At 33.5% G+C, this 72,089-nt stretch overlaps 1 protein-coding gene across 1 annotated transcript; it reads right to left on the minus strand.

The window, feature by feature from the left end:
* Positions 1 to 44,544: 44,544 nt before the first annotated feature.
* Positions 44,545 to 45,282, minus strand: LOC139871042 (uncharacterized). Its single transcript, XM_071858791.1, has one exon. It carries the CDS (start codon positions 45,280 to 45,282, stop codon positions 44,545 to 44,547), a length of 738 nt encoding a protein of 245 aa, XP_071714892.1.
* Between the last annotated feature and the right edge of the window lie 26,807 nt (positions 45,283 to 72,089).

The following is a 72,089-nucleotide window of genomic DNA, read 5'->3' on the forward strand; positions in this document are numbered from 1 at the left end:
AGATGATCGCATTTAAAGCGGATTCTAATTTCCTTGATTATCGAAGAATCAAATCTCATTATGAATATTTTACTCCAAATCTCTTGAACTTGGAAATCAATCCTATCTACGTCAAAAGATATGACGAATCTATACCTACTCATTTCACCCTTTGGTGATAGCCTCACTCGTACTCTTCACAAAAATCAAATTGCTTTATCAATATTACTTGATGATAATAAAACTCTAATTTCCAACTCGTATACGTCATGAAAACATACTTATTGTCAGCCATGACCATCCCATTCAAATTTCGGGACGAAATTTATTTAACGGGTAGGTACTGTAACGACCCAGATTTTTTCAATCGTTTTATACCTATGAGATTAATATTTACATAAATTAAACCTTACCAACATGATAAGCAATCCAAATTGTTGAGACTTGTGTTTTTGAAAAGAGTTTTACACAACGTTTGACCGTCCAATTTAACCGATGATATCACGAACTATATAACATACGATAATTATACGTTTGTGTATATATATGTATTTATATATATATATTTAACATGATCTAAGGATGGTTTAACATCTCATTGTGTACTAATGACAATGAGTTATAAGTATATTTTGAAACTACTAACTTAAGTTTTCAAAACGATAACTATACGTAACATTCTTTGATATATATACTTATAACCTATAATGCTTATACATGTATCGTATATATAATGTATTTAATCATTTTTTAAGGACTTAAATACATAAAACAATATAAGTATATTCACAAAAAATAGCTATATTTGAATTCTCATTCCATTTCCTCAAGATTTCTATACGTATATCTAGGGTATATGTACCCGTATCATACCCAGCTTCTATATGTATTTACTATTGGTATATACACATCAAATCAACATCCTAATCAAAATTATTACTGCCCTAGATATGAGGTAACTAGGATTTATCAAGTAGCATGAATTATTAGTAAGAAAACAAAATTAGGAATCCTTTTCTTTCTTTATAAACTAAAAACTTTTTTATGAATGAACACCATTTCTTCACTCCATTTTCTCATACCTACACCCTCATTTCTCTCTCAAAATACTCCTAACTTCATACTTGATCATCTCCAAGCATTTTCTCCATCATTTAGCTTCAATTACAATCCTTAAACACCATAAGAAAACTCTTTCAAGAACATATCAAAATAACCACCCATTTGAAGAAGTATACTTCTAACCTTTTGATCTAACTCCACCACTCTTTGATTCCAAGATTTTTTCTTATCTCTTATAGTAACTTTGTCCAAGTAACTTGAGGTAGTAACCTTGTTCATAATCTTGTTCGATTCATAATTATATAGCTATCTTATTTTATGTTGTAAAATTTTAACAACAAGAACATAGTTTGAATGATTTCAAACTTGTTTGCAAACTAAATAGATCCTTCTAACTTAACTTTTAAAACACTTCAAGACCTGTAATATATCATAATGATATGCTAACTTAACAAGATATAACTTTGTTTTACAAAGAACACCTTAAAAACTGAATCTACGTCGTCGGAGTGCAACCGGGGGCTGTTTTGGATTGGATAATTAAAAACCATCTTGAACTTTGAATTGGAAGTTCATGTTCTGGAAAAATGATATTTCTTATGAATATGTTAACACATAAAAATTTCATGGTATAACTCAAAGTGTAAGTATTTTTAGAAAAATGATCATTAAATGTTGTTTTTATGATGGAAAATGATCACTTTCATAAGTTTTACCAAAGTTTGACCCTGTGATTTCGAATACAAACTAAGGTATTTTCAGTTCATATTCTTAAAATTTGACTCGATCCAAGGAAGTGGCAAGTTGAACCAACAAAAACGGAGTTGTAATGAAGAAACTACGACTAAAACAAGATTGGGTATCCGAAGCTAGTTTAGCTACGAAAATATTTAGAGATAAAGTAAATTAATCATATCTTTTCTAATTAATATGATATTTTATATATAATTACTTATGATTTGATTTTATATATTTCAGGACCACCCGTAAACAACACGGGAAGATTAATCATAAGACCTCATGATTGTACGCAACACGTCATTTGACAACACGGTACTTTATGTACGTAACACGTCATTTGAAAACATGGTACCATGGGTCGAGATTAATTCTGATCAATACGAATACGATGGGGTCTTTATTTATTTTATTGAGCAACTAATTGTGGACCACTAACATCGGACTGCTAACTACGGACTAAGAAAATATTAAAAGTATTATAAGTGTGTGTATATATATATATATATATATATATATATATATATATATATATATATATATATATATATATATATAACGATTACTTGAAAAAAAATATGTTGATATATTATATATATATGGTTAGGTTCGTGATATCTATCGGAGACCAAGTCGAGTTAAATACTTTCAAGACAAAAGTGAGTATATAGTCCCACTTTTAAACTCTAAATATTTCGGGATGAGAATACATGCATTTTATGATTTACGTTATGGACACAAGTGATAAAAAAATATATTCTACGTTGAGTTGTACCACTGGCATACTTCCCTATAGCTTAGTAACTACTATTTACATGTGGTATTGTAAACGCGAATCCTGTTGATAGATCTATCGGGCCTGACAACCCCAACCGGACTGGACGACCAGTATTCAACGGTTGCACAGTACTTCGTTTCGGTGACTACACTTGGTACAGTGTAGTGAGATTTCATAATAAACGGAATATGCGACGTTGATTAAATGTTAAGTATGGTTATCAAGTGCTCAACCACTTAGAATATTTTTATTAAAACGTTTATGTATATGAAATCTTGTGGTCTATATTTATAACGCTGCTAGCATTAAACCTATATCTCACCAACTTTATGTTGACGTTTAAAGTATGTTTATTCTCAGGTTCCTAGAAGTCTTCCACTGTTTGAATATATGTTAGAGAAACCATGTGCATGGAGTCATACATGTTTTATTCGAGGAAGCATTGCATTCACAAAATCATCACCGTGTATTTATTTTGACTGCATTGTCAACGGAAGTATTCTTGTAAACTGTTATTTACGGTGATTGTCTACATGTAGAAATCATCAGATGTCGAAAACATTGAATTTTAAATATTCATTTATGGTATATCTTTTCAAAAGAATGCAATGTTTATAAAACGTATCATATAGAGGTCAAATGCCTCGCGATGTAATCATATATTATTGTATTCGTCCCTATGGATTGGGTCGGGTCGTTTCACATAGAGAGAAAGAAAGATTGAAAAAGGGTGTGTATTGGTCGACGATGGATGCTTCCTTTTATAGACTTTGAATTTGAAACTGTAGCATAGTTGAAGGGTTGTTGATGAAAGTTTGTTGATTGTTGATTGGCTGCTTGAATTCAATTCAATTCATCGATGTAAGTTTTATTTAATATGATGATTATTATTATTATTATTATATTATTATTATGATGATGAATTATTTAAATATTATATTATATTCTTGAGCATAGTTAACTTGTAATTTTTGGTCTGTTGCGTCGCACGTTGATAGTTGGTTCATGTCTCGGTTCCGGATTTTTGAACGCCTTTTCGTATGCTTAGATATCTTGTACTTTACGTTTCGTGACTTGTACTCTTTGTCATTTTTAGACGTTATTCATCAATAAATTGAACCACTTGGAGTGTAACTTGTACGTTTGAGCATTTTGGACGTTCTCGTCTTTCAAATTTTCATTTTCGTCTTTAAATCTTCATTTTTGAGCGATTTTCGTCTTTCGTCTTCGCACTTATTTATTTAAACTATTACAACTAAAAATAAGGAAATTACAATTAAAAATATTACATTTTGGAATGATATTGCGTCTAAATATATGATCATTTTAGGCAATATTAGCTCGCTTAGGGCCAATATTAAGTGTGATAGGAAGATGATTACCTTCCGTTCGACCGGTGGAACCCATGTTGTGGCCCGAGGGGAGCGGGACGGGTATAGTTTTCCGTTGATATCCATGATGAAAGCTAAGAAGTCGTTAGCGAAAGGTTGTGAATCATTTCTTGCATATGTGATTGATGCGAAGAAAGAAAAGAAAACAGTGGCCGATATACCGATAGTATCAGAATTTCCTGAAGTGTTCCCTGATGAGTTACCAGGTCTGCCGCCGGTAAGGGAAGTTGAATATAAGATTGAGTTGGTTCCTGGAACAACTCCAGTTGCAAAAGCTCCATGTCGATTAGCGCCGTCTGAAATTCGTGAAATGATGTCACAGATTCAAGAGTTATTAGATCGTGGGTTTATCCGACTGAGTTCTTCATCGTGGGGTGCTCTGGTATTGTTTGTTAAAAAAAAGATGGGTCAATGCGTATGTGTATAGATTATCATGAATTGAACAAAAGAACAATGAAAAATAAGTATCCATTACCTTGAATAGACGATTTGTTCGATCAATTACAGGGTGCTTCATTCTTTTCTAAGATAGACTTACGATCCGGATATCATCAGGTTCGTGTTGCTGAATCAGATATACCAAAAACAGCGTTCAGAACAAGGTATGGTCATTATGAATTTCTTGTCATGCCGTTTGGGTTGACGAATGCGCCAGCAGTCTTCATGGATCTAATGAATAGAGTGTGTCGTCCATTCTTAGATAAGTTTGTGATCGTGTTTATAGACGATATACTAGTGTATTCAAAGACAGAGAGTGAACATGCTGAACATCTGAGACAGGTTTTGAACTTGTTGAAAGGTGAGCAACTATTTGCAAAATTTTCAAAATGTGAATTTTGGTTACGTGAAGTGCAGTTTTTGGGTCATGTAATTTGTGCCGAAGGTATAAAGGTTGATCCGATAAAGATAGAAGAGGTAATGAATTGGAATTCTTCGAAGACTCCGACTGAGATTAAGAGTTTTCTGAGATTGGCTGGTTATTATCGCAGGTTTATCAAAGATTTTTCTAAAATAGCAGGTCCGTTGACTAAGTTGACTCGTAAAGATGTAGCCTTTTAAATGGACTGATGAACAGGAAAAGGATTTTCAGATATTAAAATAGCTACTGTGTCAGGCACCAGTGTTAGCTTTACTAGAAGGTTCAGATGACTTCGTGGTATACTGTGATGCGTCATATGCTGGTTTGGGTTGTGTTTTAATGTAAAGAGATAAAAAATAATCGCTTACGCCTCGTGACAATTGAAAGTTCATGAGAAGAACTATCTAGTGCATGATCTTGAAATGGATGCAGTAGTGTTTGCTTTGAAACTATGGAGACACTATTTGTATGGAACTCATTGTGTTATATGTACAGATCATAAGAGTTTGCAGTATATCTTCTCACAGAAAGAATTGAATATGCGTTAGAGACGATGGCAAGAGTTGATCAAAGATTATAATTGTGAAATTAAATACCATCCAGGTAAGCCAAATGTGGTTGCAGATGCTTTAAGTCGCAAAAGTCTAGTGAGAATGTTAAATTCCTGCGTTTGAGTATATCTTCATATTTGATTGACCAATTGAAAACTGTTCAAGCCATTGCTTTGGAAGATGAACATGTTAAATCTAAACTTATGACAAAACAAAAATTTAACCTAGCCGATGACTCACGTGGACTTAAAACCTTTCATGATCGTGTTTGGGTGCTTATGCTTGGAGACTTGAGGGAATTAATCTTGACAGAAGCGCATAAATCCAGATTGACAGTCCATCCAGGCAGCAATAAAATGTATCATTATTTGAAAACAGTGTATTGGTGGCTGACAATGAAAACAGATATCGCTCAATATGTCAAAAAGTGTCATATTTGTGCTCAAGTGAAGGCAGAACATCAGAAACCTTATGGTTCGTTACGTCAGTTACAGATTCCAGAATGGAAATGGGAACATATAACGATGGATTTTGTGACCAAATTACCTATAACTCAGAAAAGACATGATATGATTTGGGTAATAGTGGATCGTCTAACTAAAAGTGCTCATTTTCGTGCTACTCGTGAAATAGCTTCGTTAAGTGCGTTAGCAGAATTGTATGTGAAAAAGATAGTCAGTCGACATGGTGTGCCATTATCGATCGTTTCAGACAGAGATTCCAGATTTGTGTCGAATTTTTGGAATAGTCTTCAACAGAATCTGGGTACATGTGTGAATTTAAGTACAACTTATCATCCTCAGATAGACGGTCAGAGTGAAAGAACGATACAGACTTTGGAGGATATGTTAAGGGCTTGTGTGTTAGATTACGGTGGCTCGTGGGATACACATTTTCCGTTGGTCGAATTCGCGTATAATAATTCATATTATTGAGTATAGGGATGCCGCCCTAAGATATGTTATACGGTCATCGTTGCAGAACTTCGACTTGTTGGTTAGAAGCCGGGGAGAAACAGTTTGCAGGTCCCGAAATTGTTCAAATGACAGCCGAAAAAGTTGCAATTGCGAGGGAAAAGTTGAAAGCTGCTAGAGATAGGCAGAAAATGTATGCTGATCCGCGTAAACGTCCGGTAACCTTTAAGGTGGGTGAACGAGTGTATCTAAAAGTTTCACCGTGGAAAGGGGTTATCAGATTCGGTAAACGTGGTAAGTTAGCACCGAGATTTATTGGTCCGTTTTCGATCAGTGAAGTGTTGAATGATCAGACTGTGGTGTTAGATCTTCCGTTAGAGTTAGCCGGTATTCATAATACATTCAACGTGTGTTATCTTCGTAAGTGTAAAGTCGACGATGAAACGTAACTTCTTCCTTTAGAGGATTTAAAGGTCGATTTGAATAAGAAATTGGTGGAAGAGCCGGTCCGTGTAGTTGACCAAAAGGTGACTAAGTTGAGAAAGAAAGAGATACTGATGGTATTGATTGAGTGGAAACACAATTTGGGTTCTAATCTTACGTGGAAAACAAAAGAGTTGATGAGAACCCGCTACCCTCATTTGTTTGACCAAGACCAGATTCTGAGGACGGAATCTCTTTAAGGGGGGTGGATTTGTAACAGACTGAAACCTGGGCTAGTTGTAAGTGGACTATTTTTCCCTTAGGATTTTATTATGTGTTTTATAAGTTTTTATTTTAATTATGTGAAGAGTGTTATTTTATTATTTGGTTAAGACCAGTTTGTGACAAGGGTCACAGAACAGGTTTGTTTATTTAATATGGACTCCGTTAGGGCCGCCTAACGAGGTACGAAAGATTTTAGATAACTGATAAATACTCATGTGTTGTGGGGTATGGGGTTTTAACCCCAAATAAGTGTATTGTGCTGCCTTTTCTTCCTTATCTCTCCATCTCTCTAGAAAATTCTCAAGTTACACCCCGTACCTAACTTCATCTCCCTTTTAAACCCTAATTCTCCAAATCTCGATTTGAAGTCTAATTTGTGTTAGAAATCGATTCTTTGTGTTTTACTGATTCAAACAAGGTCAGAATCATGTGATTTCATGTTTGAATTTGTGTAAAAATGGAGTTACTGTGCTAGGTATTACAAAAGTGTGATTTTGGGTCAAAATTGCTTAATTTGTTGTTGTTTTGATGTAATGTTTGTGGGTTTATGTCCCAAAAGGTTTTATAAACAAGATGTGATGAGTTTTGAGGTTTAAAATGAGTATATGGTCGAGATTTAGTATTTTTGGCTCAAACCCGTCACTTTTCCAATTTTCAGCAGCTCAAGAACACACTCGGTCGAGTGTCTTTTGGAAGTAGGCCGTGTGTGTACACACTCAGTAGAGTGTCTTTTGAAGTGGGCCATGTGTATACATACTCGGTATTGTGTCTTTTAAAAAGATAGTCGGTCGAGTGTCTCTACTCATTCAGCCGTGTGTCTACACACTCAGTCGAGTGTCTATGACACACATACCGAGTTGGGTAGTGTGTCTTTTCAGCAATTTGAGAAATTTTTTTTGGTCATAACTTTCAAACGTAACTCCTTCTTTGATGAATCAAATATTGTTGGAATCATATTGAAGGGTACTTTTCAATGATTAACTTTTAAGAAGCTAGATCAAACTGTTTTTGGGGCAGGAAAATAGGTTTTGGCGTGTGTGTCCCGTTTTCCACGTACTTGTTTGACAATAGTGAATGGAGTTACGTTGTGGACTTGTGAAATGATGTTATGACCTAGTTTATAGTATGATTTGGTTATAATATTAATTGAGATATGTATATTGACTTCATTTGTGTTGTTCTCAGGTGATAAGTACAAGGAAGAAGCTCAGAAGTAAGATAACTGAGCTGTAGCTGGTAATCGGTGAGTGGGTCTATTTCCGGATAGAGTTTAAGTAGCATGTCATGCTACTGTGATTTATTCTATTACCATACTTTGATATAATTTTATTTCCATGTTTAGATATTGGTTGCCATGCTAGTGAGTTTATTACATGTTTATTGTGATTATGTGATATTATGTGTACACTGTGTTTAGCACCAGCCGGGCCTGAGGAGGCTGGGGACTCGTAACCAGGCCTGAGGAGGTTAGATTTCATGTGAGGTCAACCGGGCCTGAGGAGGTTGGGTCCAAGGACTACCGATTGTGGAGTATAGTATTGAATGACGCATCCCTTGCGTCCGGATAACTATGTTGTGAATCATGTAGTAAAGACTATCGGTAGACTCTAGCTCGATCAACTAGGAGTCGTGTGCTCGTACAAGCCGCCGATCCTCATATTTTCTTTATGTTGTATGCTAGTTAGTTGTTAGCATGTTAGTGATATTGTTCGCATGTGTGGTGCTTATGCGATATTTGTAGATAGATTCCATTCACTTAGCGTTATGCTAATCCCCCACATTTCCACCCTTGCAGGTTTAAGTTCTGCTAGTTTGGATGGTGCTAGTGTTGAAGACCTGTTTGACGTGTGAACTCTGATGTGGACTTTTGCAACATGTATTTTGTAATAAGTAACACCATCGTGTAAACTTAAACTTAATTATGTGGATTTATGCTGTGATGTATTTAATGTTGTGATTTTAATATAAAAGTCTTCCGCTGTGTTTAAAAAAAAAATGGCCGGTGTTACACCTTTAGTTTCATGTTGTGCTGAAATTCTCGAGATCACCCTAAAACTACCCTAACATCAACACTCCTGTATAGTGTCTTGACATTCGAGGTCTTCAGGGTACTAAAAAAGACATTTTACTTATATTTAATGTTCTTCTTGAACGTTCTCAATTTATATCATATTATTAGTTTTGTGTATGCATGACTTAGCATGGCATATATAGTTTTAAGGCCTATTATTTTACTCGCAATGTAATTATGTATAACGCATATAAATTTAAATCTAATGTAACTTCATTAAACACGCTTTTTTAAATCATTAATATGCACCACCTGATGGAGTACCATTTGGCGGCGCATAACCTTCAGTTTCATATTTTGCAGAAATTCTAAAGATCACCCTAAAACGGCCGAATGAGCAAGAATCTCTGAACGTGTTTGCCTTCAAGGTCATCTAGATTCCGAAAAAGACATCTTTCCTCGCTAATTCGCACCACGCACCAAACACCACCGACGGTTCGAGGTGCTTGGTGTTTTTTGTCTTTGGCCAAAATGTTAGATATATCGTATCTTTTGACTCGTAGCTCCGATTTTTTTTTAAATCGTGTATTTTTTTCGGGTCTATCCATTGGCAAACTGCCGTAGGCGGTTTAACCCAAATATTTTTCGAAACGAGACCTCGAAAGCCTTCAATTTTGCCTTTTTTTGATTTTGACCGTTTTGAAATTCTTTCATATTAATCCTTTTGTGTATGCATGACTTAGCATGGTACATATTGAAATGTCCCGTTCATATTGATTATAAACGTTCCATATTAATTGATTTCGTTGCGAGGTTTTGACCTCTATATGAGACGTTTTTCAAAGACTGCATTCATTTTTAAAACAACCATAACCTTTATTTTATCGATAAAGATTTAAAAAGCATTACGTAGATTATCAAATAATGATAATCTAAAATATACCGTTTACACACGACCATTACATAATAGTTTACAATAAGAATATATTACATCAAAAATAAATTTCTTGAATGCAGTTTTTACATAATATCATACAAGCATGGACTCCAAATCTTGTCCTTATTTTAGTATGCAACAGCGGAAGCTCTTAATAATCACCTGAGAATAAACATGCTTAAAACGTCAACAAAAAATGTTGGTGAGTTATAGGTTTAACCTATATATTATCAAATCATAATAATATGCCACAAGATTTCATATTTCAATATACATCCCATACATAGAGATAAAATTCATTCATATGGTGAACACCTGGTAACCGAAATTAACAAGATGCATATAAGAATATCCCCTATCATTCCGGGAAATCCTTTGGACATGATAAAAATGTATTCGAAGTACTAAAGCATCCGGTACTTTGGATGGGGTTCGTTTGGCCCAATAGATCTATCTTTAAGATTCGCGTCAATTAGTAGATCGGTTTACTAATTCTTAGGTTACCAAGCAAAAGGGGCATATTTGGCTTCGATCATTCACCCATATAATGTAGTCTCAATTACTTGTGTCTATTTCATAAAACATTTATAAAACTGCATGTATTCTCATCCCAAAATATTAGATTTTTAAAAGTGGGACTATAACTCACTTTCACAGATTTTTACTTCGTCGGGAAGTAAGACTTGGCCACGGGTCAATTCACGAACCTATAACAAATATGTACATATATATCAAAGTATGTTCAAAATATATTTACAATACTTTTAATACATTTTAATGTTTTAAGTTTATTAAGTCAGCTGTCCTCGTTAGTAACCTACAACTAGTTGTCCATAGTTAGATGTACAGAAATAAATCGATATATATTATCTTGAATCAATCCACGACCTAGTGTATACACGTCTCAGGCTAGATCACAACTCAAAGTTTATATATTTTTGGAATCAACCTCAACCCTGTATAGCTAACTCTAACATTACTGCATATAGATTGTCTATGGTTGTTCCAAATAATATATATAGATGGGTCGATATGATATGTCAAAACATTTGCATACGTGTCTATGGTATACCAAGTTAGCTAGGATATGATTTGTATAGAATTGTTACAATATTTCCCGTAGCTACAACAATTAAAAAAAATATCCAATCTTGTTTTACCCATAACTTCTTCGTTTTAAATTCGTTTTGAGTGAATCAAATTGCTATGGTTACATATTGAACTCTATTTTATGAATCTAAACAGAAAAATTATAGGTTTATAGTCAGAAATATAAGTTACAAGTCATTTTTGTAAGAGGTAGTCATTTCAGTCGAAAGAACGACGTAGTGATGACCATTTTGAAAAACATACTTCCACTTTGAGTTTAACCATGATTTTTGGATATAGTTTCATGTTCATAAGAAAAATCATTTTCAAAGAAGAACAACTTTTAAATCAAAGTTTATCATAGTTTTTAATTAACTAACCCAAAACAGCCCGCGGTGTTACTACGACGGCGTATATCCGGTTTTACGGTGTTTTTCGTGTTTTCCGGTTTTAAATCATTAAGTTAACATATCATATAGATATAGAACATGTGTTTAGTTGATTTTAAAAGTCAAGTTAGAAGGATTAACTTTTGTTTGCGAAAAAGTTTAGAATTAACTAAACTATGTTCTAGTGATTACAAGTTTAAACCTTCGAATAAGGTAGTTTTATATATATGAATCGAATGATGTTATGAACATCATTACTACCTCAGATTTTGTGGATAAACCTACTAGAAATGAGAAAAATAGATCTAGCTTCAAAGGATACTTGGATGGCTTGAAAGTTCTTGAAGCAAAATCATGACACGAAAACAAGTTCAAGTAAGATTTCCACTCGAAATAAGATTGTTAAAGTTATAGAAATTGAATCAAAGTTTGAATATAAGTATTACCTTGTATTAGAAAGATATATTACTGTAAATAAGAAAGATTTCTTGAGGTTGGATGATCACTTTACAAGATTGGAAGTAAGCTAGCAAACTTGGAAGTATTCTTGATTTTATGATAGTAGAACTTATAGAATTTATGAAGAACACTTAGAACTTGAAGATAGAACTTGAGAGAGATCAATTAGATGAATAAAATTGAATAATGAAAGTGTTTGTAAGTGTTTTTGGTCATTGGTATATGGATTAGATATAAAGGATGTGTAATTTTGTTTACTTGTAAATAAGTCATGAATGATTACTAATATTTTTATAATTTTATGAGATATTTCATGCTAGTTGCCAAATGATGGTTCCCACATATGTTAGGTGACTCACATGGGCTGCTAAGAGCTGATCATTGGAGTGTATATACCAATAGTACATACATCTAAAAGTTGTGTATTGTACGAGTATGAATACGGGTGCATACGAGTAGAATTGTTGATGAAACTGAACGAGGATGTAATTGTAAGCAATTTTTTTAAGTAGAAGTATTTTGATAAGTGTCTTGAAGTCTTTTAAAAGTGTATTAATACATATTAAAACACTACATGTATATACATTTTAATTGAGTCGTTAAATCATCGTTAGTCGTTACATGTAAATGTTGTTTTGAAGCCTTTAGGTTAACGATCCTGTTAAGTGTTGTTAACCCATTGTTTATTATACCTAAAGAGATGTTAAATTATTACATTATCATGATATTATGATATTTTAATATATCTTAGTATGATATATATACAGTTAAATGTTGTTGCAAAGATAATCGTTACATATATGTCTCGTTTCGAAATCATTAAGTTAGTAGTCTTGTTTTTACATATGTAGTTCGTTGTTAATACACTTAATGACATGTTTACTTATCATTTATCATGATTAAACATAGTGTATCAATATCTTAATATGATTCATATGTATTCAGTAAGACGTTGTTATAACGATAATCGTTATATATATCGTTTCGAGTTTCTTAATTCAATAAACTCAATTTTATGTATATAACTCATTGTTAAAATACCTAATGAGATACTTATTTATCATAATATAGTGTTAACAATATATATAATCATATATATGTCATCATATAGTTTTTAAAAGTTTTAATGTTCGTGAATCACCGGTCAACTTGGGTGGTCAATTGTCTATATGAAACCTATTTCAATTAATCAAGTCTTAACAAGTTTGATTACTTAACATGTTGGAAACACTTAATCATATAAATATTAATTTCATTTAATATATATAAACATAGAAAATTTCAGGTCACTACAGTACCTACCCGTTAAATAAATTTCGTTCGAAAATTTTAAGCAGTTGGAGGTGTTGACGTATCTTCTGGAAATAAGTGCGGGTATTTCTTTTTCATCTGATCTTCTCATTCCCAGGTGAACTCGGGTCCTCTATGAGCATTCCATCGAACCTTAACAATTGGTATCTTGTTTTGCTTAAGTCTTTTAACCTCACGATCCATTATTTCGACGGGTTCTTCGATGAATTGAAGTTTTTTGTTGATTTGGATTTCGTCTAATGGAATAGTGAGATCTTCTTTAGCAAAACATTTCTTCAAATTCGAGACGTGGAAAGTGTTATGTACAGTCACGAGTTGTTGAGGTAACTCAAGTCGGTAAGCTATTGGTCCGACACGATCAATAACCTTGAGTGGTCCAATATACCTTGGATTTAATTTCCCTCGTTTACCAAACCGAACAACGCCTTTCCAAGGTGCAACTTTAAGCATGACCATTTCTCCAATTTCAAATTCTATATCTTTTCTTATAATGTCAGCGAGCTCTTTTGTCGACTTTGGGCGGTTTTTAACCGTTGTTGAATTTGGATGATCTTCTTGGTAGTTTCTTGTATTATCTCCGGACCCGTAATCTGTCTATCCCCCACTTCACTCCAACAAATCGGAGACCTGCACTTTCTACCATAAAGTGCTTCAAACGGCACCATCTCAATGCTTGAATGGTAGCTGTTGTTGTAGGAAAATTCTGCTAACGGTAGATGTCGATCCCAACTGTTTTCGAAATCAATAACACATGCTCGTAGCATGTCTTCAAGCATTTGTATTGTCCTTTCGCTCTGCCTGTCAGTTTGTGGATGATAGGCAGTACTCATGTCTAGACGAGTTCCTAATGCTTGCTGTAATATCTGCCAGAATCTTGAAATAAATCTGCCATTTCTATCAGAGATAATAGAGATTGGTATTCCATGTCTGGAGATGACTTCCTTCAAATACAGTCGTGCTAACTTCTCCATCTTGTCATCTTCTCTTATTGGTAGGAAGTGTGCTGATTTGGTGAGACGATCAACTATTACCCAAATAGTATCAAAACCACTTGCAGTCCTTGGCAATTTAGTGATGAAATCTATGGTAATGTTTTCCCATTTCCATTCCGGGATTTCGGGTTGTTGAAGTAGACCTGATGGTTTCTGATGCTCCGCTTTGACCTTAGAACACATCAAACATTCTCTTACGTATTTAGCAACATCGGCTTTCATACCCAGCCACCAAAAATGTTTCTTGAGATCCTTGTACATCTTCCCCGTTCCAGGATGTATTGAGTATCTGGTTTTATGAGCTTCTCTAAGTACCATTTCTCTCATATCTCCAAATTTTGGTACCCAAATTCTTTCAGCCCTATACCGGGTTCCGTCTTCCCGAATATTAAGATGCTTCTCCAATCCTTTGGGTATTTTATCCCTTAAGTTTCCCTCTTTTAAAACTCCTTGTTGCACCTCCTTTATTTGAGTAGTAAGGTTAGTGTGAATCATTATATTCATAGCTTTTACTCGAATAGGTTCTCTGTCCTTTCTGCTCAAGGCGTCGGCTACCACATTCGCCTTCCCCGGGTGGTAACGAATCTCAAAGTCGTAATCATTCAACAATTCAATCCATCTGCGCTGCCTCATGTTCAGTTGTTTCTGATTAAATATGTGTTGAAGACTTTTGTGGTCGGTATATATAATACTTTTGACCCCATATAAGTAGTGCCTCCAAGTCTTTAATGCAAAAACAACTGCGCCTAATTCCAAATTATGCGTCGTATAATTCTTCTCGTGAATCTTCAATTGTCTAGACGCATAAGCAATTACCTTCATTCGTTGCATTAATACACAACCGAGACCTTGCTTTGAGGCGTCACAATATATCACAAAATCATCATTCCCTTCAGGTAATGACAATATAGGTGCCGTAGTTAACCTTTTCTTCAATAATTGAAATGCTTTCTTTTGTTCATCCTTCCATTCTAATTTCTTCCCTTTATGCGTTAATGCAGTCAAGGGTTTTGCTATTTTGGAAAAATCTTAGATGAATCTCCTGTAATAACCAGACAGTCCTAAAAATTATCGTATGTGTTTTGGAGTTTTCGGGGTTTCCCACTTTTCAACGGTTTCAATCTTTGCTGGATCCACCTGAATACCTTCTTTGTTCACTATATGACCGAGGAATTGAACTTCTTCCAACCAAAATGCACACTTTGAAAACTTAGCGTACAGTTTTTCTTTTCTCAGCAACTCTAGCACTTTTCTCAAATGTTCTTCGTGCTCTTGGTCATTCTTTGAGTAAATAAGTATGTCATCGATGAAAACAATGACAAACTTGTCAAGATATGGCCCACATAATCGGTTCATGAAGTCCATGAACACAGCTGGTATGTTAGTCAATCCAAACGACATAACCATAAACTCGTAATGACCGTAACGAGTTCTAAAAGTAGTCTTTGGAATATCATCCTCCTTCACCCACATTTGATGATATCCAGAACGTAAATCGATCTTCGTATAAACCGACGAGCCTTGTAGTTGATCAAATAAGTCGTCGATTCTCGGTAATGGGTAACGGTTCTTGATGGTAAGTTTGTTCAACTCTCGGTAGTCGATACACAACCTGAATGTACCATCTTTCTTCTTGACAAACAGAACAGGAGCTCCCCATGGTGATGTACTTGGTCGAATGAAACCACGCTCTAAAAGTTCCTGTAACTGACTTTGTAATTCTTTCATTTTGCTGGGTGCGAGTCTGTATGGAGCACGTGCTATTGGTGCAGCTCCTGGTATAAGGTCTATTGGAAATTCAACGGATCGATGTGGGGGTAATCCCGGTAATTCTTTCGGAAATACATCGGAAAATTCTTTTGCGACGTGAACATCACTGTTGTTCTTTTCTTCAGGTTTAACTTCCTCAATGTTTACTAGAATGACGTAACAACCTTTTCTTATTAGTTTTTGCGCCTTCAAACTACAAATAAGATTTAACTTCGCGTTGTTCTTTTCTCCGTACACCATTAAAGGTTTTCCTTTTTCACGCATAATGCGAATCGTATTTTTGTAACAAACGACCTCTGCTCTTACCTTCTTCAACCAGTCCATGCCAATTATTACATCAAAACTGAAAGGACCCGTTTATATACATTATAAACGATTCACAATAGTTGATTATATTGCGAGGTATTTGACCTCTATATAATACATTTTACAAACATTGCATTCGTTTTTAAAAGACAAACTTTCTTTACATTGAAAATTGACAGGCATGCATACCATTTCATAATTTCCACTATCCAACTATAAATTGATTTAATAATAATCTTTGATGAACTCAATGACTCGAATGCAACGTTCTTCGAAATATGCTATGAAAGACTCCAAGTAATATCTTTAAAATGAGCAAATGCACAGCGGAAGATTTCTTTAACACCTGAGAATAAACATGCTTTAAAGTGTCAACCAAAAGGTTGGTGAGTTCATTAGTTTATCATAATCATTTATTTCCATCATTTTAATAGACCACAAGAATTTCATTTCCAGTTCTCATAAATATACGTCCCATGCATAGAGACAAAAATAATCATTCATATGGTGAACACCTGGTAACCGACATTAACTAGATACATATAAGAATATCCCCTATCATTCCGGGATCCTCCTTCGGACATGATATAAATTTCAAAGTACTAAAGCATCCGGTACTTTGGATGGGGTTTGTTAGGCCCAATAGATCTATCTTTAGGATTCGCGTCAATTAGGGTGTCTGTTCCCTAATTCTTAGATTACCAGACTTTAATAAAAAGGGCATATTCGATTTCGATAATTCAACCATAGAATGTAGTTTCAATTACTTGTGTCTATTTCGTCAAACATTTATAAAAGCGCATGTATTCTCAGTCCCAAAAATATAAAGGGTAAAAAGGCAAATGAAACTCACCATACTGTATTTCGTAGTAAAAATACATATAACGTCATTGAACAAGTGCAAGGTTAGCCTCAGATTCACGAACCTAAATTAATTATATATAATTATGTGTTGGTCAATATTTGTCTAACAAATTAGGTAAGTCATAGTGTACCACAATCCTAATGCTCGAGACTAATATGTAAAAGTCAACAAAAGTAAATTTGACTCAAAATAATTTCCAAAAATCTATACATGATTAATATATAGTTTAAATATCGTCGTTTTATATTTTTAAATATTTTTAAAAGATTTATTAGAGTAAATAATATAATTTATTTATTAATAAATAAAATTTTTATATTAAATTTATATAATAAAATATACTTTTATATATATTAAGTAATAAAATTTATAGGGTTCATTTAATATCATAAAGATAATATGATAGGTATTATTAAAGTAAGTTATTACACGTAGTAAAATATGTTTGTATCACATATTTATTTGATAAAATAATATCTATAATGATAGTAAGTAAAAGTTGTATTATTTTGTAATAATAATTATTATTATAAAAATATCAATATTTATAATTACTAAGATGACATTATGATAAAACGATAATTCTAATTATGATAACTTTAATATTTACGGTAATTTTTAATATTATCTTTAAAATAATAATTCTATTTAAAATAATAATAATAATGATATTTTATAGTAACAATGACATTTCTATTAAAATGATAATTTTTGTTAAAATGATAGTTTTAATACTAACGATACTTTTAATAATAATAGTAATGATAAAAATAATAAGAACGATAATTTTATCTAAATCAATATCTTATAATATTTTAATTTCATCATGATACTCTTACTCATTATTTTCTAATCATTTCATTTAATAGCTTTTAATTGTCTTTTATATCGTGTTCATAATAATGATAATAATAGTAATCAAAATAATTAGGTGTTACAAATATTTGTTTTAATTACACTAATATTAATAATGATAGTTACTATAACATTATTAATGATAATACTAATAATTATCTTAATGATAATATAGTAATAATAATAATAACAATAACAATAACCATTTTTAAATAATGATATATATATTAATAATGATAATAATAATAATAATACTAATACTAATAATAATAATAATAATAATAATAATAATAATAATAATAATAATAATAATAATAATAATAATAATAATAATAATAATAATAATAATAATAATAATTAGATAATAATAATACTAATTATAACTTTAACGATAATAACGATAGTAATAATAAAAAAAATAACAATTTTTAATGATAAATCCCTTTTATTGATAAAGATAATAATAATGATAATAATAAGATAAAACTAGAACGACGATAAAAATGATGATAATAATAATCATTTTTAATAAAAATATCGAAAATTCAATTGATTTTAACTTCTAATCCGTTCATCGAAACCATTCGATATCTAAAGGAAAAGTTCTTAATTTTTCGCTAGCTTTCCAAGGACATGCATATCTTATACCTTATCTCAACCGCAAATGTAACTAATTCAATATTCAACCTAACATATCTAAGGGCAATATCAAAAGTACAAGCATGCATAATCCTAAATACTCGAGCACTAGTCAGGGATACACTATTAGTATGTAAAAGTTAAATTATGAGTACTCACGTATCAATATTGAGATTCAATATTGCAGGAAAGGTACGTAGACGCAACGGAAATGATAAACACTATATTGACCTCACGAGCATACCCATGAACCATACTCAATCACCTCCATAGCTATAATCCATAATTTCCTTAATCCTATCCTACTCGAAAAACAATTTCGAAATCACTCGGACAGCACTCCGTCGTAATATTTTATGTATACTAAAAATATCTTGAAATAATACGGAGTCAATATATATGTAAATCGATTGAGAGAGTTTAGAGAAAAATATTTTCAAGTTTTTATGAAATAATGAAACCTATTGAATTCTATTTATAATAGATTTTTGAATTATTAAAGTGAATTATTAAAGTATGAATTATTAAAGTGAATTATTAAAGTATGAATTATTAAAGTATGAATTATTAAAGTGAATTATTAAAGTATGAATTATTAAAGTGAATTATTAAAGTAGGAATTATTAAAGTGAATTATTAAAGTTAAAGTAAAGTAAAAATAAAGTAAAGGTAAAGTTTAAGTATAGTAAAAGTATAAAACTATGTACGTATAATACGCGTATAAATATATATAATATTAATTTAAATTGTTATATATATATATTTAATAAAATAAAATATAAATATCATTATCTTTATCATACTAGTTAAGTAATGAGTTGTCAAAAGTGGTTCTAGATATTTATAAAAGTTATATACGTTTTAAAAATAAAGTTCTTTTTAAACTGAAAACGTTTTTTTTACGTTTGAAACTAAATAGATCAATCGAGTCTTTATGAGATTCAATCTTCCACTATCCTTTGTCTAGTTCTCAATGATTGACAATTTGTTCTTATTTATAAATCACTTTACCATTTTTCGAATATTGTTAAAATGGAAAGATTTCTCAAATCAACGAGGGCCTTTCAACAGAGACTTGTAATCATAATTCAATATATCTGATAATTCAATCATTTGATCTTATCTTCTAATTCCATTGATAAACATTTTGAAACAGATACAATCATATAAAGTATTTAATCTAATATTTTGTTTACGTTTCAAGTTATAATATATATACACATATACATATATAATCATATTTGTTCAATGGTTCGTGAATCGTTGGAACTTGTTCGAGGTTGAATGAATGTATGAACATAGTTTAAAATTCTTGCAATTTAACTTAACAAAAATTGCTTATCGTGTCGGAAACATATAAAGATTAAAGTTTAGATTTGGTTGGAAATTTCCGGGTTGTCACAAAAACTCCCTAACTCGACTGGTATTAAATCATTCTTAAACGTTTCATCACCCAGTTTAATTTCTCTATCCCGACATATATTATCTGCTGAAATTAATTTACCATTTTCTAATTCGAGTAAAAATTTATTATCCAAAGGCGTCAATGGACAACTTAATTTAACACAAAAATCTCTACTCATATAGCTTCTATCCGCACCCGAATCAATTAAAACATAAGCAGATTTATCGTCAATAAGAAACGCACCCATAACAAGCTCTGGGTCTTCCTGTGCTTCTGCCGCATTAATATTGAAAACTCTTCCACGGCCCTGCCCATTAGTATTCCCCTGATTCGGGAAATATCTAATAATGCGGCCCGGTTTTCCACATTTATAACAAACAGCATTGGTATTACTTGCTCCGACACTATTCATTTCAGCATTACTTGTTCCGACATTATTTGTTCCTTTAGTTCTGTTAAACTTTGGTCCGTAGACCTCACACTTTGTCGTGCTATGACCATTTCTTTTACACCTGTTGCAAAATGTCGTGCAAAACCCCTGATGATTTTCTTCACACCTATGACATGGCTATTTTTGGTTTTTGTTGTCGTTGTTGTTCTTGAGGTTGTTGTTGGGATTGTTATTGTTTTTGAAACGGTTGTTGTAGTTGTTGTTGTTGTTGGGATGTTTGTTGTAGTTATTGTTAGGATTGCATTTATTGTTGCGATTGTTGTTGCGGTTGTTGGGATAGTTGTTGCGATTATGGTTGTAATTGTTGTTGTTGTTGTACTGGTGACTCTTGTCACTGTTTTCCTCCCACTTCCTCTTGAGTTGTTTCGTGTTGGCTTCTTCGGCCGCCTGCTCTTTAATTCTTCCCTCAATCTAATTTATGAGTTTATGAGCCATTCGACTTGCCTTCTGTATAGAAGCGGGCTCGTGTGAACTCACATCTTCTTGAATCCTTAATGGTAACCCTTTTACAAACGCGTCAATCTTCTCTTCTTCATCTTCGAACGCTCTCGGACACAATAGGCACAACTCTGTGCATCATCATTCATATGTGGTAACGTCGAACCCTTGTGTTCGTAACTCTCTAAGTTCTGCCTTGAGTTTATTGACTTCGTTTCTAGGACGGTACTGCTCATTCATCAATTGCTTGAATGCCGACCACGGTAGTGCGTAAGCAGCATTTTGTCCTACCTGTTCAAGATAGGTGTTCCACCACGTTAAGGCAGTACATGTGAAGGTATGCGTAGCGTACTTAACTTTGTCCTCTTCAGTACACTTACTTATGGCAAACACCGATTCGACTTTCTCGGTCCACCGTTTCAAACCAATTGGTCCTTCAGTTCCATCAAATTCTAAAGGTTTGCAGGAAGTGAATTCTTTGTAGGAGCATCCTACATGATTTCTTGTGGAATTAGTTCCACTGCTAGATCCGGAGTTATTGTTATTTTGCATCGCAGCCTGTACTGCGGCTATGTTTGCTGCAAGGAAAACACGGAAGTCTTCCTCGCTCATGTTCAAATTCTGACGAGTCACCGGTGCCATTTCCTTCAAAATAGCCAACTGAATCGAGTTAATCATACAGAATATTAAGAGTAGTCAATAGTATTTCGTAGCATAATATGAACTCATTTATAAAAGCTTTTTCTTCATATTAGCGTTTTATAAGTTTAAATTCGGCTACTATCTACCCGTTAAGTTCATACTTAGTAGCTAATATACAATTCAACTGCTACAATTCCATATGAAAAACTGATTATAATAATATATCACATACAAATATTCTTCAAACTTACAACTTCGCTATATTACATATAACATGAAATATAGTACACTTTGATACATGACAGTTTTGAAGATAAATATAGTTAATACGCAAGTTGTTCAGCAAAGGAAATAAAGACACGTAATTCATAAGTCCAGAAACAAGTCATGCATTCTGGTTTTACTAAGACGACTTCCCATCCTTGGTCTTGTGGAAAATTACCATAATGACCATTGGCTAGGCAGCATGTTGAAATGTCGTCAAAAGGACGAGGGTTTCATAATGTGCAACAGCCCCGTAATAATCTAAAAACCTTGTTTCTCACCTCAACTACTGAATCCATCACTTGTGGGAAGGTTTTATTTAAAAGTTGCAATCCGATGTTCTTTTTCTCACTTTGGTAAGAAGCGAACATCACTAACCCGTAAGCATAACATGCTTCTTTATGTTGCATGTTAGAAGCTCTTTCTAATTCACGAAATCCTATGTTGGGATATGTTGAGTTAAAATAGGTTCTTGACCCGTACAAAATAGGTTCTTAACCCGTAGCGTAAAATTGCATTTGGGTTCCCCGCATTTAACGCTTTAAAGAAAACACGGCGTAACTTACGGTCTCCCCAATGTGATATACCCCACCTATCAAAGGAAAGCCTTTTATAAACTAAGGCATTTCTGGAAAGTCTTTCAAATGTTTGACAAGTTAATTTTGCCATAATTAATTGTGCTGAAGAATTCCGACCGACTCTAGACAAGATTTCCTCAATCATATCCTCTAGTAGGTCTTCTAAAATATTTGGTTGTCTACCCTTAACGTCCATTTTGTTTTTATACTGTAAAATAGACAAAGATTAGATTCGTAAAAGATAATTAACAAACAATACAAGCAAATTTTACATAGAACGTAAAAGTACAAGCACACTACAATACATATAATACACAACATGATTACAACCCTCTAATCTGAATCACTGGTTTCTTCTTCTTCGAACTTGGTTCTTTTTCCTAATTTTCTAGGGATATATGGTGCTCCTCTAATACGAGCCGTCGTTTTCCACAATGGTTTAGAAAAACCTGGTGGTTTAGAGGTTTCCGGGTTATTGTTACAATTTAGGAACGATACATATAAAGTTCATCGGGGTTAGAATCAGGTTTCTCTATTTTTATACCTTTTCCCTTATTATTTTCTTTTGCCATATTAAATTGGGTCGAGGTAATTTCTATAACATCATCGAAATCCTCATCGGGATCCGATTCATCGGAAAATTGGTAATCTTCCCAATATTTTGCTTCCTCGGCGGAAACACCATTGACCATTTTTAACTTTGGTCCGTTGGTTGATGATTTACTTTTATTTAATCGATTTGCTTTAGGTATCAATATTTCTTCCTCTGGAACCTCTTCTTCTTCCGGTTCTTCCTCTTCCGGTTCCTCCTCTTCTGATTCCTCTTCTTCCGGTTCCTCTTCTTCCGATTCCTCTTCGGAAATTTGTGAATCTTCCCAAATTATATTCGACTCTTCATTATTATTAGGTGAGTCGACGGAATTTTTACTAGTGGTAGACATCTATCACACAATATCAAACACATTAAGAGGTTAATATATCACATAATATTTACATGTTAATAATATATAGTTTCCAACAAAAGTGTTAAGCAATCCTTTTTAAAGAAAACACGATCGAAGTCCAGACTCACTAATGTATCCTAACAAACTCGATAATACACACTAATGCAAATTTCTAGTTCTCTAAGACCAACGCTCGGATACCAACTGAAATGTCCTGTTCATATTGATTATAAACGTTCCAAATTAATTGATTTCGTTGCGAGGTTTTGACCTCTATATGAGACGTTTTTCAAAGACTGCATTCATTTTTAAAACAACCATAACCTTTATTTTATCGATAAAGGTTTAAAAAGAATTACGTAGATTATCAAATAATGATAATCTAAAATATACCGTTTACACACGACCATTACATAATGGTTTACAATAAGAATATATTACATCAAAAATAAGTTTCTTGAATGCAGTTTTTACATAATATCATACAAGCATGGACTCCAAATCTCGTCCTTATTTTAGTATGCAACTGCAGAAGCTCTTAATAATCACCTGAGAATAAAAATGCTTATAACGTCAACAAAAAATGTTGTTGAGTTATAGGTTTAACCTATATATTATCAAATCATAATAATAGACCACAAGATTTCATATTTTAATATACATCCCATACAGAGAGATAAAATTCATTCATATGGTGAACACCTGGTAACCGACATTAACAAGATGCATATAAGAATATCCCCTATCATTCCGGGAAATCCTTCGGACATGATAAAAACGAATTCGAAGTACTAAAGCATCCGGTACTTTGGATGGGGTTCGTTAGGCCCAATAGATCTATCTTTAGGATTCGCGTCAATTAGTAGATCGGTTTACTAATTCTTAGGTTACCAAGCAAAAGGGGCATATTCGGCTTCGATCATTCACCCATATAATGTAGTTTCAATTACTTGTATCTATTTCGTAAAACATTTATAAAACTGCATGTATTCTCATCCCAAAATATTAGATTTTTAAAAGTGGGACTATAACTCACTTTCACAGATTTTTACTTCGTCGGGAAGTAAGACTTGGCCACTGGTCAATTCACGAACCTATAACAAATATGTACATATATATCAAAGTATGTTCATAATATATTTACAACACTTTTAATACATTTTGATGTTTTAAGTTTATTAAGTCAGCTGTCCTCGTTAGTAACCTACAACTAGTTGTCCATAGTTAGATGTACAGAAATAAATCGATATATATATTATCTTGAATCAATCCACGACCCAGTGTATACACATCTTAGGCTAGATCACAACTCAAAGTATATATATTTTTGGAATCAACCTCAACCCTGTGTAGTTAACTCCAACATTACTGCATATAGAGTATCTATGGTTGTTCCAAATAATATATATATAGGGTCGATATGATATGTCAAAACATTTTCATACGTGTCTATGGTATCCCAAGATTACATAATATATTAGAATACATGTATAAAACAATATAAGTTAGCTAGGATATAATTTGTATAGAATTGTTACAATATTTCCCGTAGCTACAACAATAAAAAAAAATATCCAATCTTGTTTTACCCATAACTTCTTCGTTTTAAATCGATTTTAAGTGAATCAAATTGCTATGGTTTCATATTGAACTCTATTTTATGAATCTAAATAGAAAAATTATAGGTTTATAGTCAGAAATATAAGTTACAAGTCATTTTTGTAAGAGGTAGTCATTTCAGTCGAAAGAACGACGTCGTGATGACCATTTTGAAAAACATACTTCCACCTGTGAGTTTAACCATGATTTTTGGATATAGTTTCATGTTCATAAGAAAAATCATTTTCCCAAAAGAACAACTTTTAAATCAAAGTTTATCATAGTTTTTAATTAACTAACCCATAACAGCCCGCGGTGTTACTACGACGGCGTATATCCGGTTTTACGGTATTTTTTGTGTTTTTCGGTTTTAAATCATTAAGTTAGCATATCATATAGATATAGAACATGTGTTTAGTTGATTTTAAAAGTCAAGTTAGAAGGATTAACTTTTGTTTGCGAACAAGTTTAGAATTAACTAAACTATGTTCTAATGATTACAAGTTTAAACCTTCGAATAAGGTAGTTTTATATATATGAATCGAATGATGTTATGCACATCATTACTACCTCAGGTTTTGTGGATAAACCTACTGGAAATGAGAAAAATAGATCTAGCTTCAATGGATCCTTGGATGGCTTGAAAGTTCTTGAAGCAAAATCATGACACGAAAACAAGTTCAAGTAAGATTTCCACTCGAAATAAGATTGTTAAAGTTATAGAAATTGAATCAAAGTTTGAATATGAGTATTACCTTGTATTAGAAAGATATCTTACTATAAATAAGAAAGATTTCTTGAGGTTGGATGATCACTTTACAAGATTGGAAGTAAGCTAGCAAACTTGGAAGTATTCTTGATTTTATGAAACTAGAACTTATAGAATTTATGAAGAACACTTAGAACTTGAAGATAGAACTTGAGAGAGATCAATTAGATGAATAAAATTGAAGAATGAAAGTGTTTGTAGGTGTTTTTGGTCGTTGGTATATGGATTAGATATAAAGGATGTGTAATTTTGTTTACTTGTAAATAAGTCATGAATGATTACTAATATTTTTGTAATTTTATGAGATATTTCATTCTAGTTGCCAAATGATGGTTCCCACATGTATTAGGTGACTCACATGGGCTGCTAAAAGCTGATCATTGGAGTGTATATACCAATAGTACATACATCTAAAAGCTGTGTATTGTACGAGTACGAATACGGGTGCATATGAGTAGAATTGTTGATGAAACTGAACGAGGATGTAATTGTAAGCATTTTTCTTAAGTAGAAATATTTTGATAAGTGTCTTGAAGTCTTTCAAAAGTGTATGAATACATATTAAAACACTACATGTATATACATTTTAACCGAGTCGTTAAATCATCGTTAGTCGTTACATGTAAATGTTGTTTTGAAGCCTTTAGGTTAACGATCCTGTTAAGTGTTGTTAACCCATTGTTTATTATATCTAAAGAAATGTTAAATTATTACATTATCATGATATTATAATATATTAATATATCTTAGTATGATATATATAGAATTAAATGTTGTTACAATGATAATCGTTACATATATGTCTCGTTTCGAAATCATTAAGTTAATAGTCTTGTTTTACATATGTAGTTCATTGTTAATACACTTAATGACATGTTTACTTAATATTTATCATGATTAAACATAGTGTATCAATATCTTAATATGATTCATATGTATTCAGTAAGACGTTGTTATAACGATAATCGTTACATATATCGTTTCGAGTTTCTTATTTCAATAAACTCAATTTTATGTATATAACTCATTGTTAAAATACCTAATGAGATACTTATTTATCATAATATCATGTTAACTATATATATAATCATATATATGTCATCATATAGTTTTTACAAGTTTTAATGTTCGTGAATCACCGGTCAACTTGGGTGGTCAATTGTCTATATGAAACCTATTTCAATTAATCAAGTCTTAACAAGTTTGATTGCTTAACATGTTGGAAACACTTAATCATATAAATATCAATTTCATTTAATATATATAAACATGGAAAAGTTCAGGTCACTACACATATTGTTTTAAGGCCTATTATTTCACTTACAATCTAATTATGTATAGCACATATAATTTTGAATCTAATGTCACTTCATTAAATATGTTTTTAAATCACTAATATACGCCGCTAAATGGAGTAACATTTGGCGGCGCATAACCTTTGGTTTCATATTGTGCTAAAATTCTCGAGATCACCCTAAAATGACCCTAACATCAAGACTTCTGGATAGTGTCTTGACAATCGAGGTCGTCAGCATACCAAAAAAGACATTTTATTCATATTTAATGTTTTCTTTGAACGTTTTCAATTTATATCGTATTATTAGTTTTGTGTATGTATGACTTAGCATGGTATATATAGTTTTAAGGCTTATTATTTCACTCGCAATGTAATTATGTATAACGAATATAAATTTGAATCTAATGTCACTTCATTAAACACACTTTTTTAAATCATTAATATGCACCGCTAGATGGAGTACCATTTGGCGGCGCATAACCTTCAGTTTCAGATTTTGCTGAAATTCTTAAGATCACCCTAAAACGGTTGAACGAGCAAGACTCTCTGAACGTTCTTGCCATTCGAGGTCGTCAAGATTCCGAAAAAGACATCTTTCCTCGCAAATTCGCATCACACACCAAACACCACCGACGGTTCGAGGTGCTTGGTGTTTTGTGTCTTTGGCCAAAACGTTAGATCTATCGTATCTTTTGACTCGTAGCTCCGATTTAGTCATCGTTTTTTTAAATCGGGTATTCTTTCGGGATCTATCCGTTAATAAACTGCCGTAGGCGGCACAAATATTTTTCGAAACGAGGCCACGAAAGCCTTCAGTTTTGCCTTGTTTCAATTTTGAGCGTTTTAAATTTCTTTCATATTAATCCTTTTTGTTGACATATGTTTATGTAATAGATTAGTGGCACACGGTTTTAACTTTGTTATGTAATGTATTTACTAGTATTTACCATGGTGACAATGTAACTTTTGTAACTTGGGAGGTTGTCATATATAAACAACCTCCCAACATCTTTTGTAATTAGTTATCACATTTACACCTACTACTCTATCTTGTTTCTCTCTTGTGTTCTTGCATAACTAATACCTCTAACCCACTTAATCACTTATAAACCGGTCGATCTAGGCATCATTACAGACTAACAATTGGTATCAGAGCGGGACTTCCTATCTTGCTTGTAGATCCAAGGATTGAAGCCTCTAGATTCGTATTTTGAAGTGTTTGGTGTTCTTCGGTTTAGGTATCACGATAACTCTTTGATTAATCACTGATTTGCTTGATGATTTTTAATTATTTCGGTTTTCTCTGCTTTAAATCTGTTTAAAACGCTTAACAAGAACTGAAAATCACATGCTTTAACTTAGATTAACTTGTTTCTTAAAGATCTATGCATGAAAACTAATATCAAGTCTTAACCTGTCGAGCTTATACTTTTGTGATGAAGTGATTTTAACATGTTTTGTCTCATGAAATTGATATGTATGTCAAAATGGACTGAAACTCGTGTGGTTATCTATTAAATTAGTGTTTTGTTCATGTGTTTAGCTCATGTTTCATGTTTAATGTTCATGTTTCTGCTGCCATGGTTGATTTCCTATGAATTTGTTGCTTTAAAACATGATTTAATCGAAATTTGCATGCTAATAATCAGTCCATATGTGTTAAGGATACTTAAAGGCCTTAAATCTACTTGATACATTGTAATTTAGCCTTCAAATCTTGTTAAATCTGCTTAAAATCATTTGATATTCTTGAGTGTTTATCCCATACCACTTGCTCGAAAACCCCTTCTGGGTTTGGTTATGCTTGAAAACCTCTTAAAGTTACATGATAACAGTGAAACCCTAAGGTTTTTGCTCAAAAATTTTGAACTTTAACCCACGTGTTGACTCAGTTTTTGGCTCCAAAGTTTAGACCCCTAGATAATACCCACCAAATTGCTTTTACCCTATAGATATTAGATTGAAAAGGACATGTCCTTGACATAATCCCTTGATTTATGTCATAAAGGACAAAGGACTTGTCCTTTTGTTCATAAGCTTGTACTCTCTTGTAAGAAATCACGTGCATGGGTATTCTCTTTCAAATAAGTCAAACTCTTTAACTTTGAATTAAAAATCTGACTAAGTTATTTTCAGTTAAAAAATTGCTCGAAAACAGTGAGAAAAGTGAGACTTTTGCTCGAAAACAGTTTATAATTTGATTCTTTGCTCGAAAATTGTGTCCTAAATTTAAAAGGGTATCTGAAAACAGTTATTTTTACTGCTCGAAAACCTTGCACGAAAAATTCTTAGGCTGCTCAAAATCCTTAAGTTTTGTGCCATAGTGCTCGAGAACTTGGCTGTCAGAAAACCTTGTTTTGCTCGAAAACCACCCTGTTTTGAAGGCTTGGTTTTTGTTTGAAACCCTAGTCACTGCTCGAATACTTAACTGCTCTAAAACTAAGTCTCTGCTCTAGAACTAGGATTGTGCTCGAATATCTTAGCTGCTCGAATACTTTGTCTGCTCGAAAAATAGACTAGGGATTAGACATCTTGCCTGCTCGAAATCTAGGTTTTTGCTCTCATAAATGTCCTGCTCGAAAACCTCCCTTTCATAACTCTTTTGTTACTGCTCGAAAACATTGTCTGTTTTGAAATTTGGCTTATCTCAAAAACCACTCTGTTCTTAAAAGTGGTTTTACACCAATACCCTAATTTCACTAACTCAATACTCTTGATCCCCCACACTCAAAATTTCTACTTGACAATCTCTTGTTAAATCTCCTCTCTTTTGCACCACTCTGTTTCCACTCTTAGTTAAGATGGCTACTGCAAACTGTGATGTTTTGGTCGTGGGCTCGGATACTCGTCCTCCCATGCTGTTTGAGTGACTATTTGATGAATGAAAAGGAAGATTTGACAACTTCATCGATGGAAAGGGAGAACAAACCAAAAACCTCTGGGATTCATTCCTCAATGGACCTAAGGGCTTTCTTCATCCTAACACTGGCGTGGCTCTAAAACCATGTGAACTCTAGGGTGAAGATGCAAAGAGAGCTCAAGCTGATGTTTATTCCAGGTCCATTATCATGCAAGCTCTTCCCCACGACATGTACAAATCCATCAGTTCTCTAAAATCTGGAAAAGAACTTCTAGATGAAATCACTCATCAATAGGAATGATATAGCCAATCAGATCAAACAAAACTTGACATTGCTCTCGCCATGTATGAGGACTACTTTCAGAAACCTGACGAACCGCTAAAGGACTGCTACAAATGCTTCTGTGAAGTCATCAATGAGCTGAAAAAGGTTGGAGTGAAGAAAGAAAATCAAGAACTGAACATGAAATTTCTGAAGAAACTAAGTGCCACATGGACACCATATGGAAACAACTTCCATGCTTCCAAAAACACCAAGAAGTACAACATCCATGAAGTTGTAGGCAAACTAATGAACCATCAATCTGATGTTCAAGCTGTTCAAAACACTAAATCTAACCCTACCGAAACCAGTGATCCAATGGCTCTGTACGTCAACAAAAGCTCCACCAAAACCACTTCCAACCGCATCAATTCACTCAAAGCAAAACAAACTGTGTCATCTGATGAGGACACATACTCTGATGTTGATGAAGAACATCGAGCTCTTGTCAAGGCTGTCGCAATGTTCAGCAAGCAACTGAACCTTAGGAGATCATTCGGAGGTTTCAGCAGAAACAATAACAATCGAACCTCATCTAGCTCCTCGTACTACAAAAAAACCAAAACCTCAACCACTCAAAACCGAGCTCCTGACAAGAAGGACTACCATAATGTGTGCTTCAACTGTGGTAAAACATGTCACTTTGCACGAGAATGCAGACTACCCAAACGTAAGGATGCTGAGTACTACAAGAAAAAGATGTTACTCGCTCAAGATGCTGAAAAGGGGAAGGTTCTCAAAGCCTCAGATGATGTCTGGCTAAACTGGTCAGACAGTGAACAGGAGCCTGAACTTGCTAATGTAGTCAAACTCACCAACATGAATCGTGCTCCTGATAATGTTGCTTCCGACGATGATGAAGAGGTACAAATTTACACTGACATAATTCATGAATACCATAACTCCGTAAATAATAATTCTGAATTTATCTCTGGTGTATTGCATGCTCCATCTGAAAAACCTAATGACCCCACTGCCTAATATAGTGTGTCCATTAGTATTGAACCTGCCTCTAACAATCTTGATAAAATACTCTCTAAACTACCTGATATGTATATTGACACGTTTGTTAAAATGAGTAAGGACCTCAGATCTTTTGCTAGTCAAGTTAATGGACTACAAAATGAGAACCTTAGGTTAAAAGCTGAATTGAAAATCAAAGTGTCAAAAAATGCATACTTAAACCTTCAGAAAGATCTAGCTGAAAAAGTAGCACAACTGAAGGAGCTAGAATCTAGTGTGAGACCGTTACGCATAGAAAGGACAGAATTTAAGTTAAGAAATGAGGTTCTTATTGAGAAAGTATACAATGCCGAGAAAGAAATTAAGAAACTCACTCCCTCTAAGAAAACTCTTCTAGATACCTTAGAGCAAAAGATAAGAGAACCCCTTTTTGACATTGCTAAGAAAACCTCTGAATGTTCTAAACTTGCGGCACATAATCTAGAGCTTCAAATTCACCTAGGTCAATTTGAAGAGAAACTTTACAGGACCGAACAGTCTAAGGTTGTTTTAGCTGGTCATATCTCGAATCAAACCCTGTTCATGAATCGACCAAAGGACTCCTTCCGTGAGAACAAAGGATTAGGCTTTGAAAATCCTCTCACCTTGACCAATATGGCTAAAGCTGAGCCCTGTCTGTATGATAGTAGATACTTAATGATTGTCCTACCTGCATGACTCACATTTGCATCCAACAGTGAGATTGAGGAAGCATTGGATAAAAGATCATCTTAAATGAAATGAGAAATTGCTCTAATCTATGATAAAATCATTTTCATATGAAATCCTTTGACAATGAATGTAAATTTCAATTGAAAGCTTATTTTCATATGAAAGCTTACCTGATTTGTTTAATGAGAGTGAAAGTTCACAATGTCAAAAGCATGTTGTCTGTTTACAAACTTTGGTTTTGGAAAAATACATCATCAGCTTAGAAAAAGAAATTCATGAAAACAAAATGAAATCCTTTGACAATGAACGTAAATTTCAATTGATCATAAAAGCCTTGCAACACCAAATCTCACTCAATGTGTCCACAAATGACCAACTTGTATGTAATGTGCATGAACTTGAAAAACAGTTTGCGAGTCAAGCAACCAATTTCTGTGAAATGATCTCAAAGACCAAGGTCTCACAGGAACCTCAACCCTGTCACATGAACGTCTCCCTCACTGAAGGACCTTCAAATGTCTTGATTAATTCTCTAAGGTAAGAAATCGTTGAATTAAAACTTGAACTAAAAGGCTATAGAAAACATGTTGCTCTTATTGAAAAAGACAACATTGATTTGCAAGTAAAAGTTTTAATGAACCGTGATTTTGAAAAAGCCAAAAAGAATTTTGGTCCAACATTATCTCAAAACTCTTCACAACAAAAAGAAACAAAACCAACGCAAGAGAAATTTGTACAATGGGCACCCACTTATTCTCAACGAGTTCTTCCCCCACATCACCAAGGTGTTCCTTACACTACTGTAGTGAACTCAAGGAAACCTGTCATTCCAGCCGTGACCATTTTAAAAAACCCTAATCATGGCTCTCGTTTAGAAATGATTGTTACTAAAAGGGGTGCTGATCCCAAACCACCACATTCCGCAACATTGATGAGAAAGCCAAACAACCATGTTCAAAGAATAATCCAAGAACAGGGTGTGTATGACCACTCAGCAAGAAATGTCCATAACCACCCTGCACCGTCTATTCCAGACAGGAGGGGTGGTTCAAGAAACACTTCTGTCCTATGAAATACCAATCACTCTAACTCTATCCAGAGCTACAGTGGTAGGCCATTAAAACACAACCTCGAATTTATCAAGAATCCGCAATGATCAAATCACAACTGTGTTGCAATGCGGGTCTCTAATAGATTAACCAAGACTAAAAAGCGAAATCGTCGCAAATAAGCTCAAAGGGCTAGATAATCATTACTTAAAAACATGAATCGTTTTCAAACTGAGTCTAAATTTGGTGTTTTAAATTCCACAGGACCTAAACCAAAACAAAGCATTTTGAAAGCATGGAAACCCAAGACTGAAACTGTCCAAGCATCCTCAAGTCTTGCTTCTCAGTCAGGGTCACTAAATTGTATTAGATGTAACAGACGTCTGTATTTTGGTCATTAAAACCATGATTCGTGTGTTGTAATGATTGTTCAGACCTTGTTGAATGTACCATCTGATGAACTTAACATTTTAAATTATCTGAATCTGTCTTCTTATAAGGAACCCAAGATAACTAGGGTGCCTAAAACCTATACTTAAGTCTGTTTTACAGGTTATCCCAGCATGTGTTTGGTATTTGAATTCCGGTTGTTCCCGACACATGACTGGCGATAAATCTATGTTGACAAACTATGCCAACAGGTTCCTAGGTACAGTTCGCTTTGGAAATGATGAACTTGCAACAATCGAAGGATATGGAGATTATGTATTCAACGGTGTAACCATCATGCGTGTGTCCTATGTTCGAGGTCTTGGATGCTGTCTCTTTAGTGTTAGCCAATTCTGCGACAGTGACCTCCGCGTGATCTTTGAAAGATCCATGTGATGTGTCCAAACCATGTGGGGAGACAATGTACTCGAAGGGAAACGTGAATCCACCCTTTACTCTCTTTCCATGAAAAACATATCTTCAAATTCTCAACTCCTCTGCCTGGTTTAAAAGGCATCCTCTGAAACCTCATGGCTGTGGCATTACTGGATGTCACACCTACACTCTCAGAACCTCAACAAATTGGTTTCCAACAATCTTGTTGAAGGTGTTCCACTCATCTCATTCGACTCCACTCACGTGTGCCCTTCCTGTGCTATGGGAAAAATTCATAAATCCTCTCAAAAGTCAAAAACTGAATATAACACCACCAGTCCACTGCATATGCTACATATGGACCTTTGTGGACTAATGCATGTTTCCAATCTTGGAGGTCGAAAGTACATTCTGGTGATAGTTGATGACTACTCACGTTACACCTGGGTCAGATTTCTGAAAAGCAAGTCTGAAACTCCCAAAATAATCATTGACTCAGTTCTCAATTCACAATTAGATCATGCCGGTATCACCCATCAAACCTCTGCCGCTCGTACTCCACAACAGAATGGCATTTTTGAAAGACGAAATTGCACTCTTGTTGAAGCAGCAAGAACAATGCTTGTTTATTCCAAATTACCTCCATCCCTCTGGGTTGAAGTTATCAACACTGCGTGTTTCACCCAAAATCGGTCCATCATTAACCGTCGGTTCGACAAAAATCCATATGAACTTCTTTTCAATCATCGACCTAATGTGAAGTACTTTCGTATCTTCGGATGTGTCTGCTATGTCCTAAACGATGAAGACAACCTTGGAAAGTTTGATGTTCGCGCTGATGAAGCAATATTTATTGGCTATTCTCAGGATCGTGTGGCATATCGTGTATATAATCGTCGAACTCGAATCATTAAAGAAAGTACCAATTTTAGGTTTGACGAGATGTCTGGAATGGTACTTGGACATAATGGCTCTCACCCTGGTCTCAATTCTGATTCTCACTTCCGACATGTTCCACTAGCCACCTCTGATGATCTCGATGTGTTGTTTGAACCCATCATCCCTTCAATGACGTCAAACCCCACGGTACCCTCTGAACCTGTTCTCCCCGAATCAATCATAGTTGATTCCTCTACTCCTGCTGTCGTGGGCAAATCACCATCCGATGAAAGTAATTCATCAGAATTTCTTTTTCTGGATGACCTTGACACTGGAGTGTCTTCCTCTCCTATTGCCAACTCTCATACTTCAGCTGTTGAATCGTTTCCTCTCGAAACTATTGAAACTTCTCTTTCAAATGCAACAGATACTAGAATCATTGATGCTACAAGTCCTCCCGTACTTTCCACTAATCAAAATGCTAATACCCTTGTTCCACTGTGGGAAGAAAATGCCACCTACCCTACTGCCAACACTGAACCTACTGGATCTTCATCCTCTTCATATGTCGACACCTCTCTTGATGATGGATCCAATTCACCTCTTCCACATACCACGAAATGGACTATTGATCATCCAATTCATCAAATCATTGGTGATCCAGATGCTCCTGTCCGCACTCGTAATGCTTCCAACAATGAATGTCTCTTTGTTGCCTTTCTGAGTAAGGTAGAACCTAAAACTTCTTATGAGGCCCTTCAAGATCCCGACTGGTCTATTTCCATGCAAGAAGAAATTCATCAATTTGATCTTCTTGATGTGTGGGAACTTGTTCCACGTCCATCTGGCAAAACCATCATTGATACCAAGTGGATCTTCAAAAATAAGAAGGATCCTCACGACATCATCATTCATAACAAAGCACGTCTTGTAGCAAAAGGATACAGACAACAAGAAGCAATTGACTATGATGAAACATTTGCTCCTGTAGCTCGATTAGAAGCCATCCATCTGTTCCTATCATATGCTGCTCACAAGCGATTTACCGTTTATCAAATGGACGTAAAAACTGCTTTCCTGAACGACATTCTTCAAGAAGAGGTCTATGTCGGTCAACCTGAAGGTTTTGTAGACTCTGAATTCAATCACGTGTATCTCCTTTCAAAGGCTCTTTATGGTCTAAAACAGGCACCCAGTGCATGGTATGAAACCCTGACCGCATTTCTTCTCAAGAACGGTTTCTCTCGTGGAACCATAGACATGACTCTATTCATCAGAAAATAGAATGATCACATCTTGTTAATTCAAGTCTATGTTGATGACATCATCTTCGGCTCCACTTCCCCCGCTCTGTGCTATGAGTTTTCTGAACTCATGAAAAACAAGTTCGAAATGAGCATGCTCGAAGAACTTCATTTCTTTATAGGATTAGAAGTTAAACAACTTCCGAAGGGGATTTTCATCGGACAATCAAAATACATTTTCGATATGTTCAAAAAGTTTAACTTTCCTGAGATGAAAATCAGGCCCTCCCCAATGTCAATCAACATTTCATTACATGCTGATCTGGATGGTCAACCTTTTGATCAGACACTCTATAGGAGACTAATTAGCTCATTGATGTATCTCACTTCTAGTAGACTCGACATCATGTTTGATGTATGTCTCTGTGACCGATTTCAAGCCAACCCTAGGTACTCTCACTACAAGGCCGTAATGAGAATATTTAGCTATCTCAAAGGAACGTTCAATCTTGGACTCTGGTATCCCTTTGGGACCAGATTTAACCTTATAGAATTCACGAATGCTGATCATGGTGGTGACCAAGTAAACCGGAAAAGTATCTCTGGTGGTCTCCAATTCCTAGGTCATAAATTAGTCAGCTGGTCGTCCCGCAAGCAAAACTGCATATCTCTTTCCACCGCTGAGTCTGAATACATTACAGCTACAAGCTGTTGCTCCCAAGTGCTATGGATGCAGAACCAACTTCTTGACTACGGATTCAAATTCCACAAAATCCCGATCTACTGTGACTCTCAGAGTGCCATTTCTATCACTAGAAATCCAGTTCACCACTCTCGAACCAAACACATTGACATTCGCTACCACTTTATAAAGGATCATGTTAAGAAATGCAATGTTGAATTGTACTTTGTACCCACCAAAAGTCAACTTGCTGACTTACTGACCAAGGCCCTAGATGAACCCACCTTCAAAAATCTGGTTGATTAAATTGGCATAGTTGATTTCTCTTCCATCTAGGATCCCGGAAAGTGCCTAGGGGGAGTGATGCACTTGCCTATGGGGAGTTTCGTGTCTTCAAAATATGATGCATCACATTTTGAGGGGGAGATGAGAACAATGACACTCACATAAATTACAGTGTGTGACCCGGTGTCACAATATGATTTACAAAATCTAAACTGACTTGTACACAAATAAGATTGTAAAACTCGTTCTTTCAAAACTAACTCTCCTAAATCCTGCAACTGTCTAGGGGGAGTTAACATTAAGATGTCAGCAATGACGGAGGATGTGTCCTGGTGACTGCCTCAGGAGGATGTGTCTAAATGACTGCCCCAAACCATTCAGTCAGTAATGACGGAGGATGTGTCCCTGTGACTGCCTCAAGAGGATGTGTATAAATGTCTGCCTCAAAATCAGAGTCAACAAATGACGAAGGATGTGTCCCTGTGACTGCCTTAAAAGGATGTTTCTATATGACTGCCTCATGGTTCCTGGTCTCAAAAGTTGTAAAAACCTGAGAAAATTAAATTTTAAAAAATAATTAAAGTTTAAACTTTAACTTGATTATTTCACAGAATTTCTTAGAATTCTTAAGGTTTTCATCCTGTACCAAAAATCCCATTAAAATCCTAATCTGCTCGAAAAACTGAACATTTTCGAGCAAGTTCAAACTATGAAGGTTTTCGAGCAATTGTGTATGAAATTTTTGTTTTTCGAGCTATGCATTTATGTTTAATAGTTCTCGAGCAAGTTTGACTGAAAAACAATTTTTCCAGTCATCTTGTGCCTATAAAATGATAAATTTTCACTTTTACTCCCATCACTTTCAAATCTATTTTTCAAAATCACAAACCCACTTACTCTCAAAGGAATCCTCTGTCGACCACTGTTCATCATCTTCATCCCTTCGATAATTAGGTATTTGTTTATCACAAATTTGAGTTTATATTCACTAAAATTATGTTTGAATGAACTAAATGAATCTTGTAAACTCTCAATCTTGAAACAATTACTCTTATTCATGTGTTGATTTTATGATCCCTGTTCATTCTCTTGTAAATTTTTGAACCCTAGGAACTGTAACAACACCCATTTTTGATTAAATTTGTGAAATTGTTACTATAATCGACTTCGAGTTGATGCTAGATGATGATAAGAACACTTTATATTGCATTAATCACTCACAGATGTACATCTTAATTTGATGATAAAAAGGGGATAAAAACTAGGGTTCTTAACTTAGTATGGATTTAACTGATATTAGAACACACCCATATGCTTAATAAGTTTGAATTGATGCTAATTTAACATCCTAGAATAGATTATACCATGCTTGATGATTGATTCCTTGAAACTTTCATATATGCTCAAACAGACAGAGTGCTCGAAAACTCCATGTTTTCGAGCTCTCGAAAACCTTTGCTCGAATATTTGCATGTATGAACACCTTTGTTACTCGAAAATGTTTAAAACTTAGCTTGTATGAAATTTGTGGCTCGAGAACCCAGTCTGAAAATTTTAAATGCTCGAAAAATTCTTGCTCGAAAAAGTCCAATTTGCTCGAAAAATCTGTTTGCTTGAAAAGTTTTAATACTCGAAATTCTCACTTTGCTTGAAAAAATGCTCGAAAAACTCTTCTGTCCAAAATTTTGCTAAGTGTTGGTGCTGTCTTAAAACCGTCTTTGACAAATTTTTAATTGAAATAATTAAATATTTTTGACACAACCTTTACAAACACACCATATGAACTGTGTTTTAACTAATCATGCTCATGATACAACAGCAATGTCGAACAATGCCTTTTTCAATGAAGATGTCCTCACCCCATGTGACAACTGGATCCCCATCTTACTAAACCACCCGATGTGCAACATATTTACTGAGTTCGAGCATGCTTCTGAACGTCAGCTTCTCTTGATACGGGACACCATGACATACCATCCATCTGTTGACGATGCTCCTGACTACTTTTCTTTTCTAGCCTCTCAAAACCCTGATCGGAGAGTTTCTTTCACTCTAACCGACATGAGATGATTCTTAGGCATCCCCGTAAGAGCTGAATATGATGAATTTCCTTCCGAAAATGAGATGTTAGCTATCATACAACAACTTGGATACGATGGAGAGGTCACAAAGATAAGAGCGTTCAAAAAACAACGTATGGCATAACGATGGGCAGTGCTGTACACTTTTGTTAACCGATGTTTCAACCCGATGCAGACTGGATCCGACCACATCACCATTTTCTTGTTAAAAATCTTCTATGGAATCGTGTTCCTGCCAACTGCAGATTTTGGCCAAGTTATCTGGGAACGCATGATAGAAATACACTTAGCACCTCTCCTATCATACATTCAATTTCAGAGATTCTACGCAAACATTCTTTCAAGCATTATTGATGACAGCAACAAAACTTCCGAACCTATCCCTAGAGATTGGATTGAACCACTTGTGGAGCAAGAATGTATCTCGTTTATTAAAAAGAGAATAAGATCCAAGAATGTACAAGCTCAACACATACCTACTCATTTACTAAATCTCGGACCAAGAGACGATTCAAGAATAATAAGCTACTTAAGAGAGATATGAGCTCCTATGGATCCCCTACCACACGGGGAACCTACCCAAGGAGCTGATAGGACACCTGGTGAGGGGTCTAGTAAGCGAGGGTCAATGAAAAGAAAGTCTGACGGGAAAAAATTGAGGGTGATTCTAGGCCGAAAAAGAAATCTAAACCAAAGAAAGTAACCTCTGAACAACTCTAGAAGGTTCTACATGATATTGATAGGAGTGATAAGGATGGTAATGAGGGCGTGGCTGAAAAATCAAGAGAGGTTGTGTAGATCGGGAGTGAGATAGGGCAAAAAGAAAATGTTAGCCCTCCACGAACACTAGGAAGCAACTCAGATGCGCAAACATCTGTTTCATATGAGTTAGAGTCGGCGACTTTAGATGAGATTCACCAAAAATAGTTTGAAAATGTGTCTAGTGCTCGTAGGGATTTGGTGCAGTCCTATACCGAACGTTCAGTGTCTATAGCTCAGACTGCAACAACAAGCATAGAGACATGCAAATCTTCGGAAATTGCCTCTCTAAAATCGATTGGAAGTCCTGTTCCAACATGCCTCACTGCCCAGCTTTCAAGCTCAACAGTGGTGAAAACTGAGTTTCATCAAGAATCTCAGGCTGTTTTCACAAACATTTCTATGCAGGGCCCCATCATATCTTCACCAATAATTTCCACACAACCCTCACCACCTCGATTCACATCACCACCACCTGATCTCAATGCTTCACCAGCACCACTATCACCACCTATTTATCAAGCTTATTTTCACGAGGTCAAGGTGAACCTACACTTGAGTGCATAGTGGGGTTTAAAGACTAACAACTTTCGGACCTCCGGCACTTAGTCGTGGATAACCCACACCGATATCATTTCGATTCTGACAGGGTGGCCAATTTGAGAGTCCACCAACAACCTAGCATACGAGGTTGTGTGGCCTAAAGACATGAAGGTTTTATAGTTTAAGACATACCTGAAAGTCTTTACATTGAAGATCGTATGAAGCTTGTTCGTACGATGAAGATATGAATGCTAGTGTTACGTATGAGTAAGAGAATATATTTTTAGGGTTTATGAGCTATGTATTTATAGGCTCACGAATTAGTGTTTTGATAGAATCTCTTCCTTAATTAAATGCGATCTCTTCCCAACTAACTTTCTTTATTTAAGGAAAAGAATCTGAATTGATTATAGCGTACATCTTTCTAGAATATACTAGACCCTTTTGCAAGTATACAAAACTCGCATCAGATGGTATAGGCGCATAGAGTGCGGCTATACCCGTGTCATATCTCTGACATGACTATTTACGTGCGGTTTAGGACTTTGGATGTGTAATATGCATAGTCTTGCGGATATGCTTATCATTAAGTCCCCCCAGTTCGATGTTATATACAATGAAAATTAGTGTATGACGTCGAACTAGAAAGAAAATGTACTCGTAATGAACCATAACAACACCCTTGATCCAAATTAGCATGCTTAATGATTTTGCTAAAAAATCCTAGTTAGATTCCAAATATAACCGAACAGTGCATAAGATTATTTAAGTATATATGCGTAACCGGATACTGTATTAGCATTAAATGCAATGTATGCGTGCAGTCACCAACCTGTCTTTTCGGCTGCATTTCCTGCACCCGAGGTGACAACTGTCACTGTTTTCTGAAAAGGTAATGATTGTAATTATGCAACTGCCTGTTGATGCTATCATGCACCAGACATCTTAACAAAGTGTTTAGCTTAAGATTGATACACTTGTATGGCTCTTATTATACCCTTGTTACTTTTTGATTCCCATATTTCTTCTATAAATGGGACATTGGCTTTTTCGTATCTCACGATCTTTTCCTTTTTAAATCATTCAACCCTTTTCATCTTCTCTTTGAAGACCTGTTCTTGATCAAAAAAGGTATATTTCATACTCTCATACTTTGCATTGCGCTATATAACCCTAGTTACATTTTTTATGTATCATTCATGTGTTGTTCTGATTCTGACATTGTAGATGAAGTTGGAATCTTACGCACCCATTCCTACCACCAACTTCGGTAGCCATTCTCGCTCTCCTGTTAGTCACTCAGACACAATACCTTCACTATACCACACTCCTGATGCCAGAATCTTGGGTAACCACAAAAGGTCACATGATGAAGGTATTACTTTCGACAGTCTGACTTTTTTTTTTTTAAATATTGGCTTTAAGTTTTTATACGCCATGTTTATCATATTTGCAGGTCCAAGTGGTGTGTCCAATCACTCTAAGCGTGTATGCCCGAATCCTGATGATTCATCTTTACTGATTCCGAACGTAAATGAGTTCATAAAGGTTCCTCTTCCAGTTTTTGCACAACAGTTATCGTTTTTACAATCATGTGCCCTTCATCAACTAATGCAGAAATTTTCCTCACTTTCACCTTCTGAAGAACTTTACATGGACATGCAATCGACGCTGTTTAACTTTGCCGATGATTTGAATCGTTTGCAACTTAAATCTACGGCGCTTGCTCATCCCCCACCACCCTTATCAACAGAGACGTCCAAGATAAATGTTTTGCAAGAGGATAATGCAAAACTAACTGCCCAACTCGCCGATGCGGTAACCGCGCACGTGCAGGCAGAAGAGCGGATCAATGTTCTGATGTTTAAAAGGCAGCAAGAGGAGGATCAACATGTTGCTGATAAAAGGTTTATGGAGTCTGAGATTGCGTCTCTGTCTGCGAAACTGAAGGAAGCAGAAGGCCATGTCGTGTTTTTAAATGAAAGCTTCAGTGACTGGATTGCTTCCCAGGAGTCATGGGGCATGAAACACGATGCTATAAAGGCGAAGTATGACATTCTCCGAAAGGGTTTACCGAACATTGTCCAGCATGCTCTCGACTTCAAAGTTGTCGAGCAGCAATTTGGTGCAGCCATGGTTGCCGCACGTGCGTATGAGCGAACTCTGTTCTGGAATGTTGTTCGCCAGGAGTTGTATGTACCCCCCGTGATTCCTCCAAATATTGCTGAGCTACTCTCTTACGGAGCCAAAGAAAAGTGTGAAGAAGCTTGTGCCCGACTTCAACAAATTCCGATCCCCCGTCTACAATTTCTCATCAATGATCTTACCATCTCCGCGCAGGAGATAATCAATGACAAACTCGATTGAGTTTGTTATGCTACCCCGGATGGATATTATTTATCCATGTTTGGGTGGCGCTTTTTGCTAGTGAGGGATGGACCTTGCAATCTTGGAGGTTTCACATCCCTATATTATATTTTTATTTTATGTTTAAAGCAGGGTATGCATCTGATCACTGCGTGCGAGGATGGCATACTCTTCTTAGTGTAGGGCAAACGTTCCAGCCAATGCCACCCCCTTTTTTACTTTTTATCGTATATTAGGTCAAATTTTGGCACATGTCCCGCTTTTATGCTAAGAGGTTGACTTTATATCTTCTAACTGTAATTTGTTATCTTTGATTGAATATAATTCGATATCTCTTTTGGTTAAAGTGCAAGTATTGCATTTTTATGAAATCACTATGGCGGTTATAATGATTCGTTATAATTTTATGCATTCAATAACTCATGTTTAGAATAAATGCCATGAATTCAAGAGGGGAGCGACCCTTCAATCATTTCATGATCTTTTTATTCTTGCGCTAACAATCCATTGTTTTACGCAAAAGTAAGTAAACCAATGCTTATAAGTTTATACTCAAGACTTTTATAAAAAAATTTATAAGTATGTACGCATATACAATACAATGTAATTTACCCGTACTATAGACAAACCAATGTCTACACTCAAGAGTCTTCCGGCCACACCAATGTTCGGGTTATTTAAGCAAGTAAACCAAACTTGTGTTTTAAAGTCTAGACTATGCAAGTCTCCGTCTTGCGCGGTGTACAAGCGTTTGAAACAAACCAATGTTTTACTTCTGTCACCATTAATAATAGTATTAGTAACCAAACTAAACTATGCCACTTGAGACTCAGAGTGTGTCCTTGTGCAGCTTAAGGGGCATGCAATCAACAAATATGAAAATGCACAAGTTATTGTCTTAAATTGCATGATTTAATTTATTTCAAACATATCACTTGACCAACACTTAGTTGTCATGTTTACAATGGAAAATAGAAATTTTACATATTATAAACTTTAAACAGTTATTTGGGGTGTCAATCCCTCTGTATTTTTTTCATATGTAGCACCGTTTCAGTGTTTGCGCATGCCAGGTGCATTTTATTGCTTTTCTATCTAAACTTGCTAGTCGATACGCCCCTGTATCACTTACGCTAATAACCTTGTATGGTCCTTCCCATTTGGGTTCGAGTTTACCCGTGTCTTCTGCTCTGGTTGCTTCATTCTTTTGCCATACCAAGTCATCCAATTGGAAAGATAATTGTTGTACGTGCTTATTATAATAGCTTGCGATTCTTTGTTTGTTGATTGCTTCTTTTATGGCCGCCATTTCCCTGCGTTCTTTAACTAAGTTTAGATTTTCACGCAGTTCTTCACTATTGATACTTTCATCGAATGAAGCTATGCGCATAGTTGGCACATTTATTATAGCGGGTATTACAGCCTCGGACCCGTATACCAAACTGAAAGGTGTTTCGTTGGTCGCACCTTTTGGAGTTGTGCGGTTCACCCACAGTACATTCGACAGTTCATCTATCCAACCCCTTCGGCACAATCCAAGCCTTGCTTTGATTCTTAACACGATATCCCGATTTGTGACCTCACACTGACCGTTCGCCTGGGGGTGTGCAACTGATGTGACTGTTTGCTTTATGTTCAGCTCTTGGCACAAATTTCTGAATGGATTACCCTCAAACTGTGTACCATTGTCACTTACTATTTCATTTGGTATTCCAAACCGACAGGCGATGTTTTCCCATACAAAATTTCGGATTTGTTTGCCCGAAATTGTTTTCAGCGGTTTGGCTTCTACCCACTTTGTAAAATAATCAATGGCCACTACCAAAAACTTTACACCTCCTGGTCCTGCGGGGAATGACCCCACTATATCAATTGCCAATTTACAGAATGGCCATGGAGACGCGACCGGTATCATTGGATGTCGCGGAGCTTTGCTTACTGGTGCGTGCAGCTGACACGACTGACATTTGCGTATTACCTCCGTGGCATCTCTTTACATTGACGGTCAATAGTAACCGAGTTGAATTATTTTGGACGCCACTGTTTTGTGCCCTGAGTGCAAAGCGCACATTCCCTCATGCACTTCACGTATGATTGACTCTGCTTGAGTTGGATTAAGACACCACAAATGGGGTCCCAAGAAAGTCTTTCTGTATAGAATTCCTTTGTCTAACAAATACATCGGTGCTTTCATTTTAATCTTTCTCGCTTCTGTTGAATCCATTGGCAATGCACCTTTATTCAGAAATTCCACTATCGGTGTCATCCAACTCTGCTCCTCTTCCTCAACTGCGACAGATACACCGTCTGTGTCAATGAATTTAACTTTCACTTCCTCGACCCAAATTTCTTTCTTAAAATGGTTGAATGTTAAGGCGGCTAGCTTGCTGAGCGCATCCACCTTTTTATTTAATGTTCTTGAAACCTGAGTTATCTGGAATAAATCAAAGTCTACTGCAAGGTCTTGCACAAGTTTCAGATATTTTTGCATCGATTCATCATGTGCTTCATCTATCCCGTTGAATTGGTTTGCAACTAACTGCGAATTGACATATACAGACAGCTCTTTTACCACCAGATATTTTGCTACCCGCATTCCGGATAACAATGCTTCATACTCAGCTTCATTTTTTGTTACGGGGAAGCTAAAGCGCAGCGCAAAGGTATATTCTTCTCCTTCTGAACTTTTTAGGACTATTCCTGCCCCTACGCCTTCTGGACCAGAAGCCCCGTCTGTGTGCATTTCCCACAACTGCTCAGGCGGAGGTGGTATTTCTTTTGATTCATGCGAGACTTCGATATCTCCGGCTGTTTCAGCCAGGTAATCTGCTAGGACTTGCCCTTTTGCCGCACTTCTTGGTGAGAAGCTTATCTCATGCTCACCCAATTCAATAGCCCATTTGGCCATGCGACCAGAATTATCTGGTTTATATAGCACCTGCTCAACAAGTGTTAGCGAATGTAAACTTGCTAGAATTTATTAAGCAATTTTAAGTTTTTTGACAATACGTTGTTTTTTGTCATACCTGCTATATTGGCTGGTCTGTTAGGACCATTATTGGATGCGGTTGGAAATATCTCCTTAAGCGTCTAGCCGTATGCACGAGTGCATAAACTAGTTTTTCAATTGCAAGGTAGTTTAATTCTCTTCCTGTTAAAGCTTTGCTAATAAAATATACAGGCATTTGTACCTGTCCGCACAACATAATATATATATGATAAATGACTATTGAATAAGAAACAACTAGATTTTGATTTGAAGCGTGTACCTGTCCCCTGTTTGCTATCAATACTGAACTTATTGCTTCTTTTGATGCTGCTAAGTATAGTATCAATGTTTCTCCCGCAATCGGCGCAGTCATTGTTGGCAACTCTTTTAACAACTTTTTCATTTCCGAAAATGCCACTTCTGCCTCCTTTGTCCATTTGAAATCCGTTTTCTTTAAGGAGTTTTTTAATGTCCCGAAAAAGGGGAGCGATCGCTCTGCAGATTTTGATAAGAACCTTGTTAATGCCGCCAATTTACTCATTAAACTATGCACTTCTTTTTTATTTCTGGGTGACGGCATATTTTCAATTGCCTCTATTTTCTTTGGATTTGCGCGTATCCCGCGCTCAGTTATTATATGACCAAGAAACTTTCCTTCCTCTTCTCCAAAACTGCACTTCGACGGGTTGAGCTTCATATTTATCTTTCTCAACGATGCAAACGTTTCTAATCTATCTTCCAACAAACCTTGTTCTGTTATGCTTTTTATCCCCAAATCATCAACATACGCTTCCAAATTTCTGCCAATCTGACCTTTGAAAGCCTTGTCTATTACGCGCTGGTATGTTGCTCCCGCATTCTTTAGACCAAATGGCATCTTGGTATAGCAGTATATTCCCTCGCTTGTGTGAAGAGCAGTTTTATCCTCATCATCTGCTGCCATCTGTATCTGATGGTATCCTTTGTACACATCCAGAAAACATTTATATCGAAAGCCTGCCAGCGACTCGACTTTCCTGTCTATTTCGGGTAGAGGATAATTATCTTTGGGACAGGCTTTGTTAATGTCTGTGAAGTCGACACACATACGCCACGACCCATCAGGATTTTTTACCAGTACCAGGTTTGCTACCCACATTTGGTACCTTACCTCTCATAATATATTTGCTTTGACCAACTTATCAACCTCCGCTTTCAACCATTCGCTTCTTTCCGGTGCCATACCGCTTTTCTTTTGTCGTACTGGCGTCAAACTTGGATTTGCATTAGGTTTATGCTCAGCAATTTCTCTTGGTACGCCAGTCATGTCTGCTTCTTTCCATGCAAAGACATCCGTATTAGAAGCTAATGTGTTACGAAGCTTGAACTTTGTCTCATCGGATAATCCTCCGCCGATTTTGATTTTTTGCTCTGGATATCGCGGATTTGCGATAATCATGCAGCTTTGCAGCTGTTCTGCCTCGCTTGGCTGTTTTTCTACTTGTTCTACGACTGCAACATTTACATCGAGTTTTTTTAACCTTATCGTTGCAATTCCTAATGGTGTTGGGAACTTGATGAGGCCATGCACTATGGAAGGGATAGCTCCCCGCTTTTGCAAAGTTGTGCGTCCCAAGAGCGCATTATACTTTGAGTAAGACCTTACTATAACAAATTCTATTATTGTACTTCTTACCAACTCCTTATTATCATCATTTACTAGCTCTAGCTCTAATTCAATGATCCCAATTGGCCATGCAGACTCCCCAGAAAATCCTGATAATGCGGTGCTAGGAGCTATTAGCTTGGCTCTCACCGCTCCTGGCAGCAAGCGGAAAAAATGTTCGTACATTATATCAACACCGCAGTCGGTGTCTATATGTAATTGCTTTACGATGTACCCGCAGCTTTTAGCGCATCCTTTAATTGTGATGGGTGCATCTGAAGTTTCCTGTGCTATGACTGGGAACATGATGGGAGTGTTTTCCCACTCTTCAGATAATTCTAACTTGCGTCTCTGATTTACTCGTCCGCTGGTTACCATATTAATGGTTTTATCCATTTCCCTTCCATCATTCTTCTTTTGCCACGGATATTCTTTTTCTCCTTTCAGCTTCTCGCTTGATGCTTTTCCACTTTTCTTCAAGTGTTGTAATCTTCCCTTTTTAAGTTCGGCAACCACCTTTTCGATTAGATGCCGACATTCATTTGTTTCGTGACCGTAATCGTCATGAAAGTCACAAAACTAACTTTTGTCCCTATTCCCATATTTTGACATAGGGACCAGTGGATCGAAGTCTTTACACACCGCCTCTGTAGCCAGAATTTCTTTTGGCATTTTTGTAAGGTCTTTTACTAATGCGACGTTGTCGGTGTGATTACTTTTGTACCTCTGACTTCCTCCCCCTTTGTTGTTGTTAAATTTGCGGTATTTATCGTTATTGTAATTACCGCTTCGGGACGGCCCATTGTTATTATACCATTTGCCATGCTCTGACGCTCATCCTTGCATTCGATAATAATCTTCATTAATGTCCATGTACGAAGAGTTGCTTCAGCGGTTTTGTTTTATATCTTCTTGCGCACGCATATAATCATGTGTTTCTTTTAAAGCCTCCGCGAAAGTTTCTGGTACTCTTCTGCACAGCTGCTGCCACAAAGAGAGATGTCTATCGGTGTCTATGCAATGTATAAAACCGAACACCTTTTGAATTTTTGGGAGGTCTTGTATTTTCGCCACTTCCTTGGTGTACCTATCGATGACTTCCCCCAAACTTTCTTTTTGCTTTTGTTTAATGTCGTGACATTCAACATGTGTTCTTTTGCGAGCGCGCAGGTTGAGGAAATTTAATAAGAATCTTAAGCGCAGATCCGCAAAGCCTGTGATGCTCTGCGCTAGTAAATTATTGAACCATTCTCTTGCTACTCCTTGCAGTACTATTGGTAGCATATGACATGCTATTGCAGTGCTATTGGTTCCTTCAAATTTTTGCAAAAAATCATCTGGATCTGACAGTCCATCGTAACTTCCTAACGTTAAGGGTACCACTGATGGTACTATAAAAGGATGATTTGCGATATCTGGTACAAACTTTTCAGTTGTAAGAGCTAGCTCAAGACTTTGCCTGGCTTTCTGTCCTTACATTACCGCCAACCAGTTGTTCATGAATTCTTGAACCCTTGCTGGTTCATTAAAAGCTGGTGCCAAATGCGGTGGCGCGACCGGCTGCAACCGGGATATAAAACTATGTGGCTGGGTCATGACATGTTGCGGCCCGCTATATTGGTTGGTTGCAACATTAGGGATAGGTTGCGAAGACGCATATGTTGTTGACCCTTGATATATGAACCATCTTGATTTCTCAGACCCATCTGCCTGATTCTTTCTTGAGCGCTCTCGGTGGTAACCCTTTCAATAGGAGTTTCAAGTTCCACCGAAGTGATGATGGGCATGGTGCCCACATAGGTAGTTTTAACTTTGAAACCTGGTGGAATGGTCTCGCTTGGAGAACCGAAGCTCAGATTTTTTGGAGGCAGATCCTCGAATGGTTTGAAGCTAGTTCCTGTTTCTAATATGCTTCCATCCGGAGAATTCCACCAACTCTTAGATGATTATGTAAGGACCGTTTCTGATGCAACTAATCCTGTTCCAATGCTTGATGTTGATGGAGGCATGGACGTGCCTTTGACTGGTGCAGGTGGCGTCGATGGTGTATTCGTAATAGTCTTCGTAGGTGTTTGAAACCCTGGACTTACAGGAGAATCCGATCACCCCTAATTTTTGGCACTCTTACTTCCTCCACCCATTCTTGTTGACAATCTGAAAAAATGAAAGTGACCGATTAATTAAACAAAAGTTTTACGAAAAAAGATACGTATAATAAATCGTATACAACATAAATTCCAATCTTATTTGTTTCGTATAACCGGTCCCATGGATGGCGCCAAATGATCAAGCATATTTTCACGAGGTCAAGGTGAACCTACGCTTAAGTGCATAGTGGGGTTTAAGGACTAACAACATTTCTACCTCCGACACTTAGTCGTGGATAACCCACACTGGTATCGTTTCGATTCCGACAGGGTGGTCGATTTGAGAGTCCACCAACAACCTAGCATACGAGGTTATGTGGCCTAAAGACATGAAGGTTTTATAGTTCAAGACATACATGAAAGTCTTTACATTGAAGATCGTATGAAGCTTGTTCGTACGATGAAGATATGTATGCTAGTGTAACGTATGAGTAACCGAATATATTTTTAGGGTTTATGAGCTATGTATTTATAGGCTCACGAATTAGGGTTTTGATAGAATCCCTTCCTTAATTAAATGCCATCTCTTCCCAACTAACTTTCGTTATTTAAGGAAAAGAATCCGAATTGATTATATCGTACGTCTTTCTAGAATATACTAGACCCTTATGCAAGTATACAAAACTCGCATCAGATGGTATAGGCGCATAGAGTGCGGCTATACCCGTGTCATATCTCTGACAAGATAATTTACGTGCGGTTTTGGACTTTGGATGCGTAATCTGCATAGTCTTGCGAATATGCGTATCATTACCTATCATGACATCATTACCAATCATTCAGTCAGTCACTCACCAACCGAACCTCACTTATCTTCAACGGGAGAATGAATTTCATGCTCACCTTCTCTCAGTCAATATTTCTAAGGATGACTAGATCAGAAAAGCAATTCTTGGTCTTCTCAACTCTCTCCAACTCATCCCGAATTATCCTCCTATACTTGAACCGATTCCGTGTCGTGTTGATCAACTATCTTCCTCCCTGTGACATGATGACCCCGATGCCGGCAGCCAATATGAGGGGGAGAATATCGGAGGAAGATCTACTGTGCATATCACTCAAACTCTCAGTCAAACACAAACTCCACCCAGCTCTTCCAGGAAAGGGAAAGAAATTGTCGATGACTCTGATGTGCCTGAAGGAATGGTCGAAGGGATTGAGTACATAGTAGAAGAATATGAAGTTTCCCCCGAAGGACATGATGTGATTACAATAAACTCTGATGATGAAAATGACTTTGATGAAGTTATGTTTGCTGATGTCAAAGAAGAAGTAGAAACCAAAATTGAAATGTCCGAAGCAATGGTTACCTCAGTAGAAACCACTCTTGCTATGGTGGTGTACACGAGTCCCGAAATTGAATCCATCACCTCACATTCCGAAACAATCATCACATCTGCACCGCAGCTTATCATTCCAAAATCTGAAGAAGAAGAAGAAGAAGAAGAGTACTTCAGAAACCTGAAATGCTAACCTACTATTGCCATTGAAGGAGCATTCTCAAAAGAGAATTATGTGAACTTAGAAGCTCCTGATGAGGAAGAGCTCAATGAATTTGATCGTTTTGTCACTCAAGAATACACCGATGAACCCGCTCCTAGATTTCCCAAACCTACCACTCAACTGATTCCTGAACAATCCACGTCATCTGATCCCCAACATAGAGAATTCAACAAACATAGAGCACTACCAATCAAAATTGGTGAACCTCAATCTGAAGAGGTACTACAGGGCTGTTGGCTGGAAGAGCAAGTGAAAGGATCCGTTCATATACATTATAAACGATTCACAATAGTTGATTACATCGCGAGGTATTTGACCTCTATATGATACATTTTACAAACATTGCATTCGTTTTTAAAAGACAAACTTTCTTTACAATGAAAGTTGACGGCATGCACACTATTTCATAATACATCCAACTATAATTGGCTTAATAATAATCTTGATGAACTCAATGACTCGAATGCAACGTCTTTCAAAATATGCCATGAATGACTCCAAGTAATATCCTTAAAATGAGCTAATGCACAGCGGAAGATTTCTTTAATACCTGAGAATAAACATGCTTTAAAGTGTCAACCAAAAGGTTGGTGAGTTCATAGGTTTATCATAACAATCATTTCAATATATTAATAGACCACAAGATTTTCGTTTATAAATATATGTACACTCGCAAGTGTATAAAAGTATTCTATAAGTTGTAGGCACTCGGTAACAAGCCTTAACGTTCATGTTTTACCCTCTGAAGTACACCAGATCAGGTGTGTTTAAAATAACCTCGAAGTACTAAAGCATCCCATAGTCAGGATGGGGTTTGTCAGGCCCAATAGATCTATCTTTAGGATTCGCGCCTACCGTACATAGACAAGTAGTTTAATGTTACCAAGCTAAGGGTATATTTCTGGTTTAAACCTACGTAGAATTAGTTTTAATACTTGTGCCTATTTCGTAAAACATTTATAAAAACAGCGCATGTATTCTCAGTCCCAAAAATATATATAAAAGGGAGCAAATGAAACTCACAATACTGTATTTCGTAGCAATTATGTATATGACGGCATTGAACAAGTGCAGGGTTTGTCTCAGATTCACGAACGTATCAATATTGTGATTCAATATTGCAGGAAAGTACGTAGACGCAACGAAAATGATAAACGTTAGGTTGACCTCACGAGCAATACCCTCGATCAATACCCATAACCTCCATAGCTATAACCCATAATTTCCTTAGCTCTATCCCGTTTTAAAACTTATTTTGAAATCGTCTGAGTATAACTCCGTCGTAGTATTTTATGTATACTAATAATATCTTGAAATAATACAAAGAAAATATATATATGTAATTCGATTGAGAGAGTTTAGAGAAATATATTTTCAAGTTTCTATGAAATAATGAAACCTATTGAATTCTATTTATAATAGATTTTTGAATTATTAAAGTGAATTATTAAAGTATGAATTATTAAAGTGAATTATTAAAGTATGAATTATTAAAGTGAATTATTAAAGTGAATTATTAAAGTATGAATTATTAAAGTGTGAATTATTAAAGTGAATTATTAAAGTATGAATTGTTAAAGTGAATTATTAAAATATGAATTATTAAAGTGAATTATTAAAGTATGAATTATTAAAGTTAAAGTAAAATAAAAGTAAAGTAAAGGTAAAGTTAAAGTATAGTAAAAGTATAAAAACTATGTATGTATAATACGCGTATAAATATATATAATATTAATTTAAATCGTTATATATATTTAATGAAATAAAATATAAATATCGTTATATTTATTATACTGGTTAAGTAGTGAGTTATCAAAAGTGATTCTAGATATTTATAAAAGTTATATACGTTTTAATAATAAAGTTCTTTTTAAACTGAAAACGTCTTTGTACGTTTGAAAATAGATTAATAGAATATTATGGAAACCAATTCTCCACTAACTTTTGTCTAACTTTCGTAAATGACACTTTTTGTTTTTATTTATAAATAGCTTTATAAATTATTCTGAATATCGTTAAGAGGAATAGATTTTCTCAAATCATAGTGGACCTCTCAACAGCAACAGAGACTTGTAATCATAATTCAATGTTTCTGATAATTCAATCATTTAATATAAATTTTTTTAATTTCGTCGAAAATCATATTGAAACAAATACGTTCATGTAAAGTATTATACATTTAATACTTTATTAATATTCTCAAGTTATAATATATATATATATATATATACATATACATATCTATTTATATATAACGGTTCGTGAATCGTCGGAATTTGGTCGAGGTTATAATGAATGTATGAACACAGTTTAAAATTCTTGAGATTTAACTTAACAAACTTTGCTTATCGTGTTGGAATAATATAAAGATTAAAGTTTAAATTTGATCGAAAATTTCCGGGTCGTCACAGTACCTACCCGTTAAAGAAATTTCATCCCCGAAATTTGATAGAGGTCGTCATGACTAACAATGAGAATGTTATTATAATGATTATAGAGTTTTATCATGTTCAAGAAGAATGGATAAAATAATTCGATTACTCGAAGCGTGTTAGTGAAGTTATCGTAAATGAATGAAATAAGATAATAGTGATTCGTCGTATCTTTTGACGTCATCACGATTGATCTCCGAAAAGAAAATCTTTGTAATCTATATTGGATTTGATTATTCGGCGATTAAGGAAATTATGATCCTCTTCGAATTAATGCGATAATTCATTTTGATTTCTCTGTCGGATATTTCACTATAAATCCACCTCATTTGTTTTCTTACAACTCACACCTTCTCAACTCATATTTTAAAGTATTTGTCAATATGCTTCATCCAGTGCTGATTCTTGATATACTCCTCACTTTCATATCTGTCGCTCTTCTTTTTCATCTGCCTCCAGAAGAATCTATTTACTTCTACTATACTCTTGGTTTTATAGTGTTTTTAGTTCTCCCGTGTCTTTATATTGCTATATGCATTGATATATACGGTTTGTGATTTCTGGGTTGTTGTTTTTATATCTTCCCTTATATTTCAAAGTCCTTGCTTCTTCTATAATCATTGTCATCCACAGTTAATGCTCTCTTCTATTTGCTATGATTTATACTCCCATTTCTAGTTCGGAGCTTTGTCCTTTCGTTTCTTCTTCTTGCGATTAAGCACCGCTTGTAATGATCCAGAATTCGCAGATATAAATTTCAGAATGAACATTGTTAATGTTCTAGGAAGGAAATTGTAATGGCACGATCTTGACTTGTCAAATTACCAGAATACCTCGAAAAAGGCCGAATCATCAAGAAATATTTTCTTGATATTTAGGGATCAAAGAGAATACAAGAGTCGTGTAACATAGCACATGATGACGTTATGATCTGTGAATCATCATGTTCCATTTAGAAACTCAGCATGAATTACTGTAATATAATCACGTTGATCAAGTGTCATTATATTATACTAACTCATGCTTCAGCTCCCAACACTTCTTCAAGAATATTCCTATTTTAATCTTGAATGTTTCAGAATTTAGAAACTAAAATAGTTTCTTTTATGATATAATATAGATAGCGCGAAGAGGTAAATGATTTCAGATAAGAATAATTATAAAAATATCTTCAGAAGTATGGATGATATTTATAATGAAAGATACGATGATATCTTAGAATGTCTAATATCAGAGGATGATGAAGGATATTGTCCGCAGGGGTTTAGAGTCAGGAGCAAGGTATTCGTTAATGACTTCAGCAAGTACTGAATCATTTAAATTCTTTGAAGGCAGGTTCAGCCTTTGTGATTTGTCCACAGCCTCCTTCATACTTTGCTCAATCCGTTTTCCAGTTCCAAAGCTTCTCTTTTTCTGAGCTTTGCCAATATACTATCCTTTATCATCCAACTTTTTACTGTTAAGGTCGTTTACAGTTTTTGTTGCTTCATCAGCATTTTTCAAAATTTCGAGAACTAGTTCGAAGTTTAGGGTGTTTTTCAGAAATTTCTCATTCAAAGAATGTAAGTCTTGGAGGTAGACATTGTGTGTATATGTAATTGTTGATGTAGACATGCTGCGAGGTTTCAAAATACTGATTGCTGATTCTCAATAATTGGTATGGCAATTCTTGTTATAAGGTACGAATGAGTATATGATAGGGTTTCGATAATTATAATGATTTTTTTTTTTTTTTTGGAAAGTCAAATATCAGTGAAGTTGTTGGTAAGTTTATTGCTAATGTGGTGAATATAAACGATTCCCCCGGTAACGTTGGCGAAAGGGCAACGTATCTATCGAGGTTATAATAAGACTGTTTTGATTGAGAAGTCGAAGTTGACTTGCTGGAGCTGTGACAAAACTGTCTATTTTGAAACGGAATTGAAAAGTTATTTTAGCTAGTAAATGCCAAAGGGTCTAACACGGATACGTATCGAACTAAGACTTGGGTTTTGAGAGTTTTTCAGGTATATAACTGTGGGTAACATGTGGTTGGATCATCATCTCGATTGTTCCTTAGTTGAAGTGTCTTCAGGAATTTCGTAGGGTTTGAGCACATATTGTAATCGTTAATACATATGATGTTCTAACACAGTTTTGAAGTCAAAGTATAGCTTTGAAAGATATAGGAATCTAAGAGTGATGATACTGGTTATATTTCGAATTGAATTATGCGATTTCAAAATCAGAATATGTAATTGAATTTGAATGAGTATGATTGTTTTGATTTATATGAAAGAATGGATATTGTTGTGAAAGTAGGGAGTATAGTTGATGATTGCTGAATCAGTTTCGAAAAATGTAATATATTAATTGTGAATTTATATATCTCTCGGATATTACCTACCCGTTAAAAAATTTTCACAATTAATATTTTGTACAAAAGAAGTTTATTACAGTCTTTATAAAAATATATGTGTATATTTTCTTTAGATGTAATATAGATTTAATGAGTTAATATTAAATTAAACTCATTTGTTTTATGGTTGGAACTAGAATTGAGTAATCCCTAAAACTTTATAAATTGCATAAGTATTTCTTCAATAATATTGAAATTATGAATCATTACTTTGTTATTTGTTGGTTTTCGTGAAATTCTTGTGAACTTCGCAAGGTACGAATGATGTTATTTGAAAAGTTTCGAGTACATCGATGATGAAAGTGTAAAATCAAACATATATTCGAATAATACACTTGATTTATTATGAATTGGATTTTTATTGAATTGAGACAGAGATTGTAATTAACGATGGTTAAGTTGCGGACGAAGGACGTACATCATTGCATATTTGTAATATGAATTAACTGAGTAGTTAAGATTCACACATAATAGCTTAGTACGGGAAGATTTATTATGGTTTAAAAATTTATACATATAAAATATACATATAAATCTTTCGATTGGAAATGAGTTAATACTTCATAACTCGTTGATACAATATATTTGTTGTTGATTCGTAATGATGTCCACAATAAATCTTAAACTGACAGAGTTTGTGATGTTACAGGTGCTGTTGATTCTGACGATATTGACGGCACTGACTGTGTTGATGATGCAACGGTCCTGTTGATGCTGTTGGTAAAACAATTCTAGCTTGTAAATCGTACACCATTTTCGATCAAAGTTTCTACTCTACCATCTCCGTTCACTCATCCGATTTACGGTCAGAATTAAATAATCTCTAAGATTTTGGAGATTACATAACTGCCGCAGAGATATCTCTTCAATGAAGTTTATGAATTAATACTTCATCGTTTGTTGTTGTTGATATTCCTGGATATTTACAGGGCGTATGACGTTGATGTTTGAGATACAGATTGTGATGTTGCGGTGTGGGATGTGGATGTTGTTGGTGATGGTGGTGATGGTACTGTTGGTGTTGCTGATGGTGGTACTGTTTATGCTGCTGGTGTTTGTAACCTTTGCACCATATTCTCCAAAGCCACTACCCGAGCGCGAAGCTCGTTGACTTCTTCTATTACACTGGGGTGATTGTCGGTTTGGACGAGCGGATAAATAAAATCTAGAATTTGGTGTAGTATGTAATCGTGACGAGATACTCTAGAAATAAGAGAGAAAATGGTGTTTCGGATAGGTTCGCCGGTAAGTGCTTCAGGTTCTTCGCCAAGAGGGCAATGTGGTGGATGGAAGGGATCACCTTCTTCTTGTCTCCAATGATTAAGGAGGCTACGAACCCATCCCCAATTCATCCAGAATAGATGATGACTAATTGGTTGATCCATTCCGGTTACACTGCTTTCGGAACTTGAGTGGGATTCCATTTCGGAATCCGAGGGACTTGAACTAATGACGAATTCCATTTCGTACGATTGAATAAAGAATTTTTCGATATGAAATGATTTTCCGGCTATCGGGTGGTATTCTAATTATATAGAGCAAAAGGTTTCGTAGATTACGGAGGAATTTACGGAATATGTCAGGCAAAGTTTACAGTAACAGATACGCTAAGATATGAATTAGCAGATACGCTAAGATATGAATTTTGTCTATACACTATTCATGCAATCAATGCAATAAGATGTGTCTAGACTAAGAATGATAAGCAGGTAATTTTCGACAAAAATGATGAGCAAAACTTTTGACATGCAGACACGGTCGAAGTCCAGACTCACTAATGCATCCTAACGACTATCAGTTAGACACACTAATGCAGACCTAGTTCGCTAAGACCACCGCTCTGATACCAACTGAAAGGATCCGTTCATATACATTATAAACGATTCACAATAGTTGATTACATCGCGAGGTATTTGACCTCTATATGATACATTTTACAAACATTGCATTCGTTTTTAAAAGACAAACTTTCTTTACAACGAAAGTTGACGGCATGCACACTATTTCATAATACATCCAACTATAATTGGCTTAATAATAATCTTGATGAACTCAATGACTCGAATGCAACGTCTTTCAAAATATGCCATGAATGACTCCAAGTAATATCCTTAAAATGAGCTAATGCACAGCGGAAGATTTCTTTAATACCTGAGAATAAACATGCTTTAAAGTGTCAACCAAAAGGTTGGTGAGTTCATAGGTTTATCATAACAATCATTTCAATATATTAATAGACCACAAGATTTTCGTTTATAAATATATGTACACTCGCAAGTGTATAAAAGTATTCTATAAGTTGTAGGCACTCGGTAACAAGCCTTAACGTTCATGTTTTACCCTCTGAAGTACACAGATCAGGTGTGTTTAAAATAACCTCGAAGTACTAAAGCATCCCATAGTCAGGATGGGGTTTGTCAGGCCCAATAGATCTATCTTTAGGATTCGCGCCTACCGTACATAGACAAGTAGTTTAATGTTACCAAGCTAAGGGTATATTTCTGGTTTAAACCCACGTAGAATTAGTTTTAATACTTGTGCCTATTTCGTAAAACATTTATAAAAACAGCGCATGTATTCTCAGTCCCAAAAATATATATAAAAGGGAGCAAATGAAACTCACAATACTGTATTTCGTAGCAATTATGTATATGACGGCATTGAACAAGTGCAGGGTTTGTCTCAGATTCACGAACGTATCAATATTGTGATTCAATATTGCAGGAAAGTACGTAGACGCAACGAAAATGATAAACGTTAGGTTGACCTCACGAGCAAGACCCTCGATCAATACCCATAACCTCCATAGCTATAACCCATAATTTCCTTAGCTCTATCCCGTTTGAAAACTTATTTTGAAATCGTTTGAGTATAACTCCGTCGTAGTATTTTATGTATACTAATAATATCTTGAAATAATACAAAGAAAATATATATATGTAATTCGATTGAGAGAGTTTAGAGAAATATATTTTCAAGTTTCTATGAAATAATGAAACCTATTGAATTCTATTTATAATAGATTTTTGAATTATTAAAATGAATTATTAAAGTATGAATTATTAAAGTGAATTATTAAAGTATGAATTATTAAAGTGAATTATTAAAGTGAATTATTAAAGTATGAATTATTAAAGTGTGAATTATTAAAGTGAATTATTAAAGTATGAATTATTAAAGTGAATTATTAAAGTATGAATTATTAAAGTGAATTATTAAAGTATGAATTATTAAAGTTAAAGTAAAATAAAAGTAAAGTAAAGGTAAAGTTAAAGTATAGTAAAAGTATAAAAACTATGTATGTATAATACGCGTATAAATATATATAATATTAATTTAAATCGTTATATATATTTAATGAAATAAAATATAAATATCGTTATATTTATTATACTGGTTAAGTAGTGAGTTATCAAAAGTGATTCTAGATATTTATAAAAGTTATATACGTTTTAATAATAAAGTTCTTTTTAAACTGAAAACGTCTTTGTACGTTTGAAAATAGATTAATAGAATATTATGGAAACCAATTCTCCACTAACTTTTGTCTAACTTTCGTAAATGACACTTTTTGTTTTTATTTATAAATAGCTTTATAAATTATTCTGAATATCGTTAAGAGGAATAGATTTTCTCAAATCATAGTGGACCTCTCAACAGCAACAGAGACTTGTAATCATAATTCAATGTTTCTGATAATTCAATCATTTAATATAAATTTTTTTAATTTCGTCGAAAATCATATTGAAACAAATACGTTCGTGTAAAGTATTATACGTTTAATACTTTATTAATATTCTCAAGTTATAATATATATATATATATATATACATATACATATCTATTTATATATAACGGTTCGTGAATCGTCGGAATTTGGTCGAGGTTATAATGAATGTATGAACACAGTTTAAAATTCTTGAGATTTAACTTAACAAACTTTGCTTATCGTGTTGGAATAATATAAAGATTAAAGTTTAAATTTGATCGAAAATTTCCGGGTCGTCACAGCAAGCGTACAGGATCTTTGTGAGTAACGATAAACTTAAACACTTGCCAGTAGCTGAAAGGTTCAAGCCAATCGGGTGCTATGATTTCCTTAATGATAAGGACAAGTTGATAATGTACCGTTATCAAAGGCGGGTTTATAAGAACTGGGATGAGTTTGACATGGAGGATCAGAAAGAGTATCCGATTATTGTCATAAACAGTGTGTTCTGCAGGTCATTATCAAGGAAAGTGTTTACCCCATTTTTTAAAGTGATTCGCTCAAACGACCTAGAGTACACGTTCTAGAAGTATGATCTGATTGAACTCAAACCGGTTGATGTGTTATTCCTATACAATTAGTTGAGGGACAAAATAAGAAAGACTTGGGTTATCAAAATGGAAATCGAAAGGGTAAGAAGGTTTATGAAAGAAAGAATTAAACGTGCCTCTCAATATGATCTTCAGCTAGGTGTCGAATTGATTCGAAAGAAGATCCTGATCTCCGCGCCAAATCAAACCATCGAAACTCTGGATTTGTCTCAATTTAAGATTTTATATTGCTTGGATGGCCCTAAAGAAGGCTTGATCTTTTGCAACTGTGACGACCTGAAAATTTTCGACTAAATTTAAACTTAATTTTTATATATGGTTTTGACATGATAAGCAAAATCTATCTTATTGAATCTCAAAAATTCTGAACTGTTGTTATATATTCAATTGACCTTCGACTGTTTCCGACGATTCACGAACAATTGTTTGTAAATATATATGTACTTAAACAGTAAAATTAAATATGTAAAATAAGACATAAAATCATTAATTTGTACTTAAAATGAATTTATATTAAATAAATGATTTCTATAGATAATTACTATTATATGCATATTATAATACATATAAAATTTATCAATATTTACAAATATTCAATATATGTTATTGTATAATGTATATTACGTAATTAGTAAATGTGATACAAATAATAAATTGTGGTATTAATATATGAAATGTAATTACAAGTTGAAAATATAATTACTATATTAATAGTACTTTCATTAAAATCAATATTAATAATAATATTAATATCAGTATTATGAACATTAATATATTAACATTACATATAGATATAAAATTAATACATGTAAATTTTTATATTAATGTTATTATTATTATTATCATTATTATTATTATATTTATTATTATTATCATTAGAAAATAATACAATTTATTATTATTATTATTATTATAATTATTATTAATACTAATATTATTATTATTATTATTATCATTTTATGATTATTAGAATCATTATTATTTATTATTATTACAAAAATATTTATTATTAATACTAATATATTTATTAATTATTAATAAATTAAAAAAATAGATTGGTACGAATTTGTTACATGTACCCATCGATCCTGTTTCTGATTTTTGTTCTGTCTCCTTCCAGTTACCAGTCGACTCAAATTGTTCACTAAACAACAACATCGAACAATTATAAATAAAACTTCAATTATATCTGTTATTAAAAAAAAAAGAGAGAGAAAGCAAATAGACTTCTCTGCACGCGTTTTTTTTTTCTTCTCAAAACTAGATTTCATAACAATTGTCAAAATCTATTAATGTAGTTTTGTTAAGGATCTCTTATATAAACTTTCTGCAAAATTTCAAGCCTCAATTAATTATATTGATGATGAATTTCGAAGTAAAAGTTTGAGAATAAAAAGTCAAACGTGGTGTTCTTGGGGAAATTCAATTTGGTTTTCATGTTTCTGGTTAAATCAATGGATTCCGAGTGTTATGAAATAACCTGGGTCTAAAAACAATTGAAAAACGATTTGTGATTTGAAGTCATCACGTTTTTTACAGCGATATTATATTTCTTTTTCTTTTTTTACTCGGTCTGTTTTAATTTCTTTGTTGTTGTATTTGTTAATTTAAAACCACAATATCAAATCGGTTATGTTTCAATGAAAGAACCTAATTCATTTATTATTGTGTTATGATGGTTAAAAGCTCTGGTCGACTCGATTAAACTGGAAGAAGAAGAAAATGAAAACAATGTTTAAACGGGTTATATATATATGGGAATGGATTTAATCTGGAAAAACAGAAATAGTCAATTGGTTTGAGGTGTTGTGGAGTGAGCGGGAGGTCACGGGTTCGAGTCTCGTATGGAGCAATTTTTTTAGAAAAGGCTTTTAAAAGGGTATACACTCTTAATTTCATTTCTATTATTATTATTATAAATATAATTATTATTGTTATTATTATATTATTATTATTATTGTTATTACTACCATACTTATATTCATTATTATTATTATCATATTTATATGTATTATTATCATTAGTATTAGTATAAGTATTACTTATATAATTATTATTAATGTTATCATTTTAGGTATTGTTATTAATATTATGATTATTATTATTATTATTAAGAAAATAATAAAATTCATTATTATTTTCATTAATATTAGTATTAGTATCATTTTATAATTATTAGCATTACTATTAATATTATTAACATATGTATCATTATAAATATTATCATATATATTATTAATATAACAACCACTATTAGTATTATTATTATTATTATTATAAATTATTGAATATAAAAGATAATAAATATAACTAAAGTGAATATATGTAAATGTTAGTAAATGTAATATCAAAGATTTTGGATGATATCAGGGTTATGAGTACGATAAGTATGATATAATAGAGATAAAATCATCAGTATTGACAATAGATAATATTATGAATAAGTATGAAATCTATTTAAGTTCATGAAATATGTAGGTACGTATAACACAACTTTGAAACTTTATTATAAATATTATTATTAATACTATCATGAGTATCATTATTATTATACTATTATTAAAAATTTTATCATAACTATCATTAACAGTAAAATTATTATTTTTAAAGTTATTATTTTCATTACCATTATTAATAAATTTTAATTTTATTAAAACTACCGTTATTATTATTATTATAAGATTTATTATTAAACTAACATTAAAATTATCATTAATGTTATTTTTACAAAAAGTATTCTTTTGAAATCCTTAAAAAAACAATCATTATTATCCGTAATATCTATATTATTATTATTAAAATAATTATAATTATGAAAATAGAAGTTTAAAAGACTTGGTTAAGATAATAATTATAAAAATTGAAGATTATATATAAAGATATATTTAACATACTTAATTTAACTATATTAATATTATTATGTACAAAATAAAAATATAGATTTATTCGATTACAAGAATATGTTTTAATACATATACGAATGATATAGGTTCGTGAATCCAAGGCCAACCCTACACTTGTTCAATGATGTCATATGTATTTTTACTACAAAATACAGTATAGTGAGTTTCATTTGCTCCCTTTTTTCAATGTTTTTGCAATATATATTTTTGGGACTGAGAATACATGCGCTGCTTTTATAAATGTTTTACGAAATAGACACAAGTAATCTAAATTACAATCTATGGTTGGATTATCGAACCGAATATGCCCCTTTTTAGCTTGGTAGCCTAAGAATTATGGAACATCACTAATTTTGAGAATTAGTGCACCCCTAATTGACGCGAATCCTAAAGGTAGATCTACGAGGACTAACAACCCCCATTCTGGAATTTGGAATGCTTTAGTACTTCGAGTTTATCATGTCCGATGGGTGTCCCGGAATGATGGGGATATTCTATATGCATCTTGTTAAGGTCGGTTACCAGGTGTTCACCATATGAATGATTTTTATCTCTATACAGTTTGCGAGATGCCTGATATGAGATGTGTATTTATGAGAAATGAAAATCTTGTGGTCTATTAAAATGATGAAAATGATCGTTTATGATAAACTAATGAACTCACCAACCTTTTGGTTGACACTTTAAAGCATGTTTATTCTCAGGTATTAAAGAAATCTTCTGCTGTGAATTTGCTCATATTAGAGACATTACTTGGAGTCATTCATGACATATTTCAAAAGACGTTGCATTCGAGTCATCGAGTTCATCAAGATTATTACTAAGTCAATTATAGTTGGATATATTATGAAATGGTATGCATGCCGTCAACTGTCGATGTAATGAAAGTTTGTCTTTTAAAAACAAATGCAATGTTTGTAAAATGTATCATATAGAGGTCAAGTACCTCGCGATGTAACCAAATGTAATGTATTCGTCCAGATGGATTAGGACGGGTCATGAAAGTTGGTTTCAGAGCATTGGTCTTAGCGAACCAGGTCTACATTAGTGTGTCTAACTGATAAGTTGTTAGGATACATTAGTGAGTCTGGACTTCGACCGTGTCTGCATGTCAAAAGTTTTGCTTATCATTTTGTGTCGAAAATCATCTACTTATCATCCTTAGAAAAATTACTTGCTTATCATTCTTAGTCTAGACACGTCTTGCTGCATTGATTGCATGAATAGTGTATAGACAAAATTCGTATCTTAGCGTATCTTCTAATTCATATCGTAGCGTATCTATTACTGTAAAAATTGCCCGACAATTCTGAAGAATCCTCCGTAACTTATGGGATTTTGGAATATCAATCTAAGTCCTATAATTTATAAAAAAAAAATTCCCTGATCGTACAAGATGGATCCCTCAACCAGTTCGAGACCCTCGGATTTCGATAAGCTATTCCGATAGTTATTCCAACTGCTATTCTGATATGGATATTCACCAAAGCTCCGAAAGCAGTGTAACCGAAATGGATTAACCAATTAGCCATCACTTATTTTGAATGAAATGGAGATGGGTTCGTAGTCGACTAAATCAATGGAAATGAGAAGAAGGCGATCCTTTCCATAAACCAAATTCACCTCTTGGTGAAGAACCTGAAGCACTTACCGGCGAACCAGTCTGAAACACCATTTTCACCCTCATTTCCTGAATATCTCACCACAATTAAATTCTATCTAAAATTCTAAACCTTATTCATCCACTCGTTTTGACCGACAATCATCCTGGAATAATGGAAGAAGTCAACGAGCTTCGCGCTTGAGTAATCAATTTAGAAAACATGGTGCAAAACTTACCAGCTTCAGCAACATCACCGGCACTAATAGTACCACCAACAACCCAAGTTTCAACATCACATGCCTCAACATCTCATTATGTATCTCGAGCATAATCAATGTTCTACGAATCGTTCTACATTATTTATCTTCGTTCGACATGGTGATTATGTAATCTCTAATGTTTTAGAGATTATATATTCTTGTTCTAATAATAAATTAAATGAGTTTAATATCATATTGACTCATTAAATCCATGATTACATCTGAAGAAAATATATATGTATATATGTTTTCATAAAGATTGTAATTAAAAATTCTTTTGTACAAACTGTTAATGGTGAAAATATTTTAACGGGTAGGTAATACCCTAGAAATATTTAAATTTCACATTAATAAGTTACACTGTACATTCTTCTAAGCTGATTCAACAGTCATTTACTATCCTACTTACATCCACAGATATACGTATCCGTTCACCGCAGAATAACCATTTTCATTCAATTTCATATTTGGATTTTGACCTATAAGAATACAACAAGTGGCATAATGAAGAAAACATTGGACAAAATAAAATTTGTTAGAAACAAACAAATTAATTATGAGAAATTTTATTAAGAATCCACGCTAACTGTTCCAAGCTAACTGTTCCTAGCTAACTGATTACATTTTATTTATCGCAATTTAATTATCGCAATTTATATTCTTGCAATTTTATTTATCGTCATTTAATTTCTGTTATTTATTTTACGCACTTTAAATATCGGGACACGTATACAAGGTTTTGACATATCATATCGACGCATCTATATATATTATTTGGAATAACCATAGACACTCTATATGCAGTAATCCTTGAGTTAGCTATACAGGGTTGAGGTTGATTCTACAATAATATATATACTTTGAGTTGTGATCGAGTCTGAGACATGTATATAATGGGTCACGACACGTATTAATTAATTCGAATATTATATATTAAACTATATATGAATTGTTCAACTACAAATTGTGGACTGCTAACTGTGGACTGTCAATATTGGACAATTAAAATGAATTAAAATATTGATTATAACATATGAAACTAAACAATTCTTCAAGTTTACCAATTGATTTCATCTTAAATCTCATTTGTATCTCGATGATTACAATCTGCGTTTAAACCTTTTATGATTCTTGAAAACACCTCAACCGAGAGGATGAACCAACCACACTTTATCTACAGAAGAAAAGATTGATGCATATAGTTATGCACCTGAAAATTCTCAGAACCTGAGTAAACGTTTAACACGTATCTGTGCTAGCTCCTTTGGCGTTGTTACTACCGAAAATAATATTGCAATCCCTTTCCAAAATTAGCCAATTTTGTCACAGCTCCAGCAAATCAACTTCGACTTCTCGTTCGAAACAACCTTATTATAACTTTGATATATATGCGTGCTCATTTATTGTTACCGGGGAACCTTTTATATTCCACCATATTACCATCAGTGTTTAATCATTTAAAAACACAATTCTCCGGAAACCACCTCGGATTGATAACCGATGATTTGGATATCGTAGCATTAAATGCAGAGGAAACAGAAAAATTGTAGATGGTCTAAACGGCCAAAAGTTTGATGATAAAGAAAGGAGTGTTAGGAACGCTCGATAGAAAATTTGGTGCTGTAAAACAGATTGAGCAAACCATGAAGGAGACCAAGGACAAATACAAGGATCATACCATATATTCAAAGAATCCAGGTAATTCTGAATCCGATGAAACCTTCAACGAATATCTTGCTCCGTACTCATGTTAAAATCTTGCGAAAAATTTTTCTTCATCAACCTTCGAACTTGGAAATTTCAAAATATCATCATAAATATCTTCGATATTTCTGAGGATATTTTCATAAATATTCTCGTCTGAAATTATATACTTCTTCGTGCTTCCTGTGTTTCATTATATTGGAAACTTCTGTAAAATCTAGGTTTAATTTATGAATGAATTCTGGAGAAATGTAAAGAAATTGATGCATGAATTAGTATAATATAATGACACTTGATCAACGTGATTATATTACAGTAAGTCATGCCGGGTTACTAATGGAACGTGATGATTCACAGATCATAACGTCATCATGTTCCATGTTACATAACTCTTTCATTCTGCTTAACTTCTGAACATATCAAGAAAGTATATTCTTAATAGTTCTATTCTCAGTGATTTTGGTAATTTGACAAATCAAATCGTGCTATTACGTTCTTTCTAGTTTAGAACATTAAGTTCATTCGAAACTCCATACTTATGAATTTTGGACCATTACTCGCTTTACTAGAGGTCGAGTAGAAAATAAAAAGGCAAAGAGCTCCAAAATATAAGAGAAAATAAAAAGCCCAATAACAACACAGAGGTTACAAACTGTGGATATTAATACGAATAGCAATATAAAGACATGGTATAATTAAGAATAGTATCACCCAAGGTAATAGTAGAAGTAAACAGATTTTTCTAGTGGAAGATTGAAAAGAAGGATGACAGAAATGATAATTAGGAAAATATCAAGGATTAGAACTGAATTAAGCATTTTCACAATCTTTGGATGTATGAACTAAGAAGGAAAGTAATAGAATGGTGAGAATAATAGAATGGAAGAGTCCAATTTATAAGGAATATATCAGACAGAGTAATTGAGGCAGATCACTGTATTTAATTATAGAGATCTTAATTTCCTTATTCGCCGAAGAATAAATCTTTTAGATTTCGAAGACTTTCTTTAAATCCCTGAAATTTCTGAAATCAACCATGTCTACGTCAAAAGTTAAGACGAATCCCTATTTCTTTGTTTCAAAGTTTTGCGATAGCTTCACTTATACTCTTCGCGTAATCGAATTGTTTTATCCATATTACTCAATGATGATAAAACCTTATTCATCAACTCATATGCATCATGAAAACATTTTTATGGTTAGCCATGACGACCACGATCAAATTTCGGGATGAAATTTCTTTAACGGGTAGGTACTGTGACGACCCGGAAATTTCTGACTAAATTTAAACTTAATTTTTATATATGGTTTTGACATGATAAGCAAAATCTATCTTATTGAATCTCAAAAATTTTGAACTGTTGTTATATATTCAATTGATCTTCGACTGTTTCTGACGAATCACGAACAATTGTTTGTAACTATATAAGTGTGTGTATATATATATATATATATATATATATATATGTAAATCGATTGAGAGAGTTTAGAGAAATATATTTTCAAGTTTCTATGAAATAATGAAACCTATTGAATTCTATTTATAATAGATTTTTGAATTATTAAAGTGAATTATTAAAGTGAATTATTAAAGTATGAATTATTAAAGTATGAATTATTAAAGTTAAAGTAAAGTAAAAGTAAAGTAAAGGTAAAGTTAAAGTATAGTAAAAGTATAAAAACTATATATAATAATTTGAAATTTTAAAATATAATTTAAAGAGTAAAATTAAATATGTAAAATAAGACATAAAATCATTAAATTGTACTTAAAATGAATTTATATTAAATAAATGATTTCTATAGATAATTACTATTATATGCATAATATATATATATATATATATATATATATATATATATATATATATATATATATATATATATATATATATATATATATATATATATATATATAATTTATCAAAATTTACAAATATTCAATATATTTTATTATATAATGTATATTATGTAATTAGTAAATGTGATACAAATAATAAATTGTGGTATTAATATATGAAATGTAATTACATGTTGAAAATATAATTACTAAATTTAATAGTACTTTCATTAAGATCAATATTAATAATAATATTAATATCAGTATTATGAATATTAATATATTAACATTACATATAGATATAAAATTAATACATGTAAATTGTTATATTAATGTTATTATTATTATTATCATAATTATTATTATATTTATTATTATTATTATCATTAGAAAATAAAACAATTTATATTATTATTATAATTATTATTAATACTAATATTATTATTATTATTATTATTATCATTTTATGATTATTAGAATCATTATTATTTATTATTATTACAAAAATATTTATTATTAATACTAATATATCTATTAATTATTAATAAATTAAAAAAATAGATTGGTACGAATTTGTTACATGTACCCATCGATCCTGTTTCTGATTTTTGTTCTGTCTCCTTTCAGTTACCAGTCGACTCAAATTGTTCACTAAACAACAACATCGAACAATTATAAATAAAACTTCAATTATATCTGTTATTAAAAAAAAGCAGATAGATTTCTTTGTACGCATTTTTTTTTCCTTCTCAAAACTAGATTTCATAACAATTGTCAAAATCTATTAATGTAGTTTTGTTAAGGATCTCTTATATAAAATTTTTGTAAAATTTCAAGCCTCAATTCATTATATTGGTGATGAATTTCGAAGTCAAAGTTTGAGAATAAAAAGTCAAACGTTGTGTTCTTGGGGAAATTCAATTTGGTTTTCATGTTTCTAGTTAAATCAATGGATTCTGAGTGTTATGAAAGTCATTTATAACATTTTTCATGAAATAACTTGGGTCTAAAAATAATTGAAAAATGATTTGTGATTTGAAGTCATCACGTTTTTTTACAGCGATATTATATTTCTTTTTCTTTTTTTGCTCGGTCTGTTTTAATTTCTTTTTTGTTGTATCTGTTAATTTAAAACCACAATATCAAATTGGTTATGTTTCGATGAAAGAACCTAATTCATTTAGTATCGTGTTATGATGGTTAAAAGCTCTGGTCGACTCGATTAAACTGGAAGAAGAAGAAAATGAAAACAATGTTTAAACGGGTTATATATATATGGGAATGGATTTAATCTGGAAAAACAGAAACAGTCGATTGGTTTGAGGTGTTGTGGAGTGAGCGGGAGGTCACGAGTTCGAGTCTCGTATGGAGCAATTATTTTAGAAAAGGCTTTTAAAAGGGTATACACTCTTAATTTCATTTCTATTATTATTATTATTATAAATATAATTATTATTTTTATTATTATGATTATTATTATTATTGTTATTACTACCATACTTATATTCATTATTATTATTATCATATTTATATGTAACATAATCATTATTATCATTAGTATTAGTATAAGTATTACTTATATAATTATTATTAATGTTATCATTTTAGGTATTGTTATTAATATTATGATTATTATTATTATGAATATGAAAATAATAAAATTCATTATTATTTTCATTAATATTAGTATTAGTATCATTTTATAATTATTAGCATTACTATTAATATTATTAACATATGTATCATTATAAATATTATCATATATATTATTAATATAATTACCACTATTAGTATTATTATTATTATTATAAATTATTGAATATAAAAGATAAAAAATATAACTAAAGTGAATATATGTAAATTTTAGTAAATGTAATATTAAAGATTTTGGATGATACCAGGATTATGAGTACGATAAGTATGATATAATAGAGATAAAATCATCAGTATTGACAATAGATAATATTATGAATAAGTATGAAATCTATTTAAATTCATGAAATATGTAGGTACGTATAACACAACTTTGAAACTTTATTATAAATATTATTATTAATACTATCATGAGTATCATTAGTATTATACTATTATTAAAAATTTTATCATAACTATCATTAACAATAAAATTATTATTTTTAAAGTTATTATTTTCATTACCATTATTAATAAATTTTAATTTTATTAAAACTACCGTTATTATCATTTTTATAAGATTTATTATTTAACTAACATTATATATAAAGATATATTTAACATACTTAATTTATTTAACATACTTAATTTATTAAAAACAATCATTATTATCCGTAATATCTATATTATTATTATTAAAATAATTATAATTATGAAAATGGAAGTTTAAAAGACTTGGTTAAGATAATAATTATAAAAATTGAAGATTATATATAAAGATATATTTAACATACTTAATTTAACTATATTAATATTATTATGTACAAAATAAAAATATAGATTTACTCGATTACAAGAATATGTTTTAATACATATACGAATGATATAGGTTCGTGAATCCAAGGCCAACCCTACACTTGTTCAATGACGTCATATGTATTTTTACTACAGAATACAGTATAGTGAGTTTCATTTGCTCCCTTTTTCAATGCTTTTGCAATATATATTTTTGGGACTGAGAATACATGCGCTGCTTTTATAAATGTTTTATGAATAGACACAAGTAATCTAAATTACATTCTATGGTTGGATTATCGAACCGAATATGCCCCTTTTTAGCTTGGTAGCCTAAGAATTAGGGAACATCACTAATTTTGAGAATTAGTGCACTCCTAATTGAAGCGAATCCTAAAGGTAGATCTACGGGAACTAACAACCCCCATTCTGGAATTTGAAATGCTTTAGTACTTCAAGTTTATCATGTCCTATGGGTGTTCCGGAATGATGGGGATATTCTATATGCATCTTGTTAAGGTCGGTTACCAGGTGTTCACCATATGAATGATTTTTATCTCTATGCAGTTTGCAAAATGCCTGATATGAGATGTGTATTTATGAGAAATGAAAATCTTATGGTCTATTAAAATGATGAAAATGATCGTTTATGATAAACTAATGAACTCACCAACCTTTTGGTTGACACTTTAAAGCATGTTTATTCTCAGGTATTAAAGAAATCTTCCGCTGTGCATTTGCTCATATTAGAGATATTGCTTGGAGTCATTCATGACATATTTCAAAAGACGTTGCATTCGAGTCATCGAGTTCATCAAGATTATTACTAAGTCAATTATAGTTGGATATATTATGAAATGGTATGCATGTCGTCAACTGTCAATGTAATGAAAGTTTGTCTTTTAAAAACGAATGCAATGTTTGTAAAATGTATCATATAGAGGTCAAGTACCTCGCGATGTGTAGTGACCTGAACTTTTCCATGTTATATATTAAATGAAAACTATATTTGTATGATTAAATGTTTCCAACATATTAAGCAATCAAACTTGTTAAGACTTGATTATTTGAAATGTGCTTCATATAGACAATTGACCACCCAAGTTGACCTGCGATTCACGAACGTTAAAAATTTGTAAAAAAAATACATGATATATATATATATATATATATATATATATATATATATATATATATATATATATATATATATATATATATATATATATATATATGGTTAACATGAGACTATGATAAGTAAGTATCTCACTAAGTATATTAACAATGAGTGATATACATAAAAATGAGTTTATTGAATTAAGAAACTCGAAACGATATATATAACGATTATCGCTATAAAATTGTCTTACTAAATACAT

Source organism: Rutidosis leptorrhynchoides, chromosome 10 (assembly GCF_046630445.1).
Source record: "Rutidosis leptorrhynchoides isolate AG116_Rl617_1_P2 chromosome 10, CSIRO_AGI_Rlap_v1, whole genome shotgun sequence".
NCBI classification, from domain to species: Eukaryota; Viridiplantae; Streptophyta; class Magnoliopsida; order Asterales; family Asteraceae; genus Rutidosis; species Rutidosis leptorrhynchoides.

Coding starts and splice junctions, on each gene's coding strand:
- LOC139871042 (XM_071858791.1), bottom strand. CDS start 45,282: ATGCACACAGACGGGGCTTCTGGTCCAGAAGGCGTAGGGGCAGGAATA.